At 39.7% G+C, this 59,728-nt stretch overlaps 7 protein-coding genes and 1 long non-coding RNA gene across 15 annotated transcripts; 5 read left to right on the forward strand and 3 right to left on the reverse strand.

The window, feature by feature from the left end:
* Positions 1-16,218: 16,218 nt before the first annotated feature.
* Positions 16,219-18,404, reverse strand: LOC121751503 (ribosomal RNA small subunit methyltransferase NEP1-like). The gene is made up of 6 exons (XM_042146250.1): positions 17,875-18,404; positions 17,520-17,655; positions 17,327-17,437; positions 17,155-17,237; positions 16,995-17,052; positions 16,219-16,427 (listed from the first exon to the last, which is right to left on the reverse strand). Exons 1-6 carry the CDS (start codon positions 17,947-17,949, stop codon positions 16,348-16,350), a joined length of 543 nt encoding a protein of 180 aa, XP_042002184.1. The 5' UTR covers positions 17,950-18,404; the 3' UTR covers positions 16,219-16,347.
* A 1,612-nt stretch (positions 18,405-20,016) lies between these two features.
* Positions 20,017-25,732, forward strand: LOC121751827 (protein SMG7-like). Of its 3 annotated transcripts, none has more exons than XM_042146621.1 (8): positions 20,017-20,271; positions 21,187-21,335; positions 21,452-22,060; positions 22,175-22,297; positions 22,538-22,770; positions 22,846-24,797; positions 24,981-25,101; positions 25,182-25,732. In XM_042146621.1, exons 2-6 carry the CDS (start codon positions 21,267-21,269, stop codon positions 24,767-24,769), a joined length of 2,958 nt encoding a protein of 985 aa, XP_042002555.1. In that variant the 5' UTR covers positions 20,017-20,271; positions 21,187-21,266; the 3' UTR covers positions 24,770-24,797; positions 24,981-25,101; positions 25,182-25,732. The 3 variants fall into 3 exon arrangements, with proteins under 3 accessions (XP_042002555.1, XP_042002556.1, XP_042002557.1); XM_042146622.1 differs by having other exon boundaries at positions 20,017-20,246; XM_042146623.1 differs by having other exon boundaries at positions 20,017-20,226.
* A 1,613-nt stretch (positions 25,733-27,345) lies between these two features.
* Positions 27,346-33,381, forward strand: LOC121752203 (protein SMG7-like). 5 transcript variants are annotated; one of them, XR_006040279.1, is made up of 8 exons: positions 27,346-27,642; positions 28,541-28,689; positions 29,126-29,734; positions 29,850-29,972; positions 30,244-30,476; positions 30,562-32,483; positions 32,670-32,784; positions 32,874-33,381. XR_006040279.1 is itself a non-coding variant. In XM_042147145.1 (7 exons), exons 2-6 carry the CDS (start codon positions 28,621-28,623, stop codon positions 32,453-32,455), a joined length of 2,928 nt encoding a protein of 975 aa, XP_042003079.1. In that variant the 5' UTR covers positions 27,346-27,642; the 3' UTR covers positions 32,456-32,483; positions 32,670-33,381. The 5 variants fall into 5 exon arrangements, 1 of the variants encoding a protein (XP_042003079.1); XR_006040278.1 differs by having other exon boundaries at positions 28,621-28,689; XR_006040280.1 differs by having other exon boundaries at positions 27,346-27,580.
* A 24-nt stretch (positions 33,382-33,405) lies between these two features.
* LOC121752205 lies at positions 33,406-34,925 on the reverse strand. Of its 2 annotated transcripts, none has more exons than XM_042147148.1 (4): positions 34,293-34,925; positions 34,108-34,219; positions 33,941-34,013; positions 33,406-33,840 (listed from the first exon to the last, which is right to left on the reverse strand). In XM_042147148.1, exons 1-4 carry the CDS (start codon positions 34,315-34,317, stop codon positions 33,589-33,591), a joined length of 462 nt encoding a protein of 153 aa, XP_042003082.1. In that variant the 5' UTR covers positions 34,318-34,925; the 3' UTR covers positions 33,406-33,588. The 2 variants fall into 2 exon arrangements, with proteins under 2 accessions (XP_042003082.1, XP_042003081.1); XM_042147147.1 differs by having other exon boundaries at positions 34,108-34,228; positions 34,293-34,915.
* On the forward strand, positions 33,594-36,246 carry LOC121752206. Its single transcript, XR_006040282.1, has 3 exons — positions 33,594-33,720; positions 35,366-35,421; positions 36,114-36,246. It is a non-coding gene; the product is annotated as an uncharacterized LOC121752206 (long non-coding RNA).
* Positions 36,247-37,699: 1,453 nt separating this feature from the next.
* LOC121752204 (amino acid transporter AVT1A-like) lies at positions 37,700-40,758 on the forward strand. The gene is made up of 12 exons (XM_042147146.1): positions 37,700-38,040; positions 38,135-38,388; positions 38,459-38,673; positions 38,759-38,782; positions 38,857-39,037; positions 39,112-39,331; positions 39,408-39,543; positions 39,642-39,661; positions 39,774-39,919; positions 40,009-40,052; positions 40,131-40,196; positions 40,387-40,758. The coding sequence occupies exons 1-12, from the start codon at positions 37,865-37,867 to the stop codon at positions 40,477-40,479; spliced, it is 1,575 nt and encodes a 524-aa protein (XP_042003080.1). The 5' UTR covers positions 37,700-37,864; the 3' UTR covers positions 40,480-40,758.
* An 11,701-nt stretch (positions 40,759-52,459) lies between these two features.
* LOC121750087 (nudix hydrolase 16, mitochondrial-like) lies at positions 52,460-56,163 on the forward strand. The gene is made up of 4 exons (XM_042144544.1): positions 52,460-52,896; positions 54,150-54,264; positions 55,378-55,461; positions 55,687-56,163. The coding sequence occupies exons 1-4, from the start codon at positions 52,826-52,828 to the stop codon at positions 55,957-55,959; spliced, it is 543 nt and encodes a 180-aa protein (XP_042000478.1). The 5' UTR covers positions 52,460-52,825; the 3' UTR covers positions 55,960-56,163.
* A 2,290-nt stretch (positions 56,164-58,453) lies between these two features.
* LOC121752689 lies at positions 58,454-58,837 on the reverse strand. The gene has a single exon (XM_042147795.1). The coding sequence runs from the start codon at positions 58,835-58,837 to the stop codon at positions 58,454-58,456; it is 384 nt and encodes a 127-aa protein (XP_042003729.1).
* Between the last annotated feature and the right edge of the window lie 891 nt (positions 58,838-59,728).

Here is a 59,728-nt window from a genome sequence, read left to right on the forward strand (position 1 = left end):
GTCGACGGGTGCGGGGCGGGAGGGGGCGACGGGTCGGTTTGGAGACGGCTCCATGTCATCCAAACCGTACGATTCTGTGCTGAATTCGGGATCGTACTGCGTGTTGTCGTTGAATGGTCGATATTCATCCGGTTTTGTACCCGGCCAACGAGCCTCCCCAAACATCGCACTCTTGGGACTTGAATCCATTTCGTAGTAATAATAAAAATTCGAGTTTCGAGAGTGGAATCGTGAAATGAAACGTTAGAAATGAAGGTGGGGTAGGGGTATTTATACAAAAAATCAAAAACGCGTGCCATCGTCCGCGACCATCTTCAGACGATCCCGCAATGGGGCGCCCGATGGCGCGGACGATGGCCTATCGTCCGCGTCATCGTCCGCTGATCCCACAATGGCGGGGACGATAGGCCATCGTCCGCGACATAGGGCGCGCCCTATGGATCGGCCGCGGACGAAGGGGACGGATGATGGCGGGCACCCACAATGGGGGCATCGTCCGCGCCCGAGGACGATGGACGCCATAGGGCGTGCCATCGGGCGCCCCATTGCGGGTGCCCTTATTACATTTCTTAAAACTCGTGTCAGGTCAAATGGTGACGAATTATTAGGGATAGAGGAAGTAGTAATTTTAGACTCGAATCTCATAAATAGGCTTGAAATTACATTACGAGGTGATTAGAGCATCCACAATAGCGCCTAGCGCACCGCCTAGCCGAGCGCCGGCGCTAGGCGGTGCACTAGGCGATCTATTGCAGCCGCCTAGCGGATTTCGCAAAAAAAACCGCCTAGCGCTCGGCGGTTCCGTGGCGCTAGGCGGTGCGCTAGGCGATCCGCTAGGCGCTATTGCAGCGTCCGGATCGCCTAGCGCGAATTTTTAATTTTTTTTTCCGAAACACTATATATACGCAACTTGCCCGTCATTTTCATTCGCACCACTTGTATTAACGAGTACTCTCTCTATCTTAATTTCTGTACAAGATCAACACCTAGAAATGAGTAACGCCGGTGGTAGTGGTGGGGATGTTGAGGAGTACGAGCGTATAATGAACGAAGCGCTAGATGCCTATACGAACCGTGAGATTGATCAATGGATGCAGAGGGCCTTGCAGCCGGCGGTACCTCGACCTCGACCAGTGGTACACCGCCGAGCGGTGATTGATCGTGATCACGTAGCTACACATCAGCGCCTATACGAAGACTACTTCGCACATGAGCCGCGGTTCAACGCCAACCTTTTCAGGCGCCGTTTTAGGATGCGCAGGTCCCTGTTTATGCGGCTGGCAGACCCGGCCACACTCCTATTCAAAAGTGCACTGCGGCAATCCGGCAGTTGGCCTACGGAGGCGCTGCAGACATGTGGGACGAGTACCTCCACATCGGTGAGACGACTGCCCTGGAGTGTATGAAGTATTTCTGTCAGGGCGTGATTGAAATATTCGGTGATCAGTACCTTCGAAGCCCTACCCCCGATGACTGCCGGGATTTGCTGCGGATGCACGGGGAACAGCATGGGTTCCCAGGGATGTTAGGTAGCATAGATTGTATGCATTGGGAGTGGAAGAACTGCCCCGCCGCCTGGAAGGAGATGTACACTACCGGCTACAAGGGAAAGAATCCCACGATGATCCTCGAGGCCGTAGCTGATTACCGGCTGTGGATTTGGCATGCGTATTTTGGGATAGCTGGTTCGAACAACGACCTCAACGTCCTCAACTCGTCGCCACTTTTCAACGAGCAGTGTCAGGGTGTAGGTCCGGCCATCAGTTTTGTCGCCAACGACAACCGACATGATATGGGCTACTACTTGGCGGATGTGATATACCCTAGGTGGCCCGTCTTTGTGAAGACGATCCGATGCCCAGGAGATGAGAAGAAGGCCTACTTTGCGGCACGGCAGGAGTCGGCGCGCAAGGACGTGGAACGCGCATTTGGTGTGCTCCAGGCTCGATGGGCGGCAGTTAAGGGGCCAACGCGTTTGTGGTACGTCGACTGCATTGCTGATATAATGTACGCGTGTATAATCATGCACAACATGATTGTCGAAGATGAAGGTGGAGAACTGACTGATTGGGCCAACGACGATAATGAAGCTGGTCCAAGCCACGGCGTTGCGGCCCCTAACGTACGGAGTGGGGTACCCCACGATGAAGACGACCGCCTCCAAGCACATGCCGACATGCGCCAAACGGAGGCTCATATTCGGCTCCAAAAGGATTTAATTGAAGAGTTATGGGCGCGGAGGACTGCACGACGTTAGTTTTTTTTAATTATGTAATTTTTTTAAATTAATGTACTTTTTAAATTTTATTAATATTAGTGAATTTTCTCGTTTTTGTGTCGTAAATTTAATTCTGTATATTGTGTGATTGTTATTTATTTCATTTTGTACATATTTGTTAATAGTGATGTGGATAGCATGTGGCTAGGCTATGGCTGGACTATTGCTGGGCTATTTGCTTGTTTTGATGATGTGGCAGGAGGATTGTTAGTGCTGATGATGTGGCAGTGGCTAGGCTATGGCTGGGCTATTGCTGGGCTATTCCTATTGTGGATGGCCTTAAAGCAAACCATTTAATCTCCTTCTCTCTCACGCACACACGCACACGCACACGCACGCACATACATGTTTTCGTGTGTAGTGCACTTAATTAAAGAATTTATCGTATTGTTAGGATTTTTTTAAGTTGTACAATAAAATGTTAAGATGAGCTGTTGAACCGATTTCTTAAAGTAATAAACAAATTTCAACAAATGAGATGCATTGAACCTTCCTCCATCGGAGTTTTCTTTATTAGATATGCTTTGTGCATGAAATCTTCTTTTACTATATTTATATGATTGACTTAATTATTATTGTTTTATTTATTCTAACTATAAACTAAGGTGGCGTTCGGTTGCCATGACTAATATCATGAGACTATCCATCTAGGATTAAGTTGTTGGATTATTTTAGTTGGAGGGGGAGGCTATGACTAATTATCATGACACTATCCATCTAGGATTAAGTTGAAGGGTTCAATCTTATGAACCAAATATGATACATATTTAATCATGAGATTTAATCTTGCCAACAGAACACCCCTAAAGTTAATCTAACGATATGATGGAAAACCTTTGTTTTGTACAACAAACTTTGTATATGATCATTATTATAGCTCCCAACCAAACTTGTAAATGTTTAAATAACTTGGGTTCGGTAATACAACAACATATAACCTCCAAAAAACTGTACAATATTGCATTTGATTGCTTCCAACAATTCATATTTATTATATATATATGCACTGCACGCATACACATACACATACTCTATTTTTTTTTCGTCAGAATACTTTCGATTCCTAAATATTTCAAATATTGTTTTTGAATTTTGTCTTTCTAGTCATGAAAATTTATTATGCGTGACATGCTGTAACAATAATCGATCGAGTAATATGCGTAGTCATAACGGCCCAAATTCATTGCATCAAAACCCGTCACGTTGTCACATGCATTAAACTTTAGATTTAAATAGTTCAGTGATGGGGTACGTACTAAACAAGCCCAATAGCAGTGACGGCCCATCAGCCCAAAGCCCAAGGAAGAGTATCAGTTCGGCATTACCAAAGAGTTCGGCTCCAGCCTACAGCTCGGTAAAAGCCGACCAATCAAGCTCTACTCTCAGATCGGCAAAAGCTGCTCGGCAATAGTTCAGAAGTTCGGTCTCAGTATTCGACCGAACTGGGAGATAGTGGACTCATGCAGAACCTCCACGACCTCCACTACACGATCTATTTAGTGGTGTCAACTCATGCAGGATAGCGGACCAAACAAAGAGATAGTGGACCCATGCAGGATCTCATGACCTCCACGACATCCACTACTTAGTTAGTGGTGATGCAAGCCACGACCTAGTTAGTGGTGATGCAAGCCACGATCTTAGTTCAATGTATAAATAGAACTTAGATCAGATAGAAGAGGGCTCTCGAGACATTAAATATCATATAGCAAGTCTGTATTTGTAAGCTGGAAAACCAGATCAAGCAATACAATCTTGCCCTCCTTTCTTCCCGTGGACGTAGATTTACCTCAGTAAATCGAACCACGTAATTCCTTGTGTCGTGATCTATATTCATTACCTGCATTTACTACTATCAAAAATTCGCCCAACCATCACTGGCGCCGTCTGTGGGAAACAGAGAACCAAATTTGTGATAAAGCGAGTTTTTGATCCTCTTCCACCAAAAAAATGCATACCAGATCACGTAACACCCATAATACCGTTCGTGATAATCATGAGGAAGCTAGTCCAGCCCGCAGATCTGGAAAACAGCCTCGGGAGAAATCTACTTCCAGTTCTCACGGAGAAGGAACAAGCCGCTCAAAGACTCATCGCACCGAGTCGTCCCAGCAGCCCGATTTGAACGAGGCTGTCAAATTGTTTTTGGCCGAGAAGCAGGAAGAGTTCTTAATCTTCCTGCAAAAGAGCCAAAAGCCGGAGACGAAAACGGTGGATTCTCCCTCCTCATCCAGACATGAAAGTCACTACCGCAGTAGTGCTGTGTCTTCCAGGAAGAAGAATCCTCAACCCCGACATGTTCCTGTTCCTCCTCGGCACCGGAATCACAGGAGAACTCCATCTCCTCCATACCGAAGAGATGTCGGGTTCGCCATGTACGGAGCATTGAAGACTCCGTTCTCGGACGATATCACCCGAACTCCCTTGCCACAGAACTACCGAACTCCGTCGATGACTTATGACGGGTTAGTGGATCCTCATGATTTCTTGGGACGCTATCAGTATAACATGGCGAACCAGGGTCTCAATGAGGTCCATATGTGCAAGCTGTTTCCCGAGCTGCTTATCGGGAACGCAAGAAGGTGGTTCGATAGCCTCCCCCAAGGCAGCATTAGATCTTACCGAGATCTAATGGATGCTTTCCACAGGAGGTTCTTTCAGAAAGCGGAAGCCCGAATCACTTCGGCTCAGCTGCTTTCTATACGTCAAGGTCGCGATGAAAAGATCAGCGACTTTATGACGAGATTCCACCAGGAATGCCTACAAGTAGATGATCTCAATGATCTACTTGTCATTTCGGCATTCCAAAATGGAATCCTGCCCGGAGCTCTCTACAGAAAGCTCGTGGAATGCAGTCCGCAAACAGCTCAAGAGATGTGGGACATTGCGGACCAGTTCTCTCGTGCCGATGAGGCAGACCGTCGCAAACGGTCTTTAGACAGCTCATCCCGAGGAGACAGGAGGAAGCCCGATCATAGCGATCAGGGACATCCTCGCCGAACTCCTTTTGGCGATCAGGGACATCCTCGCCGAACTCCTTTTGAAAGGATTCAAAGGACTCCGGTGCAAGACCGATTGGGGCCACGTCTCAATCCTGAGAAGCCGCCCGCTCAGTTCGTACCATTGAACAAGTCGAGAGCGGAAATTTTCGAACTGCATTCCGATATGTTCGAAAAAACCAAAGCGGATGACGAAATCGGCCGCGCGTCGACCTCAGGATCAATATTGCTCCTTCCATCAAGACCACGGTCACGATACCGAGGAGTGCCGACATTTGGCTGCAGGTATTGACGCTCTTGTGAAAGCAGGAACGTTAAAAAAATACCAAAGCAAGCAGCCGAAAAAGAACAAAAAGCAGAGAGGTGCAAACTGCGCTCCTCAGGATCTGAAAAAGCAACAGGACCCCGAAGACGATGACGAGCTGCAATATGATGGAGTAATCCTGACTATTGATGCTCTCCCTGCCGGGAAGACTAAATCGTCCCTGAAGTCAGAGCGCAGAGGCTTCAATCGAGAGGAGCCAACGCATAAAAGGCTGAAGCAGGACGAAGTGATTACATTTTCAGATGCAGATCCCGTCCCGGCCATCTCTCCTCATCAAGACGCTATTGTCATCCAAGCCGGAGTGGCAAACAAACTGATCCACAAAGTGTTTGTGGATACCGGAGCGTCAGTCAGCATTCTTTTTAAAGAATGTTTCGATAAATTAGAAGTGGATCCAGCTCGGCTCAGTCCGGCTCCACTTCCTCTGAAAAGTTTCGCCCATGAGGACACCCGCCCTGAAGGTATTATCAGCCTTCCGATCACGGTGGGAAAAGCGCCTACAAGCTCCAGTACGATGATCGAGTTCTTTGTGGTAAAAGCTCGGTCCCCGTACAACATCATCTTGGGAAGAGACTGGCTCAACGCAGTTCGGGCCGTTTGCTCTACTTATCACCTCACCATCAAGATTCCCACTAAAGGTGGGATAGCGGTCATCCGAGGTGATCAAAAGAGAGCAAAAGAGTGTCTGCAGATTGCGCTTAAAAGTGCCGAGCAATCAGATCGGCATCATCAAGCATAGCAATCACAGCAGCCGGAGTCAGAGGCAAGCGAAATGACCGAAGTCATACCAGAGTCGAACTCAATGACCGTTCAGTTATACGAAGATGATCCATCCAGAACGGTCAAGATCGGTTTCGCGGGAACGCCCCTACTCCGGGAAAAGACCATCCAGCTCCTCAAGGAGTACAAAGATGTCTTTGCATGGTCTCCGTTGGACATGACCGGAGTGCCCCCTGAGGTAATCACTCATCGATTAAATATTGATCCTTCAGTCCGGCCAATAAAACAGAAGCAAAGACTCTTTGCAGCAGAAAGAAATCAAGTCATCCATGACGAAGTCCGCCAATTATTGAAAGCGGATGTATTATTCGAGGTGAAATATCCTTCTTGGGTGGCCAATCCTGTGATGATCAAGAAAAAAGAAGGAGGATGGCGGATGTGCATAGATTTTACCGATCTAAACAAGCACTGTCCTAAAGATTGCTATCCCCTTCCGAACATAGATAAAAAAGTAGAAGCTTTGATCGGCTTCGAAATTTTCTGTTTTCTTGATTTATACAAAGGCTACCACCAAGTTTTAATGGATGAGAATGATGCTTCAAAAACGGCTTTCATTACTGACTTCGGCATCTTTGCTTATAAAAAGATGCCATTCGGTTTAAAGAATGCCGGAGCCACATATCAAAGGATGGTAGATAAGCTTTTTCGGCATTTGATAGGAAAAGAGGTTGAAGTGTATGTCGACGACATAGTCGTCAAAAGCAGAAGCACTTCGGAGTACGAAGACAACCTCAAATCCACCCTCGACGTGCTCAAAAAAGCCAACCTCAAACTCAATCCCCAAAAATGTACCTTTTTGGTAGATTCGGGAAAGTTTCTGGGTTGTTGGGTTTCAAAGGACGGACTCAAGGCAAATCCCTCAAAAGTTCAAGTTGTTCAGAACATGGCGATGCCGAAGTCCATACATGATGTGCAAAGGCTAACTGGATGTCTAGCCGCACTGAATAGATTCCTTTCCCAAGCAGCCGAAAAGCAACTACCGTTCTTCAAAGTGTTGAAAAAGGCACCAAAGTTTGAGTGGGGAGCCGAGCAGAAAAAGGCTTTTGACGAGCTCAAAAGTTATTTAGCCAAGCTTCCAATTCTCTCTGCTCCAACAGATGCCGAAGTGATATTCTTATACTTAGCGGCATCAGATCAAACCATTAGCGCGGTGCTTGTACGAGAAGAAGGCCTAAAGCAGCTTCCCATCTACTTTACAAGCCGAGCATTAAGAGGTCCAGAAACAAGGTATCAACCTCTGGAAAAAATTGCTCTGGCGTTAGTAAATGCAGCAAGGAGACTGCGGCCATACTTCTATGCTCACAAGGTATGCGTCTTAACCGATCTGCCACTTCGGCAAGTTTTGACCAAGCCAGAAGCATCAGGCAGAATCGCCAAATGGGCCATAGAGTTGGGAGAACACTCAATAGAATATCTACCTCGGAAAGCCATCAAGGGACAAGCCTTGGCAGATTTTCTTGCAGAAGCAAAGTTCGATCAAGCAATCCCTGTTATTGCCGAACAGAAAAATCCTGCCAATGACGAACTAACACAGCCCCAAGAATCCGAAGTAGAACCGCCGGACTGCTGGAGTGGATTCGTAGATGGAGCTTCGAATAAGACGGGAAGTGGAGCTGGTATTCTACTTATCGCTCCCGACGGACACGAGGTAACTTATTCACTTCGGTTCTTATTCCCAACTACTAATAACGAAGCCGAATACGAAGCCCTCCTTGCCGGACTTCAATTAGCGCAAAGTCTATTTGTCAAATCTCTCAAAATCCATTGTGATTCACAAGTCATAGTGAATCACATGCTGGGTACAAGTGAAGCCCGAGATGAGAGGATGAAAAAATACTTGGACAAAGCGCAAAGCATTAGCCGAAGTTTCTCTTATTTTCAGATAATCCGCATTCCCAGAGCGGAAAACAGCCGAGCAGATACTTTAAGTAAGTTGGCCTCATATCCGAGCTCAAAGGTGGAGGAATTACTACACCGAAGCATTGATGAAGCTGAGGTACATTCAGTAACCAGCTCGCCGAACTGGATGACGCCGATCTTACAGTATCTAGATCAAGGACAACTGCCCGAGGATAAGAGAGAAGCTCGGAAAATCACATGCCGAGCACTTCGGTATGAACTTCATGAAGGAGTCCTATACAGAAAGTCCTACCTTCAACCGTTATTGCGATGTGTAGGACCAGAAGAGACGGACTACATCCTTAGAGAAGTTCATGAAGGATCTTGCGGTAGCCACATCGGAGCTAGAGCTTTAGCTAAAAAAGTTCTGAGATGGGGATATTATTGGCCAACTTTGGTACAAGAGGCAGTGCAGCTCGTCAAGACATGTACGAAGTGCCAAATTCATGCAAATATCCCAAGGATGCCGCAGACCGATCTATGTGCTATGCAAAGCCCTTGGCCTTTTATGCAATGGGGCATAGACATAGTAGGACCACTACCACAAGCTCCTCGGCAAATGAAATTCCTTATCGTTGCCGTGGATTACTTCACGAAGTGGGTGGAGGCTGAACCATTAGCTACGATAACGAGCTCGAAGGCATTGGATTTCGTCTGGAAGAACATAGTGTGCCGATTTGGCATACCCCACATCCTCATTTCGGATAATGGGACTCAGTTCACCGACAAGACATTCAAGAATTGGTGCCAAGAGCTGAATATTCAACAGCGGTTCACTTCGGTCTCCCACCCACAAGCAAACGGACAAACGGAGGTAACAAACCGTATCTTGGTGAAAGGGTTAAAAGCTCGGTTAGAACAAGCCAAAGGACAATGGGTAGAAAATCTCCCTCAAGTCCTATGGTCCTACCGAACTACACCCAAAACCTCCAACGGTGAAACTCCGTACAGTCTGGTGTACGGCACTGAAGCCGTGATTCCGGTTGAGATCGGCATACCCAGTCCCCGAACTCTTAATTTCTCAGCAGAAATGAATGATGACGGACTGAGAGCCGAACTAGATCTGGCCGAAGAAAGAAGAGAATTGGCCTGCATAAAAGCAGCCAAGTACAAGGAGCAAGTAGCCCGGTATTATAACCAAAGGGTGAAAAAGCTGCAATTTCAAGTGGGAGATCTCGTCTTGAGAAACAACGAAGTAAGCCGAGCAGAAAAGCTGGGCAAACTCGAACCCACATGGGAAGGTCCATATCGGGTGTCAGAAGTCCTCGGCAAAGGGTCTTACAAATTGACTCACATGTCAGGAGAACAAGTACCCCGAACATGGTACATTTCCAACCTCAAGAAGTTCCATTTGTAAGAGACAGTCCGGTCAGTCAGTCTTGTGTCTAGTTCGGTCCTAGGGGTATGTGCTTTCTTTGTTTTTTACTTGTTTTTTATGTTTGACTATGTGCGTTTTGTTCGTCTATGTGCGTTTTGTCTGTCTATATGCGTGTCGTCTCTTACAAATGTTACTGAGGTATCTTGTTCTTCGAAGGCTGATCCCCTTTTTAGAACATATATAAGCCAACGATTGTGAGTCCAAGCTTCTAAGGAGGATACAAGACCACAATTCAGCTTAAGAAACAAGCAGTTCGTCTGAAACGAACTGCAACAAAGGGAAAGTCCGATCCACGCGATAAAACTCGCCGAACTAGGACAAGGGAAAGTCCGATCCACGCGATAAAACTCGCCGAATTAGGACAAGGGAAAGTCCGATCCCCAAATTAGGACAAGGGAAAGTCCGATCCGAGCGATAAAACTCGCCAAATTAGGACACAAGCTTAGTCCGGTCAAAGAAATTTACTTCATAAGACCAAAGACGAGTCCGGTCAAAGAAATTTACTTCATAAGACCAAAGACGAGTCCGGTCAAAGAAGTTTATTTCATAAGACCGAGGACCAAGTCCGGTCAAAGAAGTTTACTTCATAAGACCAAAGACGAGTCCGGTCAAAGGAGCTTACTTCATAAGACCGAGGACGAGTCCGGTCAAAAAAGTTTACTTCATAAGACCGAGGACGAGCACGATGAAATTTTTTCGCTGAGCTGTAAATACGCAGTGATAGAAGCGAAATGAAGATTTCATTTATTAAAACTTGTTCGGCATACAACTCCGCTGCCCTACGAGAAGGCGTTACGCTATTACAAAGGACTATTCTACTGTCCCTGGTTGCTAAAGTTGAGCCATCTATTCACAAAATCCTCGTGAAGCCGAGTTCGGGCGTTCCGGGCAGCTGAAGAATAAGCAGGTCGACGAACTGGGAGATAGTGGACTCATGCAGAACCTCCACGACCTCCACTACACGATCTATTTAGTGGTGTCAACTCATGCAGGATAGCGGACCAAACAAAGAGATAGTGGACCCATGCAGGATCTCATGACCTCCACGACATCCACTACTTAGTTAGTGGTGATGCAAGCCACGACCTAGTTAGTGGTGATGCAAGCCACGATCTTAGTTCAATGTATAAATAGAACTTAGATCAGATAGAAGAGGGCTCTCGAGACATTAAATATCATATAGCAAGTCTGTATTTGTAAGCTGGAAAACCAGATCAAGCAATACAATCTTGCCCTCCTTTCTTCCCGTGGACGTAGATTTACCTCAGTAAATCGAACCACGTAATTCCTTGTGTCGTGATCTATATTCATTACCTGCATTTACTACTATCAAAAATTCGCCCAACCATCATTCAACTATTTTGTAAGTGATTCCTAATTTCCTATTAACTTCAAATTATATTGTAGTAATTAAATAAATATTGATAGTAATTTGTAAGTGGTACACCTGGATGACAGGATGAGACCTAGAAGGTACAACTATATGGAGTATTATAATAAGAAAGGTTCGATGTTTCGTTTTGTTATAACATTAGTACATAGTAGTATTATTTACTAACTTACTATATATGATTAAATTTTATTACTCCGCATTAATTATATAGTATAGTTAACTAAATCGCCAATAAATAAGCTCAATTAATGCACATTCATAGTAGAAATATTAGTTGTGATATATGAGAAAAAATAATTCTATATCAATAAGTTGATATATCAACCTAATCACACCAAAAATTACTTTGACCCATAAGCCAAATAACAGAGCAAAGTTGTGACTATTTAAAATACTTTCAATAGTTTGATACTATATAAATTAAATTGGTAGCAAATTTTAAGGTATTTAAAATAATTTGGATAATTGAAACCCTAAAATAAACCTCTCATTGAAAATTTGGGCAACAAATTCTAGTCAATTAACCCTAAACATAAAGGAGGAGTTGAAAAGAGAAAAAAAGGTAAATGTGGATGGTCCAAAGAAACTCGAATTTCAAGAAAGGATTCGATCTTAAAAATGAAGGATTCGTTTGTTTGGTTATGAGTTTTCAAAATCATGATTCTTGCCGGGTATTGTGGGTCAGGTCGGCTTTCCTTCAAGAATATGCCCCAAGCCAAGCCCTACCCTAATGGGGCATGAGGTGTCCATTTCTTCACTCCCCAATAGTATATTACATCTATCCATTTATCATGATTTTCTTTCCAAGAATATGCCTACACATATTTATTCATTCAAGTCTAGAATTTATGATGATCACATTCTACAGTTACAATGAAGACTATTTATAAATCGTGTTCAAATTTCACCAAATCCAAATTACTCTCACAAAAATTTGATAGATGATGGTGTTCTCAATTTTGAATAGTACAAAATACATATATAATTTTTGCATTTGAATTTTGAAGAGATTGTAGATACTTTCCATTAAATTAAGAATGGCATGTTGATTTTATTTTTCTTTTGGCGTGGTAAAATACATATTTTTGTATTATTATTTGTTCTAAAACATTAATAAAAATGGCAATCTTTTCTTAGGGCCACCCACAAAATAATGCTGCCAGCTTGTTTATTCTTCTCATGTTTTCATTATGGGGGCTTTCCTCCAACTAGGTCATTCTAGAAATCTATGACAAATTAAGTTGAGAGTATGCCACGTTATTCAAATGATGATTATTTAATTATTCATTACGTCCGCGAATAGGAGTTCCGTATTTCCATTTTAGTCCATTCGCGAATAAGAATCCCGGTTCATTTTTACCATTAATGGTAATAGGATCTCACCTACCACTAACTCATTCCACTCACATTTCATTTAAAACTAATACTCATTTTATCCCTCTATAGTAGAGACGTTAGCACTCGTTTTGAAAAAATATAATAAATAGCTAAAGTGTAAAAAAGTAAAGTAAAAAGGAAAATAATATAGTTAAGAGTATTCTCTATATTATTTTTTTATCTATTTTACATTTTTTCTATTTTAATTATTTATTATCATTTTTTCAAAACGAGTGATGAAAATGAAACGTCTCTACTACAGAGGGATGAAGGGAGTACTATATATAATTGGAACCCTCATTCCACTAACTTTTTTCCATTCACTTTTCTTAACATTTCTTAAAACCCGTGACGCTAAGAAATGAGACTCCTAATGACGGACGAAGGTAAATATGACAAAGTTTGAGTTTGTATGTTGTTTAATTAGCTCGGCATTAAGTGGACAAAGGATAGTAATCATTTTAACCTCAATAGAATATTTGCAAATCTGTAAAATGGTTTGCAGCATTTAGACAATATAGCAACCCAGCTAATTAAACTTTTAAATGTGTTTTTCCATCGTAATAAATATTTAGAATATTTAATGTAGGAAGGGAGAATATGGAACCTTTTTATTGTTGAAGACATTATAATACTTCCGATTTAATGTTGCCCTTAAGGAGAGATGTTGGGGCAAAGATGCTGTGCCTTGTACAACCTCATGAGGGCAATTTGTTTGTTCTACCAAATCCCTTATCTTTTGCTTTATATCAAGAATATATACATTTAAAATCATATCAAGAAAATTTTATTTTGTTCAATGATTGGTGATTCAAATGATGATCACTAAAATATTAGTATGAATTTGAGAGGCAACATTTACTTTTTATTTTTGTTTCTATATATAGTTAAGAAAAATGATACGATCTCGTATCTTAGGAAATCACAATTATTCAGTTATCTTTTATTTCACCAAATCTTTTCCATATCTTAGTTTTCTTATTCAATAAGTTAGGGTAGTATTCTACTATTATAAATAGGAGAGCTTGTTATCATATTTAAGCATCCAACAATGAATCAATGAATATATTATTTTGGCCAAATGCCTCGAGTTATGCTTTGAATCCGTAATTCCCTACGCTACCTGCTGCCCGACGGAAGGTCTCCACGCACAGCCGGAACGTATATCTGATCTGTAGCCGTTGCCCGACGGGTTGGAACCTGCGCACAGCCGCCCAGATCTTTATCTCCGCCGACCCTCACGGGCGCCGAATTATCTTTATCTCGTTATTGTCCGTTTTATCGGATCGTTAGGGATTTAGGTCCTTAACAACTGGTGCTTTCATCCAGTACTCATGAGACGATACAACAACAACGGTAGGCAAGGTTGGGGCACAAACCGACCCGACTACTTTCTGAATGGCTCGTCGCGCCGTGATAACGCAATTGGCCGCCGAGACAACGTCGGTTTCAACCGACAGCAGACCGACGAGGGGGACCGTGAGGGTCGCCCAACGGAGGATGCGAACCACGATGATTCCGTGGGTTATAAATTGGATCGCTTGATAGATAGACTCGACAGATGGGATTCTTGGAGGGATGAAATGGATCGCCGGTTCGATAATCTTGAACCAAACCCCTACCGCAGGTATGATCAGCGAACAGGGTATGACGACGACGATTCTGATGGTGATGGGGCACGACGGAGACGTAATTGGGAGAGGGGGCCTCGCCCCAGAAACCCTAATTTTGGCACGCGTGACAACCCACAGAGAGATCAATATCGTCGCGATGGGAGAAATCACAAGGGTTCATGTTGGGACCCACCAAGATATCAACAACATCGTCAACAAATAGGCGGGTATGATCAACAGTTTAGTCGGCCAGCCACTTGTTACGACCCACCACAGTCATGGCAACCCTCTTGTTGGGAACCATCGCGAGGATATTCGGATTATGATCAGCCACCACTGGATCCGCCTAGTCGTTGGGATCCGCCCGACTATCGCTGCCCGCAGACCTTGCAGCCTACGAAGTATGACAGACCGCTGAGTCACCGCACAGCTCCGCTGTCTGCCGTTGCCACGCACTCGCCTCAACAGTCCAGCAGGTTTATTGATTCGGGGAAGCAACATGGTCTGCCCAATATTCCCAGCCTCAAGGTTTGTTCTCCTTACCCAGCCTACCTAGCTGCAGTAAGTGATTACAACGAGAAGTTGCGTATTTATAGATTGAAGAATACCTCCCTACTCGCTGAGTTGAATGCAGCGTTTGAGGAAAATATAGATGACGAAAATCTAGTTGAGGATGTTCCCAACAGCACCGTTCACAATGGGGACGTTAATCCTGATGTTGATGTTCCAATCGACGAGTCCCTAGAAGAGATCGTCAAGACCGGCAATACGCCGCGGCAAGTGCTCGTCGGGGCATATGATGAGAAGATTGATGATCTTAGTGTTCCAACACATAAGGAATTGGAGATGAGAGAAGATACAGAGACTTTGCTAGAGAAAGAAAATAAAGTCGACGCCCTTCGATCTAGTTTAGAGCGGAAAGAGAAAGATTTTAGTGTGTTGATGGAGAAGCCGAGCGAGAGAGAGAGCATGGAGAATCAGAGCCTTGTTAATGACATCCTAGCTGGATTTGATATGAAAAAACAGGACAATCAAGAGGAAATGGAGGAGAAGCGAAGGTTGTGTGAGGATGAGCTTAAATTAAACGCCAACTCCGGTTCGCATGCACTTGCTTGTGTCTATGTGGATTTGAATGTCGGTGATGTTCCAAGTATGAATCATCGATCAACATCGCTCGACACCGATGCAAGGTTGATCCCTCCGTGCAATGACACGCCATGTTTGAGCATTGTTGGAGGTGTGAACAGGTTTTTCATTTTGGCACGGATTTTGGCGGCCACATTAGGTCTCCTTGGTTGATTTTTTATGGAAGTGATCGAGGGATACATTCAACTATTCAGTATGTGTTTGATCCGGGAGGAGACGCCTCACCAAAGCTTTTGCTTACGGCTATCGTCGTTGCTTCGTAGTTTCCACCTTGAGGACAAGGCGGATTTCAACCGTGGGGGAGTTGATACGATCCCATATCTTAGGAAATCACAATTATTTAGTTATCTTTTATTTCACCAAATCTTTTCCATATCTTATTTTTCTTATTCAATAAGTTAGGGTAGTATTCTACTATTATAAATAGGAGAGCTTGTTATCATATTTAAGCATCCAACAATGAATCAATGAATATATTATTTTGGCCAAATGCCTCGAGTTATGCTTTGAATCCGTAATTCCCTACGCTACCTGCTGCCCGACGGAAGGTCCCGCGCACAGCCGGAACGTATATCTGATCTGTAGCCGTTGCCAGACGGGTTGGAACCCGCGCACAGCCGCCCAGATCTTTATCTCCGCCGACCCTCACGGGCGCCGGATTATCTTTATCTCGTTATTGTCCGTTTTATCGGATCGTTAGGGATTTAGGTCCTTAACAAAAAATCTGTCACTGGGATGGGAAAACCTACAAATGCAGAATTGCTTCTCTGGACTTAAAAATTTATGTTGTTAAGAACTTCAGTTCAAACATGCAAAACTTTGGACATTTGGATCCAAAGATCTTCGGACATGTACTTTCTCACTCACTGAAAAAATTCTGCATTGTTTGTCGATCACTTTTTCACTTTTAAAAAAAATGATTAATGGTGTCTGAGTTGAGTAAGGTTCATACTTTACATGTGTAGTGAATTATGTAGTACTAGTAGATCTAATCACTATCACTATAAATATAAAGTACCAAAACCTGGTTACCAAAACGCCAGAGCAGAATGGCTAACAAACAAATGTGCAAAATTTCAGTAAAAGATTAACCTCAGATGTAAAACTTGCATAACCAAACCAAGGTGTATGAAACCGAGCTACGGCATAGGGGCTTTCACTACATGATCTTGAACTTCCTTTCTACGGCATTTGTAATCATCGAAATTGCGTACGCAGCACTCAAATTGCATTCGGAGACTGCAAGCAGAAACCAAGATTATCAGAATACACACACATACCAAAATAGAGAACTAGATAATCTTTGGCCAATTAAGTAATATGGCTTGAATAACTAACATTCCCCTGTGTCTAGTGTTCACTTTGAGTAGTAGATCAGTTTTAGTGACTAGTTTGAGCATATTCCTTCCACTTAGAGATATCAATCACATGGCATATCCTTCTCTGCCTTCCTATTTTCCTTTCAGGTGTACGTAATTAAATTCATCAATCAATTTTGTAGAAAATAAAGCAAAGGCGCTATGACAATGATAATATGTCCTGCCCAGCCTGAAAATTTTGTCTTCTGTTCCTAACTTCCAATTCAACACAAGTGTCTTATTGTTTGGCTTTTGTAAACATAGGGCCTGTTGTTCATCATTCTAAATGGACCCTAAACAATTTAAAGCTTTATGTTCCCCTCAGGTATGAGATGAGTGACAACTTTTATACCTCTTTCCTTACAAATGTAAGGAACAGAAAATGCAAGAAAGAACTGCAAAAGATGTTGAGTTAACTTGCACATTGCATGGATTGTATGTCACTTACTTGAAACATAATCTTCAACATAATCTCTATCAATTTTCCCATAGGCCATTGCTCCTAGCTGTCAATGCACCATAGAAGGATGTTAATGAACAAACATCACTAATAAAGAAAGTTAAACGAAACAAGGAAGAAAAATTTGTGATGAAGCCTGATAGTGTACCACAAAAACTATATCCATCTCTTCGTTGATATTAGCAATGCAGTTGTGCATATCGACCAATTTTTCCGAACTATGTGATAAGCCTGTTGTAGTCCAATGAAACCAGTTGGAGTTAATTCAGTACCAAATACAAAAACTAAAGACACAAATCAGCATAGAAAATCCACTTCACCTATTTTACGACTGTTTGTGGGTAAATACTTGGTCATAGGGTTCTTGATTTTTTGTAACAGTCTTTCACTGCTGCCAGTTGCATTAATGTGGTGCTTGTGCAGCAATTGTGCTGTAAGAAAGATCACAAGTGTTGTGTATCAACAACAACACATTTATCAGCAAAATGTGGTGGTTCAAAGTGTTGTACTGACCCGCGAAGCTCTTGTATGTTCTTGGCATACGCACGTGGGGCTTGATCTCTATAAGATCACCTTGCTGTGTGCTTACATATAGAGCTTTAAGCCTCCCAGTGTTGTTCACACGACTATCTAAAATTGTTTGGATTGCCTAAATTGACAATATGTTGAGTATGTTAGAGAACACAAGGTGAAGAGAGAGTAGCATTATCAGCTCCTAGATTGTATTTTTATGTGATTCTCTAATCTTCAAAGGCAAAAATACAGATTAGTATCCTAAAATACAGCAAAATTGTATAGCAAAACATAAACAACAATAAAGCAAGATCTTTTATTTTATTAGTAATATTTTTGAGAAAAATGGTCAGACCTGAAAAGCAATATCAGGGCGATAATCTGCGGCTAAATTCCACGAATGTACGTCATGAGAGTTCTTATCCGCCATTTGTACCCGCAAAAAAAAAAATTCCAATGAAGGGAAAGACGCGAGCGCCTCTCGTGTGTTTAAATGAAACACGCGTCTCTCTCTCGCGTGTATAAACAAAGACGCATCACCGTCTCGCGTCTTTTAAGAAACACGCATGAGTCTCATGCGTGTTTGCCTTCTCCACACACACACACAATCACCAAAAGATGCATACTAACCTGAGTAAAAGATAAATTCAGCAGCTATTGATAAAGATAAATTACCCAATTGCGAAGAGGAGGGCTCAAAGTTCAATCCATTCCAAGAGGCAGCAACTATATGTCTTCCTCTCTTTCATTGTAACTTCTATCGGTTACCAATCGAAATCGAGTCGACGAGAGAGGGCTCATTAGAACCGAATTCGAATAGTGGATAAGATGTTTGATGAATTGTTTTTGAGAAAATTTGCGTGATTGTTGATGTAGAGAGAAGTGAACAGACTTCGGACAAATTGCAAACGGCTCATGCGTGTGGTATGAAAATGGAGAAGGCAAACACGCATGAGACTCATGTGTGTTTCTTAAAAGACGCGAGACGGCGATGCGTCTTTCCCTTCATTGGAATTTTTTTTCGGGTACAAATGGCGGATAAGAGCTCCCATGAGGTACTTTCACGGAATTTTGCTGATAATATGCGGGGTTCCGATTTTTGTTACGTTAAGTAGGTAATTGAATTAAACTGTTTTTCAAATTTCAATTTTTTTTATATATGCATACAAATTATAATCATTCTTTTCGTTTATCTTATTTCTTAGTATCGTAATATTAATCATAATTCCAACAATATTAAGTTAATGACAAACAGACGGACCTAATTGTCTTGGTTGCCTCCGAATTTTCTTTAGTTTTTCCAACACTTCCCAGTTTAGGTAACAACTTAACTTGCTCAGTACGCCTGCAAAATTCCTCGAAGTTACAACTTCGTCATAATATCACCTAATTAATATTCTAATTTGACATTGGAAAATTTAACTAATCATGCTTTGTCAATTCTTTTATGAAGTTGTCTTAAGATATCAACTACTAGTACATAACTAGCTAGTGTAAATGAATTGAACATTATGTAATTTACAACTTAATTAACATTTTATTGTCTGACCATTTTTCTTCCTCCAAAACGTTAGGATTATCAAATGTTGAATTAAACCATATCGCCCTATCTTATTGAGGTCTTATTATCTTTTATCGTTCATAAAAAAATATCATCTCCCTTGAGATAGTGCCCTATCCAAAAACACATAATATGCTAACTCTTGAAGTTGATCCAGTTAAAAGATTTTAAGCTCGAAGTTTACTAACAGTGCATGACATATATTTATAATTTATATTTTATTAGATTAAGCCATGTGATTAAAAAAGAACTAATTAAGATCCAACACGATATATATTAGTACAACAATATCCTTACACTTCTTTTTTGTTTTAGTTATTTCACAACTATGACAACGACTACCATACAATTTTGTTCCAGTGTATTTTGTTATTTTTCTTTTCAAATAGTATTCTTTTATGAGTATAATAAACAAGGCATGAATTGAATACAATCATATTCTTTGGCATACCATTAGTTTTACAATAAATTATAAATAAGGATGATAAATCATCGACAACACTTATTTGGGCTAGGAAACGACATCGCTTATTTGGGCTAATAAATTATTTAATCTACTTAAACATAACAATAAGCCCATGCTGCATTGGGCTTCTCTGGCCCTCTGACTCTTGTGCTTAAGCATTTTTTAAGTCGATTTTGTTTTTGTAATATTACACTAAAAGTACTACATAATCTCACAATATATTGCTTACAGATATGAAATTATCACCAATAAAAATCAATTATAAATTAGTAATTACAAATTAATCATCTGAAATGCCCCTTGATTTAATTTTCTATACATAAAGACAATTTGATTTTATATTCACCTAAAATAAGAAGAAAAAAACAATTTTATTTTTGAGGAGGTGAGTAACAGTCACGGCGGCATAGACACACCTATAAAAAAACTTCGTTGATTTTAATGTTTTGCCCAAAATAAAAATATTTTAAAACTAGAAAAATAAAAAATCAAAAGGTCATCGTCATCCCCTGCCCTCTTCTCCTCCCTCTCTTTCAACCAATTCATCACTTTTTCTACTTCCCATAATTCTATGGCATCAGAAAATCCTTTCTATTATTAGTGAATTTCAAGGATACAGAAAACCCCCCCAAAATCGAAGCCCGCAAATTAGAAACCCTAGATTCGGCGAGCGCGTGAATGTATGTGAACTTTGATTGGGGTAATCATTGGCAGTTTTTTTGCTGGTAATCTTTGCAGATCTTGTGCAGTTGTTTTGTTGGGGGCGAGTTTCTTATTGGGAGATTATGGTTGCTGTGCACTTTAGTTTTATGATGGTTATTATTGTTGTTTGATTGACGTATTGTGTCGGTCTAATTTAGGGTTTTGTATGTTTGATGACTTGGTGGTTAATATCTGATGATTTTTTAGTTATTTAACCTCATTTAACCAAAATCTACGAAGTTGTTTCCACATGCCGGTTAACATAGATGATTCATGATTTTAGGGTTTGGCATTTGGTTTATTTGTCCATCAATTGCTTTGTCATGTTTCAGCTCATGTCCAATTGTAGTCCTATCTTAAGTTTGAGTAAAATAAGAATGGAGGTTTTGACTTGCTTGTTTTTGTTTGAAACATTTAATCCTCTCCAGAAGTGAAGTATAAACTTTCAACCGAGCAACTTTTATGAGCACTGACATTATATCCTTAATTGGATTATGTTGAAGATTTGCTTTGTTTTATTTTTTAATTTATTTTTACTTTTTTGTCTTTGGCGAACTCTCATGTAAATGAAAAGGGTAGGCAATTAAACCTCATGGACAAATATTATGATTTCTTGTTGGTTATTCACTTTTAGAGTGTGTGCTGAACACTGAAATGTATGCTTAGATGGTATTATGGTAATGGGCACTCAAAAATTAAAATCTTAGATTTTTTTGCTTGAAAGAAGACTTCTTTTAGCTGCTGCTTTGTATGAATAAGGTGTATTCACGATAGCAGACATCTGAAGTATAATATTTGCATGTGTTTCGCCCTGGCTGTTATGCCTTTTTTGCATCTTTATTTTTCAAAACTACTCTAATAAAATTTGGTGCACTTAATAATGAACTTTGTTTTTTTGTTAACCCTTGTTCTTGATTACTATTTTATTCCATTGTCAGTTTCTTGTGAAGATGTTGTGCATTTTTACTGCGTCTCTATCATGTGGAATTGACTTTTGCAACCATTTATTCGATTGAAAATGACCTTGCTGATGGATAACGGCAAAGAAAATCCTACTAGAGAGCGTGTTCAAAAACTTTTCAACAAGGTATATATCTCCTATAACTTTTCAACCCCTATGAAGTATTATCTTTATTTGTTTTATGCCTAAAAAAGTTAGGTGTATATTCTATCGTATGACTTGACTTCTTTGTCCTGTTGTAGAATGTTGAGTTGGAGAACAAGCGAAGGAAAGCAGCGCAGGCCAGAATCCCTTCAGATCCTAACACATGGCAGAATATGCGTGAAAATTATGAAGCAATTCTCCTTGAAGACCATGCTTTTTCTGAACAACATGATATAGAATATGCTCTATGGCAATTGCATTATAGGAGGATTGAGGAGCTAAGGGCCCTCTTTGCTGCAGCGGCTTCGGCAGGATCACCTGAACCCCAAAATGGTAAAGGGACACTTCGTGCTGTACCTGATCGACTTACAAAGATCCGTTCTCAGTTTAAGACCTTCCTCTCTGAGGCTACTGGATTTTATCATGATTTGATGTTGAAGATAAGATCTAAGTATGGACTCCCATTGGGATATTCTTCTGATGATCCAGAAAATCAGATCCCAATGTCAAAAGATGGAAATAAATCTCCCGAGGGGAAAAAAGGCTTGATGTCATGTCATCGCTGTCTGATCTATTTGGGTGATCTTGCTCGTTACAAAAGCTTATATGGCGAAGGGGATTCTAAAGCCCGCGATTTTGCAGCTGCATCAAGTTATTATTTGCAAGCTTCCTCAATGTGGCCTTCAAGTGGTAATCCACATCATCAGGTGCAATTATATATTATTATTATTATTATTTTATTACTTCCTATTTCGTAGCATGTTTTACTTGGTTGAATCTATCGTTCGCCTTAATTCAATACATTCCTTTTGCAATTTTAGCTTGCCATACTGGCTGGATATTCAAATGATGAGCTGCTGTCGATATATCGCTATTTTCGAAGTCTAGCAGTGGATATCCCATTTGTAACTGCAAGAGACAACTTAATCATTGCGTTTGAGAAGGTAAAGTCAGAGTCCAGACTACTGTGTCTGTATAGTTTCAATTACTTGCATCTTGAGTCAGCTTGACCTGGCAACTAGTTCCATTGTATTTTAAGCTGAGCATATAACCTGCAAGTCGAAATGTATTGTGATTCTGGAAGAGTCAAACAACAGTTTTTTTGAAAGTGTTTAAAGAAAATGCAAAGATACAAACAGAGTCCCTACAATTCTCTCTTTAATTTTTTTTTTTAAATTTTACAGAATCGTCAGAATTACTCCCAAATACTTGGTGATGGTAAAGCTCCTTCTGTGAAGATGTCACCTGCAAGGTTGCCAGGAAAGGGAAAAGGCAAAGGGGAGCCAAGGCCTGCTTTGAAGGAGAATAAGACGGTAGCTAGTGCATTGAAGGAAAGAGCTCCAAATAAGTCTGCACTCTTCAAAGCTTTTATTACGAAATTTGTTAGGTTGAATGGCATTCTCTTCACGCGCACAAGGTTTGTTGTGAATTTGATAAATTGTAGCTGCAGAATGTACAATTATTGACACTTGTTCCTTTTTTATGATTCCAGTCTTGAAATCTTTCCTGAAGCGTTCTCTATGGTTAAAAGTGATTTACTGGAACTTCTTTCCAGTGGGCCAGATGACGAGCTTAACTTTGGTTCAGATGCAGCTGAATGTAGGCTTGCAATCATTAGAATGATTGCTGTCCTGATATTTACTGTACATAATGTGAGCAGGGAAGGTGAAAACCAGTCCTATGCTGATATTCTACAACGCTCTGTCCTGCTTCAAAATGCTTTTACTGCTTCATTTGAATTTGTGGGCAGCATTCTTGAGCGGTGCAACCATTTAACTGATCCCTCATCAAGCTATTTGCTACCTGGGATTATGGTGTTTGTGGAATGGTTGGCGTGTCGCCAGGATTTTGCTGTTGGCAGTGAATTGGAGGAGAAACAAGTTAAATCAAGATCCTTTTTCTGGAATAAATGCATCATTTTTCTGAATAAGCTCTTGTCTAGTGGCCTCGTGTCGATTACTGAAGATGAAGATGAGACATGTTTCTCAAATATGAGCAAGTATGATGAAAGTGAAACCGCTAATCGCCTTGCATTACCTGAAGATTTTGAGTTGAGAGGATTCCATCCTCTGCTTCCTGCCCAGCTCATCCTTGATTTTTCGAGGAAGCACTTATTTGGAGGTGATGGAGGCAGCAAAGAGCGGATTGCACGTGTAAAGAGGATCATCGCAGCTGGAAAGGCTATTGCTAATGTTGTTCGAGTTGGCCCTGATGGAGTATATTTTGACGACCGGATGAAAAAGTTTGTCTTTGGTGCTGAAGCTCAGGTTTCTGATGATCATTCGCTTCCCAGTCATTTGGAGCCTAATGTGAATGATAACTCGCTAGATATTTCATCGGTAGGCCGAATGGCTCTAGCTGCTCTGCCAAAGATAGAGGTCGGTGTGGAAGCTGATGATGAAGACGACGAGGTGATTGTATTTAAGCCTCCAACTACTGAAAGGCATATGGATGAGTTCTCTCTGAAATTGACTTCTCCAGCGATTTCTGCTTCTGTTGGTGAGGCTAGCAAGGTTGATTTTGGGAATGAAAAGGGATCCCCCTCTGCTGTGCAGGATGGGTTTCTCTTGCCGAGTGCATTGACTGCAGGCTTGAAATCTTCTGCACCTGGATTTAACAATGTTGCTAATGGCACTACTCAGTATCCGCAACCCATCCAACCCAGCACATCAATGTGTTCAGCAAATCACTCTTCTATAGCAAATGGTTTGGCCCAGATGAACTTGATGGAAAATGGAGTGAGGTCTGATCTGCAAGATAAGTTCGAAGTTTATCAACATGCTTCTGTTTCCTTGCCTTACCCCCAATTTATGAATGCTGGTCCTAGCCATAACTATCCTATTATGAATTCACAAGCTCGTATACCGTCTAAGTTTGACTCCATCATACCTTCTGGGTCATTCGTTGATGGCCTGAGCATCAAACCATCATTGGTCATGCCACCTGGCTCAAAAAAAAATCCAGTGAGTCGACCTGTTAGGCACATTGGTCCGCCACCTGGTTTTGGCTCTGTTCCTGCCAAGGTTGTGGATGAAGCATTGTTCAATAACATCCCCCAGAATGGAACTTCGCTTCCTCAAACAGATGATTACAGCTGGCTAGATGGCTATCAGATGTCTTCATCCAATCTAGGTGGTGGGTTCAGCAATCCTGGGAATCAGGTCGTCCCTGCATTCCCTTCTGTGAGCAATATCAATGGCTTAATGGGAACTGCTACTTTCCCTTTCCCTGGGAAGCAGGTGCCGATACAAGTCCAGAGTAATAATCAGAAAGGCTGGCAGGACCATCCCTTTTCAGAACATATGCTGCACTATGAGGAGCAGCAGAAAGAATTTCAGAACGGAAACGAACAGCTTGGCTTGCCTCAGCAGCAGTATCAAGGACAGTCACTTTGGGAAGGTCGTTTCTTTGTGTGAGATGATTAAGGAAGCATAGATGGCAAAGGTAATGTCTATATTCCTTGTGGCATGCATGTTTATCTATATATATACCTATATGCGGTCCTTGATTATTTCATTATTAAAAATTGTCAGTATTACCAAAGTAAACTTTGGCATAATGGTTTCACTTTAGTATTTTACCAAGTTTGGTTTCTAACACATTATGGTGGTCGCCAAATTGCTGCAGCACCAAATGTTCGTGGTTGGGTTCTATATTTCGTCCGTCGCTGTTGGGAAATGGGCAATGTTATTAAGTTTTAATGGAACATTGTTGGTCTGAAGTGTTGCAGGCTCCTGCTTTCAAAGAGGTCTCTCTCTCCCCCTCACCCCCATTCTCCTTTTGAGGCTACGTGGAATAACCTTTTTTCTTTTTTCTTTTTTCGTGCAGCTTGTGTCGAGCTTGGAAGATGGTTTGAATGGAGCTTATAATTCAGTAACTAATGTGCGTGGAAATCTTATAAGCTTGAATGCATTCTCAGGTCGGATCAGTTGGATAAGCCTTCAGGGATATTTGGATTGTGGTGGGTGGTGGTGGTCATATCTGGATGGGAATTTGCAGAAGTTGTAGCAAATCCTATACCTTTGTGGCTGGTGAAGTTCTTTCATCTGAAGCGTTCCGTGTGGTGTCTGCCATGATGAAAGTTTGAAAAGCTAAATTTTTATAATACAAGTCTTTGCGATCGTCAGTATATCAACAAAAGCTCTGAAGTGGAATTTGACGGTTCGTAGAGATTTTTCTTTGATAATTGAAGTTTTTCATGGTTGGTAGTTTAAATAAGAATGCGATGATAAACGCAGTAAGGTATTTCAAATGGTCAGTGGTTTTTATTACGGAATGAAGACATTACATTCTTAGGTGATTGTCAAGCGGAGTACATTGTAATGATACTAAATGTCTGTTGATGTCAGTTCATGGTGTGTTATTGGTCTTATTGATAATTCATTGCGCCTCTTTTATTTACATATCTTGATTCTTATGGTTCCACGAATGGTGTTGCTGCAGCTTGTTCTTTGGGTTGGAGTTGGACATGGACACAAAATTTCTCACTAAAATTCACTAACATTATGGACAACCACCTAATATATCATTCTAAATAAGCTACTGCTAAGTGTATTTAGGGATTATGAAATATTGTGTTAAGAATTGGTGATCCACCTTTTATAGTTAAAACTATTTAAAGAGGCTTAAACTTATGAAGTTAATCATCCAATTCTGCACAAACAATTGACCATTATATTTTTGTCTTTCATATCAAATATGCCGACTGTATCATTCAACGTAGTATGAAAGTGGGTGGCTCACTGCAGCCAAATTTAACGTAATATGAAAGTGGGTGGCTGACTGCAGCCAAATTTAACTTACCTATATCTGCACTAAAACTAAAAAATGACTAACTTAGTATTATCCGGGGATGTTCGGTTTGCAAGATTGTATCCGGAATTAAATTTATAGAGTATTTAGGTTCATGAGATTCAATCTCTCAACTCAATCCTAGATGGATGATCATATGATAATTAGTCATAGAACCCCCTATGACTAAAATAATCTCACAACTCAATCCTACATTATACCTTGGTATTATTTTATCTTGACAACCGAACACCACGTCTATGTATCAAGATAGTTGAGTCATATTCCTTTATTGAGTGCCCTAAAGTAGTTGAGTTATTTAATTTTTTGGCAAACACTTTTTTCTCACTCTAACTTTACTCTCTATTATATTTTACTTTCTCTACTTTAACTTTTAACACTTCAATTTCTTAAATATCATGCCCAAAAGAAATACTCAACTACCTTGGGACGAGGGAGTAGTATATTTGGGTTTAAATTTGGGCCAGTTTGATATCAGACTAGTCCTGCCTGATCAAGAAAAAGTCTAACTCGTCCAAAGTTCAACTTGAAATAAAAATACCTATAACAAAATCTCGTATCAGTGTAAAAAGAGATTTTAAACAATATACTTAGTTGCTAAAAAGAGAAAGTGAGAGAAGTATGAAATCGTGTCCGTGAGCACTGAAAACTGCAACGCAAAACAAAAAAACTCCTTGCCAAGTGCAATGATCCACACAACTTCACTCTTTTAACCTCACACACTTATACTTTCTAATCGTTGTCATGATTATCGGCTTATATATTGCTTAATTTTATTTTGGTTATTTGTAATATTACACTAAAAATTAATACGGAGTATTAAATATAAGCGCACTACTATATGAAAAAAAATTAATAAAGGAAAATATACATTTCATATAAGAGGACAAAATATTCACGCAATTCATATCTGATTAGCTATGAATAATTATAAATTTACACCAATAGACTATAAATTAATACGTAATAATTTTTTTTTATCATTTTAACGTCCCTTGAATTAATTTTGTATACTACTAAAAGTGATATCCAATTTGATTTATATTTTTTTACCCTATAATAAGAAGGAAAAAACAAATTTTTTTGAGGAGGTGAGTTACACACAGTGACGGCGGCGTATAGAGTGAACTTGGTTGATTTTCATGATTTTCCCAATATAAATACATAATTCAAAAATAGAAAATCAAAAATAAAAAAGTCATCGTCAATTCATCCCGTCGCCTCCCTCCCCTCACCTTCTCCCTCCCTCTCAACCAATTCATCACTTTTTCTACTTCCTACAATTCTATGGCATCAGAAAATCCTTTAGATTATTAATGAATTTCGAGGATAAGGAAAACCCACCAAAATCAGAGCCCGCAATTACAAACCCTAGATTCGGCTAGCGTGTGAATGGATATGAAATTTGAATTGGGGTAATCTTTCTCAGTTTTTATCTGTGGATTTTTGCCGATCTGGTGCATTTGTTTTGCTGGTGGTGAGTTTCTTTTGGTTTCTTATTGGGAGATTATGGTTGCTGTGCACTTATAGATTTTTTTATGATAATTCTTGTTGTTTGATTGATGTATTGAGTCGGTTTAATTTAAGTTTTTGCATGTTTGATGGACTTGGTGGTTAATATCTGATGTTTTTATAGTTATTTAACCTCGTTTAACCTAAAATCTGCGAAGTTGTTTCCACATGCCGGTCAATATGGATGATTTTAGGGTTTCGGATCTAGTTCATTTATCAACAATTGCCTTGTCATGTTTTAGCTCATGTCCAATTGTTGCTCATGTTCATTTATATTTGTAGTCCTATTGTATGTATCTACAAAATAAGAATGAAGGTTTTGACTTGCATGTTTTTTTACTATCCTCTCCGGAACTGAATTATAAACATTCATCCGAGCAACTTTTATGAGCATTGACATTCTATCCTTTATTTGATTATGATGAAGACTTGCTTTGACTTATTTTTTATTTATTTATACTTTTTTTATACCTGGGGAACTCCCATAGTCCCATATAGATGAAAAGGGTAGGCAATTAGACCTCATGCAAAATATTAGTAGTATGATATTGTTGGTTATGCACTTTTAGGGCGTGTGCTGAACACTGAAATATATTACATTGATGATAATATGCAGTTGAAAATTGAAATGTTAGATTTCATTGCTTGAAAGAGGGCATCTTTTAGTGCCGCTTTGTAAGAATAAGGTGTATTCAGGATAGTAGACATCGGATGTATAATATGTGCATGTGTTTTGTTGTGGCTGGTATGCTCTTTTGCATCTTTATTTTCAAAATTACTCTAATAAAATTTGGTGCACATAATGATGAACTTTGTTGTCTGTTTACCCTTTATTTCTGATAACTATTTTATTCCATTGTCAGTTTCTTATGAAGATGTTTTGTATTTTTACTGTGTCTCTATCGTGTGGAATTGACTTTTGCAACCATTCATTTGATGGAAGATGACCTTGCTGATGGATAACGACAAAGAAAATCCTTCTAGAGAGCGTGTTCAACAACTTTTCAACAAGGTATATATCTCCTACAACTTCCTTTGATTCTCGTGTTTGCCATGCCATCATAAAAAGTTGGAATAATTACCATTTGAATCACAACTTTACATTCACTTCTTTTGAAACTGGAATATAAAAATCATAACTTTTCAAATTTTCACAGTTGTCTCACAACGGTCAAAACCGAAGGTAATCTGTCACAATCAAATAAGTATGATTTTTCAAGAATTATGTGCTTGTGCTGCCACATCATATTTAATTTTGACACATCAGTTTTGATTTGGATCATCATGGGACATTTGGGAAAATTTAAAATCTTCTGATCTTATATTCCAGTTTCAAAAGTTATGGCATTGACACCCCTAAAAAGTATCGCATCTTTATTTCTCCGTCTGTCTAAAGAGTTAATGGTGTATTTTGTCTAGTCTGACTTGACTTCTTTGTCCTGTTGTAGAATGTTGAGTTGGAGAACAAGCGAAGGAAAGCAGCGCAGGCCAGAATCCCTTCAGATCCTAACACATGGCAGAATATGCGTGAAAATTATGAAGCAATTCTCCTTGAAGACCATGCTTTTTCTGAACAACATGATATAGAATATGCTCTATGGCAATTGCATTATAGGAGGATTGAGGAGCTAAGGGCCCTCTTTGCTGCAGCGGCTTCGGCAGGATCACCTGCACCCCAAAATGGTAAAGGGACACTTCGTGCTGTACCTGATCGGCTTACAAAGATCCGTTCTCAGTTTAAGACCTTCCTCTCCGAGGCTACTGGATTTTATCATGATTTGATGTTGAAGATAAGATCCAAGTATGGACTCCCATTGGGATATTCTACTGATGATCCAGAAAATCAGATCCCAATGTCAAAAGATGGAAATAAATCTCCCGAGGGGAAAAAAGGCTTGATGTCATGTCATCGCTGTCTGATCTATTTGGGTGATCTTGCTCGTTACAAAAGCTTATATGGAGAAGGGGATTCTAAAGCCCGCGATTTTGCAGCTGCTTCAAGCTATTATTCGCAAGCTTCCTCGATATGGCCTTCAAGTGGTAATCCACATCATCAGGTGCACTGATATATCAGTATTATCATTTTCTTAATTACTTCCTATTACCTATCATGCTTGACTTGGTTGAATCTCTTGGTCGCCTTAATTGAATGTTTTACTTTGCAAATTTTAGCTTGCCATACTTGCTGGATATTCAAATGATGAACTGCTGTCGATATATCGCTATTTTCGAAGTCTAGCAGTGGATATCCCATTTGTAACTGCAAGAGACAACTTAATCATTGCGTTTGAGAAGGTAAAGACAGTTTCTAGACTACTGTGACAGCACAATTTCAATTTCTTGCATCTTGAGTAAGCTTGACCTGCCCCAACTAGTCCTGTAGAACCTTAAGTTTATAAAATAACCTAGAAGTCAGAACTTCCTTCTGTCACTGCTCATATTTAAAAGTCTTGTGGTTCTGGAAGTGTTGAACAACAGTTATATATAAAGAGGTTTCAGAATTGGTGAAGATACATATAGAACCCCTATAGTTTTCTCTCTTAATGCTCTTTCATTTATTTTTCAGAATCGTCAGAATTACTCCCAGATACTTGGTGATGGTAAAGCTCCTTCTGTGAAGATGTCACCTGCAAGGTTGCCTGGAAAGGGAAAAGGCAAAGGGGAGCCAAGGCCTGCTTTGAAGGAAAATAAGCCAGTAGCTAGTGCAATGAAGGAAAGACCTCCAAATAAGTCTGAACTCTTCAAAGCTTTTATTACAAAATTTGTTAGGTTGAATGGCATTCTCTTCACGCGCACGAGGTTGGTTGTGAATTTGATAAGAGTATTAAAAGATTGTAGTTGCAGAAGACAATTACTGACACTTTTTCCTTTTTTATGCATCCAGCCTCGAAATCTTTCCTGAAGCGTTCTCTATGGTTAAAAGTGATTTATTAGAACTTCTTTCCAGTGGGGCTGATGACGAGCTCAACTTTGGGTCAGATGCAGCTGAATGTAGGCTTGCAATTGTTAGAATGATTGCGGTCCTAATATTCACTGTACATAATGTGAGCAGGGATGGTGAAAACCAATCCTATGCTGACATTCTACAACGCTCTGTCCTGCTTCAAAATGCTTTTACTGCTACATTTGAATTTGTGGGCAGCATTCTTGAGCGGTGCAACCATTTAACTGATCCCTCATTAAGCTATTTGCTACCTGGGATTATGGTGTTTGTGGAATGGTTGGCGTGTCGTCAGGATTTTGCTGTTGGCAGTGAATTGGAGGAGAAACAATTTAATGCAAGATCTTTTTTCTGGAATAAATGCATCATGTTTCTGAATAAGCTCTTGTCTAGTGGCATCGTGTCGGTTAATGAAGATGAAGATGAGACATGTTTCTCAAATATGAGCAAGTATGATGAAAGTGAAACTGCAAATCGCCTTGCATTACCTGAAGATATTGAGTTGAGGGGATTCCATCCTCTGCTTCCTGCCCAACTCATCCTTGATTTTTCGAGGAAGCACTTATTTGGAGGTGATGGAGGCAGCAAAGAGCGGATTGCACGTGTAAAGAGGATCATCGCAGCCGGAAAGGCTCTTGCTAATGTTGTTCGAGTTGGCCCTGATGGAGTATATTTCGACGATCAGATGCAAAAATTTGTCTTTGGTGCTGAACCTCAGATTTCTGATGATCTTTCGCTTCCCAGTCATTTGGAACCTAATGTGAATGTTAACTCGCTAGATATTTCATCGATAGGCCGAATGGCTCTGGCTGCTCTGCCAAAGATAGTGGTGGGTGCGGAAGCGGATGATGAAGACGACGAGGTGATTGTATTTAAGCCTCCAACTACTGAAAGGCATATGGATGAGTTCTCTCTGAAATTGACTTCTCCAGGGATTTCTGCTTCTGTTGGTGAGGCTTGCAAGGTTGATTTTGGGAATGAAAAGGGATATCCCTCTGCTGTCCAGGACGGGTTTCTCTTGCAGAGTGCGGTGACTGCAGGCATGAAATCTTCTGCACCTGTATTTAACACTGTCGTTAATGGAACTACTCAGTATCTGCAACCCATCCAACCCAGCACATCAATGTGGTCAGCAAATCACTCGCCTATTGTAAATGGTTTTTCCCAGATGAACTTGATGGAAAATGGAGTGAGATCTGATCTGCAAGATAAGTTCGAAGTTTATCAACATGCTTCTGTTTCCTTGCCTTACCCCCAATTTATGAATGCTGGTCCTAGCCATAACTATCCTATTATGAATCCACAAGCTAGTGTACCGTCTAAGTTTGACTCCATTATACCTTCTGGGTCATTCGTTGATAGCCTGAGCATCAAACCATCATTGGTCATGCCACCTGGCTCAAAAAAGTATCCAGTGAGTCGACCTGTTAGACACATCGGTCCACCACCTGGTTTTGCTTCTGTTCCTTCCAAGGTTGTGGATGAAGCATTGTTCAACAGCATGCCCCAGAATGGGACTTCAATCCCTCAAACGGATGATTACAGCTGGCTAGATGGCTATCAGCTGTCTTCATCCAATCAAGGTGTTGGGTTCAGCAATTCTGGGAATCAGGCCGTCCCTGCATTCCCTTCTGTGACCTTCCCTTTCCCTGGGAAGCAGGTGCCGATACAAGTCCAGAGTGATAATCAGAAAGGCTGGCAGGACCATCCCTTTTCGGAACATATGCTGCACTATGAGGAGCAGCAGAAAGAATTTCAGAAAGGAAACCAACAGCTTGGCTTGCCACAGCAGCAGTATCAAGGACAGTCACTTTGGGAAAGTCGTTTCTTTGTGTGAGATGATTAAGGAAGCATAGATGGCAAAGGTAATGTCTATTCCTTGTGGCATGCATGTTTATCTATATATACGCCTATATGCTGGGTCCTTGTATATCTCATTATTAAAAAATGTCAGTATTACCAAATTAATCTTAGGCGTAAGGGTTCCACTCTAGTATCTTAATGAGTTTGGTTTCTTACACATTATGGTGGTCGCCGCCATATTGCTGCAGCATCAAATATTCTTGGGTGCTGCATTTCGTCCGTCAATGTTGGGAAATTGTCAATGTTATTGTTTTAATGGAACATTGTTGGTCTGGAGCGTTGCAGGCACCTGCTTTCCAAGAGGTATCTCTCTCCATATCCCCCAACTCTAGAACCTTTTTCTCTGTATTCTCCGTTTGAGGTTACGTGTTTTTTTTTTAATTTTCTTGCAGATGGTTTGAATGGAGCTTATAATTCAGTGAGTAATGGGCGTGGATATCTTATAAGCTTGAATGCATTCTCTGGTCGGATCAGTTGGATAAGCCTTCAGGGATATTTGGATTGTGGTGGATGGCCTGGATGGGAATTTGTAGAAGTTGTAGCAAATCCTATACCTTTGTGGCTGGTGAAGTTCTTTCATCTGAAGCATTCCGTGTGGTGTCTGCCATGATGAAAGTTTGAAAAGCTAAAATTTTATAATATTAGTCTTTGCAGTCGTCAGTATGTCAACAAAAGCACTGAAGTGGAATTTGATGATTCGTAGAGATTTTTCTTTTATAATTGAAGTTGTTCATGGTTGATGGTTTAAATAAGAATGCGCTGATAAACGCAATAAGGTATTTCAACCTGTGTGGTTACTGGTTTTATTACTGAATCAAGACCTAATATTCTTAGGTGATTGTTTTTCTGTCAATTGTCAAGTACATTGTGATGTTACTAATTAGATGTCTGTTTATGTCACTCCATGGTGTGTTTTTGGGCTCATTGATAATTTGATACATATCTCTTTCCTTTATGTTTTAATGTCTTTTGATTGTGATGGTACAACGAATGGTCTTGAAGCACCTTGTTCATTGGGTTGGACACAAACTCTATTTCCGACCAAGATATTTCAAGAATATAGCTGCTTGAGAAATACAATGTGATAAGAAGAAGCTGTTGGAATTACTATAGTTTGTTGAGCTTTGCCAGAAGGAAGACTGTAGCAGAAGTGACAACAGGGATGAGAACTTCATTTGGGATAAGTTTCGGAGCCAGACGTTGCTTTAAGAACAAGGCTGCCGCAGGCACTCCATACAGGTAAAAGAACATATCCTTTGCTCCTCCTATGTTGGTAACCCCTGTGTCAAGAATCACTTCTTTCAAAATCTTCTGAAACTGTTCCTTTTTCAACGGTGTCCCCTCGCCCCCCCTGTGTTTCTGGAATAGAAGAATGACTTGTCTGAGATGTTATAGGAAATAGACTATTGTTTGCCTAAACATAACACTAATAGATAAAAAAAATTAGGAGTTAGCTTACGTTATAGGTTTGTTGGAGCTTGCTCTTCTCTTGCACCTTAAACTGAGGTCGGCCTATAGTTCTGTTAATTTCTCTGTAGGAAAAGTGACGTTTATAAGCATTCAGAGACTGTTTATATCCATCATTAATTTTCTAAAATTGCAAGTATGATGTATGAAGATAATTACTCGACTATTTGGCAAACTGCATGGTAGAAATCTGCGTAGTTCCAATCCTTGGTGTTGCTGAAGTATTTGTCGTAGTGATTGAGGATCACGGGTTCGATTTCCTTCTCCTTCTCTTCACTTCCTGCACATCAGGAATTATACTGGTGCTATACGAGAAATTTGAATTCCCGGTGCTATTCGATTACCTGATTTGTTGAGGGACTGCCCCATTTTCTGGCAAGAATTGGTTTTTATCGTCGGCTTTAGGGAGAGATGAAAAGTGGAAGGGTTTGTTTTAAGATTTTTGGGGGTCTAGTTGATGAGGTTAGTATGAATAAAGAGTGAGAAATAAGAAGTTTTTACACCACTACAAGCAAAGTATCTCTCTCTTTGGAGTTTATGTTTTGATGGCTAACGAAAGGAATAATTATTAGATTGCAGTTGAAGTATTGTTCAATTTTACAACCACGTAAAACATTTTTTATTAATCTTGTTCCAAAGTTCAAACTTCCAATTACACATAGAAATGCTAATTCGCATATTGACAATATATGTCAATTGGTATTTTATGTAATCTGCGTTACATTGATTGTCTGAGTGTGTAATTTGAACTTTAGAATTATCAAAAATACATAGAAATGCCTATTTTTATGGGATGGACTAAAATGATAAAAATAGGCATTTCTACATATTTTGGTAATTTTATGGAACCCTAATAGACTATTTTTTGTATCATTTTACTCTAAACTGGGTTCAAATTGCAATAGTGTCCTTTTCTCAATATAAAAATAATTTTTTGACATAAAACGCTAAATGTGACAATACTATTTGATGGAAAAAATTCCCCTCACATGCTTAAATCTAATTCTCAATTTGATTTGATCTGAATTGTGATTTTTTATGCAGCTATGACAAAAAATGGTGTTGCAGCTGTGCTAAAATGTCGTTATTATGAATGAATATAGCGTGTTGCCATGAAATGATACGAGAACTAAACTAAAAAAATACAATTGTCATAAAAGTAAAGTTGCAGGAACCATATAATGCATGCTTGCAACATAACATGTGATTGGGCACATTACCTATGTATTTGAGATTAGATCCAAATCCATGTACGACATATGTCTATATAAAATTGTGTATAAACAAAACATCTGCTTTCTTTTTTTTTACAATCAATAATAATTGAATTTTAAAAAATATGTTCTCCTACTTGATATGTAGACAATTTTGTAGTAACGAAAATGACATGTAAATTACTTCAATGCACATATTTTAGGTGGACAGGGGTGTGCCTTGTAGGACCCTAACCAATCAAGAATTCAAATTTATTTGGTAAGTGTAATTTATATGCAATTATTCTATTGCTTTTATTTTTTACTACTTTATATATTATCTTTCACAAACACGAAATAAGGTTATTTTAGTAATAGAAAGTTTATATTACTGTGGGCATCTTAAAAGGATTAGAGGACTAATTTGGTGAGACGAATTTTGGTACCTACTACACATTATAATTAGGTAGGTGTAAATTACCTTTTTCACTCTATAAAGTGTGTGTGTGTGGAGTTCTATTTGAAAATTATGATGACATGCAATTTCAATTTCAAATACAATAGTTGATATTCAAAGTAAATTCTTTATTAAAAGTAAAAATTCAAAGTATACTAATAAGTAATACTCCCTCCATCCCCCAAATATTGTCCCACTTTGATCCGGCACGGGTTTTAAGAAATGTAATGAAAAGTGAGTTAAAAAAGTTAGTGGAATGTGAGTCTTACTTTTATATATTAGTTTTATAATAAAATGTGAGCAGTAATGAGTAAGTGGAATATGTGGTCCACTACCAAAAATGGTAAAAAGTGAAATGAGACAAACTTTGTGGAACGAACGGAAATAGAAAAATGGGTCAAACTTTCAGGGATGAAGGGAGTAATGGCTATTACTAATAGTTATTAATTTTATTAAAATAATTAAATCCTTTTAATGTTTTTTTTAAATCTGATGGCATTCCATTTTTTGTACAGATGCTACGCATTCGTAATGTGACAAACCGATCAATCCATTTTTGCTCCCAACTTGCAAGTTGCCAGCATGGAGTTATGGACCACCATAAAGGGAATGTGATATTTTTGTAAGCAAAACTAAATTATTAGTAGTACTCCGAATTTATGAAATTCACATTGAAAATAATGAAAAAGAACAGAAAGCACTTAAAGAATCCGAGGCCAAGTCTCACACAATATGGGAATTGTAGAAATAAATAAAAATGGCATGCGTTAAAGCTTTGAATTTCATTTTAATTCCCATTTCCCAATATGATAAAATTGATATATTTGGTTTTATAAATATGAAAATGGCTCCACACAACCACAAAGAGGCATTTTTTTTTCTCGACTTTTCACATATAAATCTAATTTTGACCTTAATAAGGTCATGTCAATTTCGTTAATAGTTGTGTGTGGTTGCATGTGCATATTGTTGTGTTGATATATGTCTCTTACATTTAATTACTTGATATATACATACCATGCTCCTTTATTTTCACATATGCATATATAGGAGATGCATAGCCACATGCATCTAAATAGCCAACACTAGCAGTCACATGCAATTAAATCGCAGTGCCCAGCTCCAATAATTAGCATCGATTTCTATACTTTTAGAATGTTAGAAATATGAAAATAAAAACAAAAGTTTTAAATTTTTACAATTATCTTACTGTCTTAATTTGTGAAAAATTGAAGCTGACTTGTCCGACATAAAAGTTTATGTAGAATAAACGTCCGGATATCAAACTATGTCGTATTGCGAAGCTTATGTAAAATCTAATTTTAATGTCTTATGTTTATTGAATATGTATGTTTTATTTTGTTCATTTGGATGAAATTACACCTCCTACACCCAATGTCATGTAAGTTATAATAAGTATGCGGCATGTGTATTTAAGATAAGACTATCATGTCAATATTATAATTGTCGACATTTTATTTCAAAATTAAAATTAAATGATAATTACCTAAATATGAGACATTTTTTAAGTCAATGCCCGAATGATGAAAAGAAATAGACTAATTAGGGTGTTTGTGTTAAAAGTAAAATAAGTGTCGAGATAATTGCATTGCAACGTTTTAAAGTATGAAGCTAAATAAGGAGGGCTTATGCCTCTATCAAACGAATTTTCAATTGTGAAATTTTGAGGATATTATGTGAATTAATATACTATAGTAGTATTCATCATGAGGTCATAACATTATATTTTGAAAATTCTGTATTTAAAATTTGGAATATATAGTCCCTGTTATAGGTTCATTTCCCCTTTTTTTTCCATCTGCCCCCATATATACGTTACTTCATTTGCATAATGCTAATTAGATAGAATTTTGTGAGGCTTATCCATATTGTATACTACTTTCTCTGTACTAAAAGAAATAGACAAACTTGTAAATGATCCAAAATTTAGAAAGTAATTGATAAATAAAAGAGATGAAAAAAAGAGAGAGAGAAATAATAATGGAAGGAGCGTCGGTGGATTGTTGGTATATATAGGATTGAAAAACTTTTAATATTTTAAATTTGATCTAATTTTGGAGGACGACCTAAAATGGTAAAACCAGTCTATTTTTTTAAAGTAGAGATGGAGTATTATATGTAATTGGTATCTATTGTTAATAATCCAATCCATTCCCCCACACAATTGCATGCATTGCGTGTGTGTGTGTAGGATTTGAGGTGTTTTGATTCTGCTCTAACAACTCAGTTATACCAAATTAGTTTAATGGCGCCGGAGATGACTAGAGATTCCTCCGACTATCTCTTGGACGACTCCGAGTACGACGTCGAAGACACCGCCTCCGACGCCGCCAGCAGCATCGAAGACGACGACCATCGCACTGCCGCGGGCGCCTCCCTCTCCTCCTCCGCAGTCTCACAGCAGTGGCCTCAGAGCTTCAGGTTTATCCATTCAACCTTAATTCAAATTGTGTTTGCTTTGATTAAAAACTGTTTAGTAAGTATTTAACTAGAAATTAGGCCTCCCCTGTTTCAGAGAAGCAGTTGATATATACTCAATATCTGCATCACCAAGCTTTGGCATACTAAGGCCTCGGACATCTGCAGCAAACAGCAGCCACAGCTTGTTGGAATCAAATGCCAAAATCCCATTGCTTCCTGATTACAAGAAGGTTCACATTGCGGACGACCTTCCTAGATCGAGGGCACACTCGATTATCATCTCCTCCTTCCACACAGCCGAAGTCCCTCTCGCCCACGGATGCAGCCTTCTTCAGACCGTATTCAACGGTGAGTCCAAACATGAACACACTCTCTGTTGATATGATGATGTGCTTGAATATGAGGGACACTTTTTCAGGTATGAATGTGATGGCCGGTGTAGGCCTGCTCTCCACGCCTTACACTGTCAAAGTAGGCGGTTGGGCCAGCTTGTTCGTGCTAGTCCTCTTCGCGTTCATCTGTTGCTACACCGCCATTCTCATGAAGCATTGCTTCGAAAGTGCTCAAGGCATTCTCACCTTTCCTGACATGGGAGAGGCCGCCTTTGGGAAATGGGGTCGCCTCTTCATATCTGTATGTCGATATTTTTCCACATTTTCATCTAAACTTGAACTATAAAAAACTAACTATCTTGTTTTTATTTTTGGTTTTCTTGCAGATTATATTGTACTCAGAGCTATATGTAAGGGCAATAGTACTCTTTCTCTTCTGCAGACAATCTTTTTACTTCGTTTCTAACACAAACCACGGATGCAGATGTCGTGCACGGACTACTTAATCTTGGAAGGGGATAATCTCTCAACAATATTCTCAGGAGTGTCTTTGAATATACTTGGCTTCAAGATTGACACAATGCATCTATTTGCAACCGTGGCTGTGCTTATCGTCTTCCCCACTCTTCTTCTTAAAGATCTTCAATTTCTCTCTTACCTATCAGGTATGGCAAAGTAGTTACACACCTTGTTCTTTGTCTGGAGCCACTATTTGAATGATGTATTATGGTTTTTGCAGCCAGTGGAGTCGTTGCAACGATAGTTGTAGTTCTGTGCTTGCTATTTGTTGGTACTACAGAGGGAGTTGGCTTTCACCACAGTGGCAAACTACTGGATTTGAGTGGCATCCCTTTCTCCATTGGTGTATACGGCTTCTGCTACTCGGGCCACTCAGTTTTCCCCAATATATACCAATCAATGGCTGATAAAACCAAATTCAAGAGAGCAGTTATCATAAGGTACTAAAACTTACTAAAAGAAGCACTCGATTCTGGTCTTTTTTGTCTTACCATTCTGATCATTTCTTGGCTGCAGTTTCATTCTATGTGTTACCGTTTATGGTAGCGCTGCAGTGATGGGATTCCTCATGTTCGGGCAGAGCACAAACGCGCAGATCACTTTGAATCTACCACAACACAAATTAAGCTCCAAAATAGCTTTGTGGACAACGGTAACATGCTTCTCAGCTTCCCATTCATGTGTGTTTTGATGTTATTGAATGATATATGAAATTTAAACATGATTTTATTTTCATACTCCTTTTGACAGGTTATCAATCCATTCTCCAAATATCCTTTACTAGAAACATATTTTTTTCTACTTGCAAATTTATGTCATACTATAACATAAAATGAAATTTGCTTTATAGTATGTTTCAAGATTTTCCTTAGCTAGAAATAAAATTGCCTTGACAATGAATCCACTGGCTAGAGGCATTGAGGAGCTGCTGCCATCAAGAATCTCTAACACTTACTTGTGCTTCCTCCTTATACGAACATCACTCATTTTGTCCTCTCTCCTAGTCGCCTTCCTCATTCCCTTCTTCGGTAGGTGGCCTTAATCTTTCTCTCACAACGCATCTCCAACTGAGAAAAACCATCAGATTGTGATGCTTTTTTCTTGCTCGTATTTGCAGGCACTGTGATGTCTCTCATAGGCTCCCTCTTTAGTGTTCTCATGGTAAGGAGTTGAACTTCATTTTGATCTTTTACACGATTTTTTTATTTTGATTTTTAAAATATTGGGAATTTGATTCAGGCTATGGTGATGCCATCTCTATGCTTCTTGAAAATTCTTGGAAGGAAAAGTGCCACCAAAATGCAGGTAGGCATATCCAAAATGGAAAAATTCCTACATGTGATTTTAGGCACATGTAAAATGTTGTCTGATACCTATCTCTTACACAGTCACACTAGACAACAAGCAAAATCTTTAGGCTTGTGCTAATGTTGCTTTTCTTTTGCATTTTGTGGCTCTTGTTTTTGCTGTTTCTTGATGCTCGTCTTCTTCACAGATCGGGCTGAGCAGCTGCATTGTCGTGATAGGCCTCGTCTGTGGGATCATCGGGACATACAGCGCATTGTTAGACCTCGCTAACAAGTGCTGAAATCTCATGAAATAAACCATTATGCCTTCACCAGATTTTTAGACACTTGTTTTCTGTTTTATGGCTTCTTTAGAGGAAACTAGCTTCAAACTTCCCTTTCCAAGTTTTGATTCCTTTAATGGCTATAGTTTGATTATTGGTTTTGCTTCATATTTTGGGTGTGTTTTGAGTGACAAATTTTACCAATTGTATAATGTAAGTTTGTATCAAAAACTTAGAACCGCAAGTTATTAGTTTGTTAGTAGAATGAAAATTACATGGTCGATTCTCATCATTAAATTTCAATGATTTATATATTCAAATGGAGCTCTCGATTTCATGTAATGTTGGAAATGAAAGTAAAATATTTAGAAAAGCATGTGCGTTTGTGAGATAACATTAGAGCATCCACAATAGTGGACGAGCGACCGACGAGCCGCTAAACCACTATTGCGACCTGCGAGAGCGTCGCGGACGAGCTGGGCCGACGACCCCTCGTCCGTCGGGTTTGCCGCTCGTCCGTCAGCTCGTCCGCTATTACGGGCACCCGACGGACGAGCGCACGGACGAGACCGTTTTTTTGTTTTTTTAAAACTCAATATATACGGCTCGTTTCGGTTCGTTTTCATTCGCACCACTTGTATTAACGAGTTTCTCTTCTTTCACTCTACAGTTCTCGACATCCCGAAATGGCTAGTGGTAGTGGTAGTGGTGCGGATGGCAGTGGTAGTAGTGCGGGTGGTGGTGGCTGGGATAGTGAAGCAGCGCGGAAAATCCGTGAACAGATACGAGCCTATACTTCCGCTGAGATAAATCGCCTGATGAGGGAGGCCTTGCAGCAGCAGCAGCCGGCGGTACCTCGCCCCATCCAGCATCGAGCTGTAGTACACTGCGACCACGTGGCTGCACACCAACGGTTGTTTGACGACTATTTCGCTAGGATAGTGAAGCAGCGCGGCTGGGATAGTGAAGCAGCGCGGCAAATCCGTGAACAGATATCGGCCTATACGTCCGCTGAGATAAATCGCCTGATGAGGGAGGCCTTGCAGCAGCAGCAGCCGGCGGTACCTTGCCCCATCCAACATCGAGCTGTAGTACACCGCGACCACGTGGCTGCACACCAACGGTTGTTTGACGACTATTTCGCTGAGCAGACGCGATTTGTGGACAACTTCTTCCAGCGGCGTTTTAGGATGCATCATGATCTATTTATGCATATCGTGAACACTTTAGAGCGTCGGTACAAGTACTTCCAATTCAGGGAGGATGCGAGTGGCAGATCCGGTCACTCGCCTATACAGAAGTGCACTGCTGTAATTAGGCAGTTGGCTTACAGAGGCGCGACCGACATGTTCGACGAGTACCTTCACACCGGCGAGACGACTGCCCGCGACTGTCTCAAGTATTTTTGTCAGGGCGTCATTCAAATATTTAGGGAGAGGTACCTGCGGAAGCCTACCCCCCAAGACTGCCAGGAACTGATGGATATGCACGGGGCGGTGTTGGGGTTTGTATACTAAAAGATGCTTCGAGCGTACATGCATTTGTACAGTCAGCTTGTGCGTGTATCAGAGAAACGCCACGTCCACTTGTTTACATAATTATGAGAATAAATAATATAATATAATATAATGGTTTATTTATTGAAATATAATAAACAAGTCTAAGGTTTCTTACTAAGAAGGTCAAAGTAGGGAAATTCGATGAATCCTCGTAAGTTTTCCAGTAGGGAACTTGGAAAAATCTAGTAAGAAGAAAAACGTATTCACAACCTAGATAGGCTTTGGCTACCTATTGGTATGGTTGCAGTGTTTGTGATAATTCTCTCTTACCTAAGAAGAGATTAGTAACACCGGTGTGGTAAAGCATTGAAATGATCTAATACGAAATGTATTCTTTATTGCTATCTACTGAAAGAATATATTTCAGAAATTTTAGTATTTCTAGTCTATGAAATTAATATCAATATTGTTTATTTAATCAGACGCCACTTTGACTTATCAATATGTGAGAGTTTGTACGTAACTCAAACATGATATCTTGGGTAGTAGTAATTGAATAACATGAATGTATTGGAATATTATTTCATAGAATTCGCATGCCCAGTGTGGTATGATTAAATCCCTAAGAGGTGTTTGAAAAATGAATTTATTATTCAGAAAACTGCGCAGTTGGAATATTATTCCACGAATAATAAATAAAGTTTCAAACTAGAAAGCTCTTTGGAGAATTAATTTAATTCAAGTCACATAGCAGACAAAAGAATTAAATTGATGGATTAAGATAAACTTAAACGCGAGAAATATTATAAAATAAAATGGACCCAAGTTATTTGTAATTTGGTGATTTAGATGGGAGTGCAATATTTTTCTTTAGTTGAACAAAATAATATTCCATTGATAATATATTAAATCATGAGTCATTTGATTTAATTATATATTTATCTAATGGGTGAGCCCAACATCTATTTCATTCCATAGATCCCCACTCTAGCTCAAACCTAGTCCAAGCTTATAAATAGTGATGAGATGTGGAAACCCTAGCACATAAGACATAACACAATTCTCCTACTCTAAACCCTAGCCGCCACTAGCGTGGCCTCTCTCTCCCTCTCTCATTTGGCTCGATTTTTGAGCCTCCAAGATAAGGGGAAGCTAGTGTTTTGGTTAAGCTTCATCTTGTTCATTCTAATCCATAGAATTAAATCGAGATTGATTGTTTTGTGTATTGTTCTTCCCAGATCTCATCAAACTATTATTGATTCTTCGAGATCCGCCCACACGGATGAATAATCAAGGACATGGGAATAGAGTGGAAGATTTGTGGTCGATAAATCAAGGATCTCCGGGTGGTACAACTAGCAACGTCAATCCTATGATGGATCAAGAGGTAAGAATTATATTTATACGTCAAATTGCATGTCTACGTGTTTATTTGATGTGTTAATCTATAGATCTAGTTTAATTGCATGAAATTGGAATCGAATGCATAATCACCTAAATAGATCTGTAAGGACCTGTTTGTTTTCCATGTCTTCCACTGTGGTAGTCCCAACAGGCGGTGCACGGGTTTCCTGGGATGTTGGGCAGTATAGATTGCATGCATTGGGAGTGGAAGAACTGCCCCACCGTCTGGAAGGGTCACTACACGACCGACTTTAAAGGCAAAAATCTCACGATGATCCTCGAAGCGGTAGCTGACTATCGCTTTGGATTTGGCATGCATATTTTAGGGTAGCCGGAGGGAACAACGACGTCAACGTCCTCCAGTCGTCGCCCCTTTTCAACAAGCAGTGCCAGGGCTTTGGTCAGGCCATCAGTTTTGTCGCCAACGGCAACCAATATCATATGGGCTACTATTTGGCGGATGAGATATACCCTAGGTGGCCCGTCTTTGTGAAGACAATCAGATGTCCGCTCGAAGATAAGAAGGTCTACTTTGCGAGCCGACAGGAGTCAGCGCAAGGATGTGGAGCGGGCATTTGGTGTGGTCTAGGTTCGATGGGCGGCGGTGAAGGATCCAACCCGTTTGTGGTATGACGACTGCATATTGATATCATATATGCATGTATTATTATGCACAACATGATCGTCGAACAAGAAGGTCCAGAACTAACTGATTGGATCAATGAAGATGCTGCCGGGCCAAGCCACGGCGTGGCCACCGCCAATGTACGAATGGGATACCTCATGATGACGCCGGGCTGCTCCAAGCCCATGCCGACATGCGCCAACAAGAAGCCCATATTCGACTCCAACAGGATATAATTGAAGAGTTGTGGGCGCGGAAGAATGCACGTTGATATTTATAATGTAATTTCTTGAAATTGTTTTTTTTTAATTGTACACTTTTATTGTTTTTAATTTAATGAAATTATGATTACATTATCTCCGTATTCGTGTCGAAATTTTAATTCCGTATTTAAATTTCGTATATAAAATGTGAATTTGTTTGTTGGGAAGTCATAGTGCTAGTCCACTATTGTGCAGTGAGAAGTCCTAATGATGTGGCAGTGGGGTGGGAAGTCCTAGTGACGTGGCAGAAGGTATTTTTGGGAAGTCCTAGTGCTAGTCCGTGGGGAAGTCCTTCCTATTGTGGATGCTCTTACTATGTTTACTTTATAATATGAATAAGAAATATGAAATCATAAAATCGACACGATTCTACAATTGCGATGTCCTGTAATATAAATTTCAAATTGTTATGAATAAGTCTAAAATGTAAATCTTAAACCGGGACGGAAGGAGAAATATAAATTTCAAATTGTTATGACATATATAGTACAATAGTATTAAGTCCAAGCTGGAAAGTTATGCAATCTATGGCTGATATTTCAGTGACCTCAGTAGTCTATTAAAAAATTGTGGGCGACAAGATTTATGCCTGATCCAAATTAATGTTCGGTTGAAAATTGATTATGATACAAAGATACACTAACCGGGCGAAATACAATCCAATGAAGAATGGAGAAATTAAACAGAAGTAAACTGAATTGAAATTACAAAGAAGAATTCGAGACAATAAACCGTAAAGATGTAAGCCGAGTCGAGGAGTCCTCTTTCCGCAAGACGAGATATGCCCCGGTAGTGCTCTCGGTTTGGCATGTCGTCCCCAAAGATAAAACGGCTTCGTCTCTGAAGTAGCAGCACCGCTAGCAACAGAGCTCCGGCGAACGGGAACAAGGCGGGGCAGAGCTTCGACATGAAGATTATGCAGAGAGGAAGAGAGCGTGTATGCAAGAATGCTTGAATTTGTTGTTTTTGAATGCAATGGATGCATGCCTATTTATAGGCCAAGTCCACTCGCAGGGGTTGCTGGAGTCAACAGACATAATGTCTGTCATCAAGGCCATTGACCGTAACCGCCGGGGGTTACTGACCGGTGCACTAGCCGTTGGGAGATGAAGAGACACGATGCATCAGGACACACTATACGACGGGATACACCATGGACCGTCGTGGTCCATCGGGGACCTTTTGTCTCCCGTTATGCGCGGGGTCCAGCGGGGACCTGACGTAGATCAGGACCACCATGAGTCGGGGTCCGTCGGGGATAGCGTGGAGTTTGAGGTGGTCTAAAAGGAACAAGCGGGGCTTGAACCACGCTCAACGACCAGCTCCAAAGAACAACCCAGTGACTAATTTCCAAGGCACAAGGCACCCGGCGCCCGGTGCACGGGGTATGGGGCACGGGTCGCGGTGCGCGACTCGCGGGCAGGCGGCAGCTGCGCGCGCGTGTGGGCTCTGTCACCCATCTTATTCCACGATAATTATTACACATAATAATTCATCTGATTAAATACTTCATAAAAGAAGTTTATCATCCCCGATGTGGGATAATTAACACTTAGTTAATTAATCCCTTAGTTTTTCTCATAGCTCATTTCTAGCTTTATTGTGACTAACTTTAATATATTATTTCTCACTCACCGGGATTCGGATTTGAGAAAATGAATATGCTACGGTCATCTACTCGGAACGTAGATCGACGCTATTTCATTTAATTTCACAAAATTAAATGTCTTGTAACATTTATTATTAGTCAAAGTCGTTTGACCAAACACGATTCCAACAATCCCCCACATGAGTGAAAATTGCCAAATGCATATGTATGCATACACAAGCTCAACCCTCAAGAGGCGGACTAGTAGTGCGATGCTTTGAACTATTCCTCCACGGCGTGCACCGAGACAATGATGTTAAAACTTAAACACCTCAATCTCATCCGTTCTCACGTTTTGTGTCCATTTCAGACCTTGGACATCACTTTGGATTCATAAGTGTATTGTTTGAAGCGGTCCCACTTCACACTTACATAGGTGATTCATCGTTAAGTATCTTGCCATACTCGGTCTCCTTGAGAACTTCATCTCAACGAGATCCTTTAGGGATCATTAAAAGTCATAGACTTAACCTCACCACTAGGCAAGTTTTTTTCCACACGCTATTACTCTCTAGGGAATAGATATGAGTGTTCACACGAATTCTCACAGCTTAGTTTTCCCATTGAACCAAGTTCTTGGGATATCCAGTCATCATGGTTGGGTTACCACTACGACAATTCTTTAGTTTGTGGATTTCAAACTCATTCCCTCTAGCAATTTATTCATTTGATCACGATTTAACCCTTTGGTTAGCTGATCCGCTAGATTATCCAATGACTTCACGTAGTCAATTGTCATCACCCCTGTTGTGATAAAATGTCTCGCGGTATTATGTCGTCGACGAATGTGTCGAGACTTACCATCGTACAAGCCACTGTTTGCCCCCAATAGCGGCTTGGCTATCACAGTGAATTAACACTGGAGGCACGGGCTTTGACCAACATGGAATATCTTCAAGGAAGTTTTTAAGCCATTCGGCTTCTTCCGCAGCTTTATCTAAAGCTATGAATTCTGATTCCATGGTGGATCGGGCTATACATGTCTGTTTCGTGGATTTCCACGAGACAACACCACCCCAAATGGTAAAGACATATCCACTTGTCGAAAGTGAGTCTTTGTTATCCGATATCCAGTTTGCATCGCAGTACCCTTCAAGTACCGGGGGGTATCTCGAAAAGTGTAGCTCATGATTTTGAGTATACTTGAGATACCTCAAAACTCTTACAAGAGCTTTCCAATGCTCTTTGCCTGGATTTCTCGTATAACGGATCAACTTGTTCACGGCGCAAGCAATATCAGGTCGAGTGCAATTAGTAAGATACATAATGCATCCAATGACCCGTGCATAATCTTCTTGTGCAACGGGCTCACTCCTGTTCTTGCTCAAGTGAACATTGAGCTCTATAGGCGTTTTAGCCGGGATGCCATCATAGGTGTTAGACCTCTTTAATACTTTCTCAACATAATGAGATTGTGTTAAGGTGATTCCTTCGGATGTTCTTAGAATTTTCATTCCAAGAATTACATCGGCTAGACCCATATCCTTCATGTCGAAGTTTCTCTTTAACATGGCTTTCGTGTTGTTAATTACTTGGGTGTTACTACCCATGATTAACATATCATCAACATAGAGACACACTATAACGTTTCCATTATCAGTATTTTTAATGTAGACACATTTGTTACATTCGTTGATTTTAAATCCATTTGATAACATCTCATTATTAAATTTCAAGTGCCAGTGCAACGGCGCTTGTTTCAATCCATAGAGGGATTTAACCAGTTTGCATATATTTCTCTTGTCCAGGTACTACAAAACCTTCAGGTTGTTCCATATAGATTTCATCTTCAAGGTCACCATTTAGAAACGCAGTCTTAACATCCATTTGATGAATCTCAAGATTGTGTATAGCAGCAATCGCGAGAAGCACTCGAATTGATGTAATCCTCGTTACAGGTGAGTAGGTATCGAAGAAATCGTACCCTTCCTTTTGTTTAAAGCCTTTGACTACAAGTCGAGCAATATACTTGTCCACTGTTCCATCGGCCTTAAACTTTCTTTTAAGGACCCATTTGCATCCTAAAGGTTTAGCCCCTTCAGGTAGATCAACCAGTTTAGCAAAATTGAACAGCTTCTCTCCAATGCAACCCGTCTGGGCCACAGCAAAGGCTACTTTTATCGATGTTGGTTCTTCATCCAACATAAATGCAATATAGTCAGGATCAAATGTCTTTGGTGTTCTGACCCTGCTACCACGTCTTAGTACCGCATCGTTTGGATCAGGCCTCGTTCGTTTGCGCGATTCTGGCTCTTCATCCACTGATTTAGAACTAGTGGTTTCATCCTCAATTCTCGTCTCAGAATTGGATGCAACATTTTTCTTGTCTTTGCGAGGAAATATATTTTTCAAGAAATACTACATTTCTTGACTCGATTGTTGTTCCTACGGTCGCAGTTGGTATTTCAGACTTGTAGACAACAAATCGATAAGCACTACTATTAAGTGCATACCCAATAAAGATGCAATCAACCTTGTTAGGACCGATTGTAACTTCTTTCGGCGGAGGAACCATCACCTTTGTCAAAGACCCCCACACTTTGAGGTATTTGTAGGACGACTTTCTTCTCTTCCTCAACTCATAAGGAGTAACATCCTTACTTTTGAGTGAGATTTTGTTTAGGATGTAGTTGGCTGTCAAAACAGTTTCCCCCCACATGTTCTGGGGCATCCCTGAACTAATCAGTAACGCATTCATCATCTTTTTAAAAGTTCGATTCTTGTGTTCTGCAACACGATTAGATTGTGGTGAATATGGAGCAGTCGTTTGATGAATTATACCACTTGCGTTGCATAATTTCCCAAACAGGGCTACGTATTTACCTCCTCTATCACTTCGAATCATTTTGATTTTACATCCAAGTTGATTCTCGACTTCGTTCTTATAATTTTTGAACGCTTCTATTACTTCGTCTTTACTTCTTAAAAGATAGACATAACAATATCTTGTGCAATCATCTATGAATGTGATAAAGTATTTTTTACCACCTCTCGTTTGCACCAATTTTAAGTAACATACGTCCGTGTAAATTAATTCAAGGGGTTTTGTGTTCCGTTCAACTGAATGAAACGGTAACTTAGTCATTTTCGCCTCAAGACAAATCTCTCATTTGTTTGGGTATTGACTTCATTTGTCTTTAGTAAATCCAAGTTTACTAACCGTTTGATAGCATTAGGATTTACATGTCCTAATCAATAATTCCACAGATAGGAGGAAGATTATCATTTTCATTATTAGCTAATGGCTTTTCAAACACGGCGAATAGCCGATACACTTAGTTTAAAAAAGACCATCGGTTAAATAACATTTTCCGATGGATTTTCCAAACTTATACACAAAGAATTTATCACACTCAAATACAAGTTAAAACCCCTATTTACAAGTATTGATCCAGAAACTATGTTCTTGCGTATGTCCGGAACATGTAGTGCTTTCTTAGAGTGATTGTCACGTCGGACGTCATCTTGAGGACCACATCTCTAAAGTCGACACATTTGGACGAGGGTTGGTTCCCCATGTTGAGCTTCCTCCCCTCAACAGTCTTGTAAGTGTAGAACTTACTTCTATCGGCACACACGTGGGCAGTGACGCCCGTGTTGATATACTAACCACCTTTGTTCTCGACGTGGTTAACTTCTCAGTTACCACGGCGGCTATGTTGCCTTTGGCATGTTTGATAAATTTGGCTCCACCAAGCTTCTTGGTTGGTGGCCTCATCTTTCTCCCGACATCTGGACGGGTGCCAAATGTCTCCCGACATCTCTCATGGAATGGACAGGGCCAAATGTCTCCCGACATTTTTTCAAGACACGGACGGGTGTCAAACGTCTCCCGATATTTTCTAAGGGACCGACGTGTGTCAAATGTCTCCCGACATTTGCTAAGGCACGAACGGGAGCCAAATGTCTTCCCATGTCTCCCGATGAACGGGAGACTGACGAGTGCAAAATTTGCTCCCGACATCTCCTAAGAGACAGACGTGTGCAAAATTTCTCCTGACATCTCACATAGGATGTAAGGGTGCAAAACGTCTACTGACATTTCCTAAGGCACGGATGAGAGCCCATGTCCTCCCGACGAAAAGGAGACCGATGTGTGTCATACGTCTCCCGAAATATTCTAAGGCACTAACGGGAGCGAAATGTCTCCCCATGTCTCCCGATGTTTTGAAGGCACGGACGGGAGTCGAATGTCCGTCATCTCTCCCGACGAACGGGAGAAGTCCCTTGGGACCAATGTGTGCCAAATGTCTTCGAATATTTTCTAAGGCACGGACGGGAGCAAAACGTCTCCCGTGTCTCCCGACGAACGGGAGACGTCCCTTGAGAGCAATGGGACACGCCCAACGACCCTATCCATGGGAATGACGGGAGACGTCCCATAGGACTTCCCTGTCATTGACCATTCACGAGGTCTCTCCCCCACATTGGAGTCAGTCGTGTTGATCCCAAAGTCATAAACTCTCGTGTTGGACCCGACGGTCCCAACACTCAATCCATTAGCGGATTCTATGGAGCCACTTAACGTGGAACCACTAGTTCTCGTGTTGGCCTCTAAGGCCCCAACACACGTGTTGATCCCGAAGGCCTCAACACTTGATCCATTGGAGGATCTCACGAAACCACTAACAGTGGAAACATCATTTAGCGTGTTGGTCCGAAGGCCCCAACACCTGTGTTGACCCCGAAGGGCCTAACACCCGATCCAATCAAGGATCTTTCGGAACCACTTAGTGTGGAACCATCGGTGCCACTCAAGGTGGATGCACCGGTCGACCCAAATGGGTTAGTAAGCGCTCAAGGCGCTTAGGTAATCAAGGGTAATGATGTGGACTCGACGGGAGTCGTGGTCATGGCGGAGACCCAGCAGGGAACAGTGGGCACATCGGTGTTGGAGTCAGGGAAAGCGGCGACGGAGAACGTAGCAACGTGATCCATTTCCATGCTAAGGTATTAGTTTCGAAAGTTTTAGCTTTTATTTAAAGTCCAAACTCCTTCTTCAACGGTAAGTATATCTCGTCTTGAGATTGTTGGTTGAAAAATGACTGTGATACAAAGATATACTAACCGGCGAAATACAACCCAATGAAGAATGTAGAAATTAAACGGAAGTAAACTTAATTGAAATTACAAAGAAGAATTCGAAACAATAAACCGTAAAGATGTAAGCCGAGTCGACGAGTCCTCTTTCCGCTAGACGAGATACGCTCCGGTAGTGCTCTCGGTTTGGCGTGTCGTCCCCAAAGATGAAACGACTTCGTCTCTGAAGTAGCAGCACCGCTAGCAGCAGAGCTCCGGCGAACGGGAGTAAGGCGGGGCAGAGCTTCGACAAGAAGATTATGCAGAGAGGGAGAGAGCATGTATGCAAGAATGCTTGAGTTTGTTGTCTTTTGAATGCAATGGATGCATGCCTATTTATAGGCCAAGTCCAATCGCAGGGGTTGCTGGAGTCAACAGACATAATGTCTGTCATCATGGCCATTGACTGTAACCACTGGGGGTTACTGATTGGTGCACTAGCCGTTGGGAGCTGAAGAGACACGATGCATCTGGACACACTACACGACGTGATACACCATGGACCGTCGGGGTCCATCGGGGACCTTTTGTCTCCCGTTATGCGTCGGGGTCCAGCGGAGACCTGACGTGAACCAGGACCACCATGAGTCGGGGTCCGTCGGGGATAGCGTGGAGTTTGAGATGGTCTAAAAGGAACAAGCGGGGCTTGAACCACGCTCAACGACCACAGGTTGCGGTGCGTGGCTCGCGGAGGCGCGCGGGTGTGCGCGCGTGTGGGCTCTGTCACCCATCTTATTTCACGATAATTATTATACATAATAATTCATCTTATTAAATACTTCATCAAAGAAGTTTATCATCCACGATGTGAGATAATTAACACTTAGTTAATTAATTCCTTTATTTTTTTCATAGCTCATTTCTACCTTTATTGTGACTAACTTTAATATATTATTTCTCACTTACCGGGAATCGGATTTGAGAAAATGAATATGCTACGGTCATCTACTCGGAACGTAGATCGACAGTATTGCATTTAATTTCACAAAATTAAATGTCTTGTAACATTTATTATTAGTCAAAGTCATATGACCAAGCACGATTCCAACAATTAACACCCTACCCTTTTCTATTTCGATTTCTTTTTAGGGATAATTTCCATGTACCTAATTTTGAGCATTTTTTTATAAAATGCTGTCGATTAGTGTTTTTATTTGAATATTTTATGAAAAGATTGAAAATAGAAATTGATTTATGACCCGGACATTTCACTCTACAAAATGATGAGACTGTTTGCCAAAATGACGAGACTGTAAGTGATTAACTCATGATAGGTGAGAAAATTAAAGTAAGACTCATATTTTAATGCTACCATTTTTACTAAAACTGAAGTACCACTTTAAATAAATAAATAAATAAATATAGAAATTCACAAGCTAAATAAAGAAACAGAGAGAAAAAATATGTGGACACATACACTATACATACAGAGTGGAGAGTGGAGTGTATCTATCTATTCCAGACTTTTTCTGATTAATTTGGAATCAATTTTGTAACCGACCTTTCTTGAATTTGGACGCACTCGCATCAAGATTGACTCAAAAATTATTTCCTCAAAAACATTTCCTTTTCTGTCTCTGCACTTCCACCATTAACCAACGCTAAAAAAAATTGATTTTTTCGAACCCTTGATGAAATAATGCGAAAAAACTTTATTGGGTTGAAAATGAGTGAAGAAAGAGGAGTAATGCAGATATTTTAGAGCCCAATTTGAGTAATGATTATTGCTTCGTTTTCATCAATCGAGAGGGCAGCTTCTGATTCGTATATACAGATACAGGGCCATATATACACACACACACTTAATTTTAGGTATTTCCGATCATTTGTTCCCTTTCTGGATTAGATGTCTGAATTGGTGGCTCGAACTGGTCGGCAGCAGCAGCGTTACGAGGATGGTTACCGTCTCATTGCTGGGTATCTCTTTCTCTTCAATTTTTCAATTTGTGTATTTAAAATTTTTAATTTTGATGAGGCGTGCATATTTGCTTGCATGAAGGATTATGCTAAACGTTTCCAATTGGGGAATGTGGAGAAATTTGAGCTAGTTTTGTTAACTGAGGAATGTGTGATTTTTTTTGTTTGGGATCTTGTTGCTTGGATCATTTTAGATGGTTGTGGCTGCTAGGTTTTGCTTGATTAGAATGAAATGTGCAATCTTTGATGAAATGGCATGTGAATGTTGTTTCTGAGTTGGCCTGATTACTGGATATTTTCTTTCTCCCTGTTGGTAATGGTGCTGGGGAACTTGTAGTGAAATCAGTTATAGTCATCCCCTTTGTGTGGTTTTTAGATTCTTGTTTTTCTTCCTTTTGTTACTTGGGGCTTCTTTTGCCAATTGATTCGATTTTTGGGTGTTCTGCAACTAAGTGTTTTCTGATCGCTTGAGAAAAAGCTCTCAAGTTTTGATTTTAGCTTCCATACTGGTTTTGTGCCTCATTCTTGTCTAGGTTCACAGGGGAATACTTTCAATGAATATTTTCCTCATTCCTCCGTAAACTTATGGGGGGACATAAATAGCATATAAGTCTTTCCAACCTCAGAAATCTTTATGATTCAAGATACCATGCTTCTCCTCTCTATAATGGTTCAAACATGTCTACAGTTTTTACAGAGTCGGCCGCTTTATATGCTAGTGTTCACTGTTCACTGACCATTTGTTTCTTCCATAAACTTGACTATTACAATCTGTTATTAGCGCTGGTTTCTTTTTCCTGAGAGATGATTTCTCTTCAGGAGCAGTAAAACATGAATTTTTCCTGCTTATATGGCAAATCTTGAATTGGAAAAGTTTGACATTCTTCTCCTGTTTCTATGGGCTGAGAAGTGAAGTAGGAAAAGTGGATGCTTTCTGTGGTTTTTACTGTTTAAGCATTTTATCAGTCTCTATGGTTAGCAAAAAATCTGATAATCAGAAGATTGTGGGGGATCTCTGGAGGAAGTTTAGGTAAGATCCGATTCTGGATTTCTTGGTGGGTTTTGACTTCTAGAGATTTTGAAACATTCATATGGCCTCGTTTGGAGTCTTGTTCCGAAGTTCGTATGTTTGTCTTCTGGGATCCCTTGTCTCCGTGTACCTTGTTACTTGATCTAATAAATTTGTTTTGTTTGTTTATTTAAAAAGCATTCACCATATTGTATCTTTGCTGATCAGAAGTGTGATTTCCCAGGTGTATTCCCTTCAGACATAGGACTATGAAAGATGATAATGGTGGCACAAATGAGAATATAGTCGAAGTATTAATGATCAACTCGACTGGTGGACCTGGTCTTTTGTTTCCAAAGGTTGGATCTTTGAACTATGTCACTGGCACACTGCATAAAGCATGTTTTTTTTCTGTTCACTGCTACGCTGTTGGTTGCAGTGTCATGTTGTTGCTGATAAAATGAGATAAGATATAGATCATGCATTACCATCGCTAGGAAGCATCTTCTGATAAATGTTTTAAACTAGAAAGTTTGCTGTACCTGTGGCTTTTAAGGTTTAGCTAAGGCGTAAAGGAAGATGGGAACTGGATAAGACAAATTAAGTACATAGTGTTGATTTTTGATGATAACTGAAGTTAGGCAAGCTCCAGTAATTTTTTTAATGCTTTCGGACTTCGTAACGGTGGTTAGTAATACAATTGTTTTCTCCCTCAGTACCTAAATTTCCCTCGTAGAAATAGACAACCTGTTCTTATCTCTCTAATCTGTCAATTTTGACCCGTCAGGAAAGGCTCACTTTTTCAAATACTGATAGGGTGGCCATTCTCTTACTATCTTTTCAAGTTTGTATTCAGTTTTTTCCATCTTTCAGAAGTTACAAGCTCCTATTTATAGCAAAACTCGAGTTTTCGAGTAAACTATTTCAGGGTTGCACTCATTTTCCATACAAAACAACAATGAGGCGTTTCTTGAACATTCCACTCCCTTGTTCTACACCTATTTGAACGTTGGGGATTTTCTAATGACTCCTCGAGCTAATCTTTCCTTTTATTAGAACAATAGTGCTGACAGAGTGATACTCATGTTCTTCATTTTATCTTTGTCAGTGGTATAACATCATTTCCCTCAGTAATTATCTCATTCTAGAAAGTACAGCAATTCTTAGCTTAGGCTATCTATGTTGTTAGACATGCGATAGTTAAACTTGAAGGTTAATATTTGATTGGATGTGTTTATGGTTTTAGTGTGCTTAGATATATGACAGAGGTCACATATGACATTTTTATGACTTAAACTAAAGAAGTCTTGTTTAGTTATGGTTGAGTGATACGTGGTGATATACACAACTTTGAATTTGGATGACATATGTTTGTCATATGAGATGAATGCAACAAAATGATGGTTATTTTGAGCAATTAATCCTTATATTATTAATGCCCTGCCTTTTCTTTCTACTGTCATTTTCTGTAGGGTGGGTGGGAGAATGATGAAACGGCTGAGGAGGCCGCTGAGAGGGAAGCCATGGAAGAGGCTGGAGTTCGAGGCGATCTAGTGGTAAAATATTATGTGATGCGCCTATTTCTTTGTTGTTTGCTCAATTGCATTCCTATGACTTAGTTTTATATCAAAACCTGCCTAATTTAAGCAAACTAGCACGTTGATCGAACGAAGAAGTGCATTTGTGTAATTTAATTATGAACTATACCTTAAATGAAAGCTAAGAACACTGTCATCTGCTGTGGAGTCTACACGTCTCTCTCATGCTTGTTCTTTTGTCAGCATTTTCTTGGTTGCTACTCTTTCAAGAGCAAAACACTCCAGGATGAATACAGCCCAGAAGGGCTGTGTCGAGCAGCTATGTATGCCTTGCACGTGAAGGAGGAACTCGACTCGTGGCCCGAGAAGAGCCATCGGCAGAGGAGCTGGCTAACCGTCGGGGAAGCGATCGGATGCTGCAGGCATGCGTGGATGCGGGAGGCGCTCGAGAAAGGTTTCTCAAAGTGGTGTGATGATGGCATGATCCACACTTTGCCAAGAAAGGGGTCAAGTTGACATTTTTAACATTGAATCTTTAGTTAGAACAATTATCTAGCTGTTTATGCTGATTCTTGGTGCCTGTTTGCGCTCTCTCTCTCTCTCACACACACACACACACATTTTAAAATTCCCTTAATTTGGAGAACGTAGGAACTTTGAGAGTAAGATGCAAATAGATTGTGATGTTTTTTAGGTGTAAAGGGATTTCGTATTGGGTTATCTGAAATGATCTTTTAAAATAATTAGGAGCTAATTTAAACTATTGATCACGTACAAAGTACTTATGTCATAAAAAAACTATAAAGAATCAAATACTATATACACATACTGATAAAAGAACAACATTAGTTATGAAATAAATTTGGAAAGGGAAAGAAACAGCCCAATTATTTGTATTGGAAGAGTTTTGGGGACCCTAATAAATAAAATGACAACTCTGTTATACATTCTATGATTAATCTTCTATTTAATAAAATGCAATTATTTCATTGATGAAATAAATGAACATACATCCAAATTGATGACTCAGCCATGTGAGCATCAGGGAAAAAACGTGATGTGGAACTTCATGCTTCTAATCTTTTTCTCGTTTCTACAAGAAAAAGTTTGATACTATTAAAATTTTGAAGATCATGTCATATAGTGCTAAAGTTGGAGACACGTGTATCATAAGAAAAATATTACTCACTCTTATTCCAAAACATAATCTCTCTTTTGCCATTTTGATACAGTCTCATAAAATTAGTTTGTTTTCTTTTTGAAAAATTTCACTATACATTGCACACTAACACAATAATTCAATCAATTTTTTTTCTCTTTCATATTTTGTCAATTTTAATTCAACAGGCTAGTACTATGAAAATTGCTTTCCAAGAAAGCTAAGGTCGTGTTTTTTTACCTAGATGAATTCTCATTTCTGAAAGTTTGATAAGAAAATGTGACCGTCTACGTTTTATATCTTTTCATGGTCGATATGGAACCTTCGGAACATGGTGATTTTCTAGAAACTCAACCCCAGTTAGAATAAGGAAAAGAAGCGTCTATTTTGATGGCTTGGTATGTGGATTAGAGGTTGGTGTTCGATGTTTTCTTTTTCACCTAAACGGGTTGTATATGATTTTATCAACATTAGAAGGTGAAAAGAACCAAAGAATCCAAGAAAAAGCACACCTTAGTGATGGAGGTGCCATGGTACGTTTTCACTCTCACCTTTTTTTTGGGTAATGCAGATGCTTTTGTTTCGGTCTTGGTTTCTCGTTTTGTGTTATTTTTTGCTGTCTTTGGCTTTTTGTTGTTCTTGTTGGAGGGACATCTTTTTATGGCACGTGTTTGTTGCTGCTCTCTCTGATTTCTGCTTAGGTCTTTGTTTTTGTGAGGTTTGTGGCCTTGTGGGGGTGTTTGTGACAGCCCCAAGCTTATGCTTTTCTTAGTTTTCTTTTGGTGTGGTCTCTGGTTCGTTTATACTTTTGGACTTTTAACTCGCCAACGTTTCATGGTTTGAGCATGCTTCGTTCTTATACATAAAAAGAAGGAAAATGCTTAAAAAGCTATTACCATTACGTACAAAAAATAGATTATGTATTTGATGACTTGGCCAAACTATCGTTATTTTTTATGCTGCATATAATAACATCTGGTTTTCAATCCCAATATAATCATATACTATATATATCTTTTAAATTATTATGTCAAATAAACAAACACACACACACTAATATTTGAGTGATTGGAACACTTCCGATTTTTAATTGGAGAAGAAGCTCCCTACCTACAGATTGCACTTGTCTGTTGTTTCATGTAAGTTATGGAAAATAAGCCAAAGTAAAACTGATTATTGTGATTATCATTATTTCAAAAAATAATCGCACACAAACGTCTTTATCTTGACTAAATTCTGCGTGACTTCCTAAAAGATGTGAAAATTGATATACCACCAGTTATCCATAAAAAATGAGTCACAAGAAAAAGATGGACATAAATTGTACTCCTGCTTGGATAAATAAGATAAAAGATTACTCCATTTCTGTGCACGCATCTTCCATTAGTTAGAAATAATCTCTTCAAAGTTCACAGCTCTATTGGTTTTGGATCCCTTCACTGACTTCACTCAATTAATCATAAATCAAAACATTCATCAAAATCCAAACCCATATATATATCAACAACTTATTTGCTGTTTCCTGGTAAAAGACTAACAACCCTTATACTATTATGATTAATACATTAATATGCGGAATTTGATTTGATGCTTGTAAAAAAATTTTGAGTTGATGAACCTACATTTATGAATATGACTATTGTTTACACGATGAAATTGTTTTATTTTATGTGATTGCACTATTAACAAAATATCTTGTGAGCTTAAAATAAATGAATTAGGTTGAAAACAGGGTTTAGCTATGAAAATTAACCTCTAAATTACACTACAACCAAAGCTAATCAACAAGAAATTCAAGTGGAAACTCCAATAGAACACTTAAATATCAAAATTAAATAAATCAAGAAATAATTACATCGCATCTAGATTTTGAAGGAAATCAAATAGGTCTGGGGAAATCCCCTCAACCATCATCGGCGAAGCAACCTCATCGTAGCCCGACACCGCGGATCTGACAGCCGCGAGGTCGGACTCCTCCCATTCAACCACTTTACCACTAAACTGCCCCAACTTTGAGACTTGTCCCTCCTCCGAGGCTGCATGAACATTGTCCTCCGCTGCGGCCGCCTTCACCGCCTCCACGTCAGCATCTTGGCCGGTGAGTTCTTGCACGAGTGACCGGAACTCCAAGGCACTAGCCTCGAACTTGATAGGGTTTGTGATGTACACAACCTTAAGTGGCTGTCTTTTCTTTATTTTTGGGCTCTTGTTTGTCTTTTTTGGGATTCTTTCCATTTTTTTCTGAAATTGGTGACTTGAGAGGAGGAAATGAAGTGGGGTTTGTTTATATATATAGAAAACCTAGAAATGAAGTCAAGAAGACTTGCCTATCCTCATTTACTTCTTTTTCTCAAGTTTCTTGAAGAAGAAAGTGATGTCTTATAGTACTATTATTTATATATAACACATGATATTGAAATACTAGTATTTGCATCCAAATTACTCTGCCGACATGTCATGTATAGTATTGAAATAGTATTTGCATCCAAATTTTCAATATTATGTGACGTATAAATAGCTGTTATAATGGCATTAAATGCCCTAGTACAATTTTTATTAAACCGTTTAGGTCCGTGAGTCTGCTTAGAATTTATTATAGGTAAATGGGCTAAAAGCTTCAAATCAAATTAATACTAACAAGAATATAATTCAAATAACAAGTTTTTGTACAATTTTCTAAATAGTATTACTTGCCAGAATATCGTTAAATATGAATTCTTCTGTCCATTTTTATTACAATTTCGGTTCACGTGCATGGTTTAGTTTAATTTTACTATAGTTCACTAGAATTGATTAAAATTAACTAGTTAGGTTTATTCTTATTTCACAAATTTTTTAATAACCAATTAACCCAAAATTGTTTATTTATTACTCCGTATAAGGGTTGGCATTTCATAGTTACAAACTGTTGATTAGGGCTAGTAATATCGTTAACCAATTTAAATTTTTAACTTACTGGTAAATGTTGACTGACACATCAGTATAGTAGTCAATGGTGGACAGAACCGCTGCGGTTGAGGGTGGACACAATTTGGTCTCTTACCAAATGATGACACTTAGCATGATTTAATTGGTTTCACATATTTTTTAGATAATAAGATAAAATTTAATACTACTTACTATTTT

Source organism: Salvia splendens, chromosome 10 (assembly GCF_004379255.2).
Source record: "Salvia splendens isolate huo1 chromosome 10, SspV2, whole genome shotgun sequence".
Lineage (NCBI taxonomy): Eukaryota > Viridiplantae > Streptophyta > Magnoliopsida > Lamiales > Lamiaceae > Salvia > Salvia splendens.

Excerpts from the sequence above, each read along its gene's own strand:
- LOC121752204 (XM_042147146.1), top strand. The coding sequence starts at position 37,865 with ATGGCGCCGGAGATGACTAGAGATTCCTCCGACTATCTCTTGGACGAC. Across the intron at positions 38,389-38,458 it reads TCTTCAGACCGTATTCAACG|GTATGAATGTGATGGCCGGT; the intron begins GTGAGTCCAAAC and ends ACACTTTTTCAG. Across the intron at positions 39,544-39,641 it reads AAATAGCTTTGTGGACAACG|GTTATCAATCCATTCTCCAA; the intron begins GTAACATGCTTC and ends TCCTTTTGACAG.
- LOC121752689 (XM_042147795.1), bottom strand. The coding sequence starts at position 58,837 with ATGGAAAGAATCCCAAAAAAGACAAACAAGAGCCCAAAAATAAAGAAA.
- LOC121752203 (XM_042147145.1), top strand. The coding sequence starts at position 28,621 with ATGACCTTGCTGATGGATAACGACAAAGAAAATCCTTCTAGAGAGCGT. Across the intron at positions 28,690-29,125 it reads TTCAACAACTTTTCAACAAG|AATGTTGAGTTGGAGAACAA; the intron begins GTATATATCTCC and ends GTCCTGTTGTAG. Across the intron at positions 29,735-29,849 it reads GTGGTAATCCACATCATCAG|CTTGCCATACTTGCTGGATA; the intron begins GTGCACTGATAT and ends TGCAAATTTTAG.
- LOC121751503 (XM_042146250.1), bottom strand. The coding sequence starts at position 17,949 with ATGGCGGATAAGAACTCTCATGACGTACATTCGTGGAATTTAGCCGCA. Across the intron at positions 17,438-17,519 it reads AACATACAAGAGCTTCGCGG|CACAATTGCTGCACAAGCAC; the intron begins GTCAGTACAACA and ends TCTTTCTTACAG. Across the intron at positions 17,238-17,326 it reads CACAAACAGTCGTAAAATAG|GCTTATCACATAGTTCGGAA; the intron begins GTGAAGTGGATT and ends GGACTACAACAG.
- LOC121751827 (XM_042146621.1), top strand. The coding sequence starts at position 21,267 with ATGACCTTGCTGATGGATAACGGCAAAGAAAATCCTACTAGAGAGCGT. Across the intron at positions 22,061-22,174 it reads GTGGTAATCCACATCATCAG|CTTGCCATACTGGCTGGATA; the intron begins GTGCAATTATAT and ends TTGCAATTTTAG. Across the intron at positions 22,298-22,537 it reads TAATCATTGCGTTTGAGAAG|AATCGTCAGAATTACTCCCA; the intron begins GTAAAGTCAGAG and ends TAAATTTTACAG.
- LOC121750087 (XM_042144544.1), top strand. The coding sequence starts at position 52,826 with ATGTCTGAATTGGTGGCTCGAACTGGTCGGCAGCAGCAGCGTTACGAG. Across the intron at positions 54,265-55,377 it reads CTGGTCTTTTGTTTCCAAAG|GGTGGGTGGGAGAATGATGA; the intron begins GTTGGATCTTTG and ends CATTTTCTGTAG. Across the intron at positions 55,462-55,686 it reads GAGTTCGAGGCGATCTAGTG|CATTTTCTTGGTTGCTACTC; the intron begins GTAAAATATTAT and ends TTCTTTTGTCAG.
- LOC121752205 (XM_042147147.1), bottom strand. The coding sequence starts at position 34,317 with ATGGGGCAGTCCCTCAACAAATCAG. Across the intron at positions 34,229-34,292 it reads GCAGTCCCTCAACAAATCAG|GAAGTGAAGAGAAGGAGAAG; the intron begins GTAATCGAATAG and ends CCTGATGTGCAG. Across the intron at positions 34,014-34,107 it reads GCAGTTTGCCAAATAGTCGA|AGAAATTAACAGAACTATAG; the intron begins GTAATTATCTTC and ends CTTTTCCTACAG.